General features: G+C 33.7%; 5 protein-coding genes and 2 pseudogenes across 6 annotated transcripts; 2 read left to right on the top strand and 5 right to left on the bottom strand.

Moving 5' to 3' along the window:
• The first annotated feature begins 8,507 nt into the window (after positions 1–8,507).
• LOC108836011 (probable F-box protein At3g25550) lies at positions 8,508–9,227 on the top strand. Its single transcript, XM_018609229.2, has one exon. It carries the CDS (start codon positions 8,508–8,510, stop codon positions 9,225–9,227), a length of 720 nt encoding a protein of 239 aa, XP_018464731.2.
• A 1,912-nt stretch (positions 9,228–11,139) lies between these two features.
• On the bottom strand, positions 11,140–12,547 carry LOC108841388 (serpin-Z10-like; annotated as a pseudogene).
• A 4,655-nt stretch (positions 12,548–17,202) lies between these two features.
• On the bottom strand, positions 17,203–19,242 carry LOC108840691 (serpin-Z10-like; annotated as a pseudogene).
• Positions 19,243–32,122: 12,880 nt separating this feature from the next.
• Positions 32,123–33,200, bottom strand: LOC108840806 (zinc finger protein AZF1). The gene has a single exon (XM_018613626.2). The coding sequence runs from the start codon at positions 33,058–33,060 to the stop codon at positions 32,356–32,358; it is 705 nt and encodes a 234-aa protein (XP_018469128.2). The 5' UTR covers positions 33,061–33,200; the 3' UTR covers positions 32,123–32,355.
• A 4,925-nt stretch (positions 33,201–38,125) lies between these two features.
• On the bottom strand, positions 38,126–38,768 carry LOC108820959 (60S ribosomal protein L26-1). The gene has a single exon (XM_018594005.2). The coding sequence runs from the start codon at positions 38,695–38,697 to the stop codon at positions 38,257–38,259; it is 441 nt and encodes a 146-aa protein (XP_018449507.1). The 5' UTR covers positions 38,698–38,768; the 3' UTR covers positions 38,126–38,256.
• Positions 38,769–48,952: 10,184 nt separating this feature from the next.
• LOC108825932 (BTB/POZ domain-containing protein At3g49900) lies at positions 48,953–50,939 on the top strand. Its single transcript, XM_018599299.2, has 4 exons — positions 48,953–49,231; positions 49,312–49,381; positions 49,605–50,117; positions 50,187–50,939. Exons 1-4 carry the CDS (start codon positions 49,059–49,061, stop codon positions 50,937–50,939), a joined length of 1,509 nt encoding a protein of 502 aa, XP_018454801.2. The 5' UTR covers positions 48,953–49,058.
• A 33-nt stretch (positions 50,940–50,972) lies between these two features.
• Positions 50,973–53,397, bottom strand: LOC108825940 (uncharacterized). 2 transcript variants are annotated; one of them, XR_001945328.2, is made up of 4 exons: positions 53,080–53,397; positions 52,453–52,906; positions 52,025–52,362; positions 50,973–51,110 (listed from the first exon to the last, which is right to left on the bottom strand). XR_001945328.2 is itself a non-coding variant. In XM_018599310.2 (3 exons), exons 2-3 carry the CDS (start codon positions 52,792–52,794, stop codon positions 52,306–52,308), a joined length of 399 nt encoding a protein of 132 aa, XP_018454812.1. In that variant the 5' UTR covers positions 52,795–52,906; positions 53,080–53,396; the 3' UTR covers positions 51,875–52,305. The 2 variants fall into 2 exon arrangements, 1 of the variants encoding a protein (XP_018454812.1); XM_018599310.2 differs by lacking the exon at positions 50,973–51,110 and having other exon boundaries at positions 51,875–52,362; positions 53,080–53,396.
• Positions 53,398–55,580: the final 2,183 nt, after the last annotated feature.

Genomic DNA, 55,580 nt, shown 5'->3' with positions numbered 1-55,580 from the left:
ACGCTCCCCAGATACCAAAGGCAAGAATGCTTCAAAGAAACTACAAGCTCTCCAATCGCTTATAGCAAAAGCATCTCCAAAGAAGAAAACAGCGATGGGTAAAAAGCAAATGTCTTCTTCTACTGCGGTCCCTCGTAATGAGGTGTTTCCCTCTGCTTTACGCAAAAAACCTTTGTCTCTTTCAGGTTCGGTGGTGTCCCAGAAACCACCCAGTAAGAAGATATGAGTGCAATAGCTTGGAACTGTCAGGGTGCCGGAGCCTACCTGACGAAACAACACCTCCGGGAACTGCATCGTTGTTTTCTTCCTTCTTTTTTTTTTTATCTGAAACAAAAAATAGTTATTCTTTTCTTCAAGACTTTCAGTTTGAATTTGGTTATAATAAACTGTTCACCGTGGAACCTGAGGGAAGAAGCGGTGGACTCGCTCTTTTTTATTTAGACTCTTTTGATGTTACTATTCTCTACTCCAATAATCGAATGATTGATATTGAGGCAACCATTGAAGGACATAAAGTGTTTATCAAATTTGTTTATGGTGATCCGGTCATTGAGTACCGAGACAACGTTTGGGAGCGACTTACTCGAATGAGTCTCCAAAGGTCTGGACCGTGGCTGATGGTAGGAGACTTTAATGAGATAACATGCCACTCTGAGAAGAAAGGTGGTCGTAAGCGGCCAGAGTCTTCCTTCCTCCCCTTCCGCACAATGTTAGCTAACTGTGGCATGATAGACTTTCCATACAAAGGAAATCCCCTCTCTTGGGTTGGCAATAGAGCCTCAGGGAAAGTTCAATGTAGACTGGACCGTGCAGTCGGCAATGAAGACTGGCACCACTGCTTCTCCCACACAAATGTGGAGTACCTTAGGCTATGGGGAAGTGATCACCGACCGATTATCACACGCTTTCTCTCTGTTAAAAACCGAGGCAAAAGAAATTTCAAGTTCGACAAGCTATGGCTAGGCAAAGATGGATTCCGAGATCAAATACTGAAAGGATGGAACGATCCCGCTCTTTTCTCTAAGGAGGACCTCCACGAACGCATCATCAGCTGCCGAAAGTTTATCTCCAGATGGAAGCAGGGCAACATGTCCAACGCAGCAAAAAAAATTGAAGAGATCAAATGCCAGCTAGAAGAAGCACAAGTCGATGACAATTTCACTCTTGATGCCATCTTAAGTCTAAAATGGAACCTGTGCACTGCGTTCAGAGAAGAAGAACTTTACTGGAGGCAAAAGAGTCGGGCGACATGGCTACGGGAGGGCGACAGAAATACGAAGTTTTTCCATGCCACCACAAAACAAAGAAGAACTCGAAACAGAGTAGTCAAGCTCCAAAGAGATGATGGCGCCTGGGCGGAGACTGAAGAAGAACTAGAAGCCGTGGCAACTGGATATTTCCAAACCCTTTTTACCTCATCTGACCCGGCGGACTTCGACGAGTCTTTGAAATATATCATTGCGAAGGTAACACCAGCTATGAACGAGGCCTTGATAAAACTTCCATCAGATGATGAGATTAAACAAGCGGTTTATGATATCAATCCTGATAAAGCTCCAGGACCGGATGGGATGACAAGTCTCTTTTTCCAACAATACTGGGGTATCACAGCGGAAGTGGTACTACAAACAGTTAAGGAATTCTTTCAGCACAATGTACTGGACCCCCGTTTAAACCAAACCATTATCTGCCTTATTCCGAAAACCGATCGACCGAGACAGATGACTGAATTTCGTCCCATCAGCCTGTGCAATGTAAGCTACAAAATCATCTCTAAAATACTGAGCAAGAGACTCAAACGCTGTCTTCCTAGCATAATATCAGAGACACAATCATCCTTTGTGGCTAGACGCTTGATTACAGACAATATCCTGGTTGCCCACGAGGCCTTCCACGCCCTGAGGACGAATATGAGCTGCAAATCCAAATTCCTAGCCATCAAAACTGACATGAGTAAAGCCTTCGACAGAGTGGAATGGTCTTTCTTGGAATCTCTCCTTCTCAAGCTGGGCTTTGCAGAGCAATGGGTCTCCTGGATGAAACTATGTATCTCATCGGTCTCGTACCAAATCCTCCTAAATGGAGAACCAAAAGGAAATATATCCCCATCAAGAGGCATTCGACAAGGCGACCCACTATCACCCTTTCTTTTCATAATCCTAACAGAAGCCCTCATCTCTCAAATTCAAGGAGCAGAAAGCGAAGGGCGAATCACGGGTCTGAAAATCGCACGGGGAAGTCCCCCAATCTCTCACCTCCTCTTTGCCGATGACAACCTCTTCTTCTGCAAAGCAGAAATCTCGCAATGTGCGGAGCTCATGAAGATCATAAATACGTATGGCTGTTCCTCTGGACAGCAGCTAAATGTAGATAAATCTTCTATTCTGTTCGGTAACAAGGTACCTCCGGAAAAGAAACTGAAATCAAACAAGCGCTAGGTGTCACAAAGGAGGGAGGTATGGGAGTATATCTAGGACTACCTGAAAAGATTTGCGGCAGCAAGAAACAGGTCTTTGCTTTCATTCAAGATCGTCTACAAAACCGTATAAACTCGTGGTCTGCAAAGCTCCTCTCTAAAGGAGGTAAAGAGGTGCTGATCAAATCAGTCGCCCAAGCCCTACCTACCTATGTCATGTCTTGTTTCCTTCTACCACAAGAAACTATCCGTAAGCTTACAAGCGCCATCTCTCGCTTCTGGTGGATTACAAAAAACAACAATCGAGGGCTGCACTGGATTGCATGGGATAAAATATGCACACCAAAAGAAGAGGGAGGTTTAGGATTCCGAGATTTCAAGAATTTCAATCTCGCACTACTTGCGAAGCAGCTTTGGAGACTTATACACTACCCGAACTCATTACTGGCCCGGGTTCTCAAAGGTAGATACTACCGGCTCTCTAACCCAATAGAACTGAGCAAAGCTAGTAATCCCTCTTACGTATGGAGAAGTCTCATGGCAGCCCAACCACTACTCAAAGCTGGACTTCGAAGGACAATAGGGACGGGACAAAGCACTCTCGTATGGAGCGACTCGTGGCTCCCCTCGACGCCTGCGCGCCCGCCCATACCACGCGGCCCATCTTTCAAACCTTCCCTACGAGTTGCCGAGCTCTTTGATCCCACCACGCGGGAATGGAAGCTTGAACTCCTCCACGAACTCTTTACCCCCGAGGATATTCCCCTCATCCAAGGCCTAAGACCGACCAGAGCTCCACGCCCCTCAAATTACTGTTGGAACCTCACAAAATCTGGAGTATATTCGGTAAAATCTGGATACAATTTGGCCATGAGCAACCCAGGATTTTCAGTACCGGAACAAGTAGTTGAGCCCAGTACCACGACCCTCAAAGCAAAGGTATGGAAGCTTAAAACCACCAAGAAGATCCAACACTTTATTTGGCAGATTCTTTCCAATTATGTACCAGTCTGTGATGCGCTCGTTACTCGCCATTGCCCGAGGTGCGGCGTCGAGCAAGAAACAACCAACCACCTATTATTCGAGTGCCCGCCATCAGTCCAAACGTGGGCACTGGCTGATATTCCATATTCTCCGGGAGTGTTCCCGAGTACCTCCATATACAGCAACCTAAATCATGTCCTGTGGCGAGCTAAAGATAGAGGAGTGCCCGATACGATCCTTGCCCCAGTTCCTTGGGTTATCTGGTATATATGGAAAGCCCGCAACGATAAAGCGTTCAATGGTAAAGATATCACTCCCTTGGATATTATACAAATGGCAAAATCAGAAGCGGAAAGCTGGAGACTCGCACAGATCATAGACAAACCGCAAGAGCCAGATACAACCGAGCACCACACCTCCCCGATCGAGAGAACCGGCCCTGTTTGCCAACTCGACGCCTCCTGGCTCAAGGATGAAGCTTTTTACGGAGGAGACATGATCCTGACGACAGAGGATGGGACAAAGACTTATGGTTCATTCGCTAGTAACCGAGTCTTAACCCCCCTACATGCAGAGTTTCACACACTGCTGTGGGCCATGAAATCCTCTATTCAGCTGGATCATAGCACAATGAACTTCGAGACGACTGCCTCCAGCTTGTCAATCTCCTCGAAGAAGATGAAGACAAATGGCCATCAATGTTGGCTGAGTTAGATGAATTTCACCTTATCCGTTCTATGTTTGATTTTTGCTCCATAGTTTTTATTCCCCGTTTACAGAACTTCCGAGCTGATCGCCTTGCGAAAGGTGCTCGGTCTCGAGGTCTGTCCTTTTCCCATGTAAACTCTCAGCTCCCAAGCTGGATGGCTCAAGAGGCCAACCTCTTGGTAGCTTCTTAATTAATATATGGAGCTTTCGATGTCAAAAAAAAGAATAAATCTATATTTAGAGAAGGTTTAGACCATCATAAGATAAGTAAAAAATCTAATTTTTCCTAATACAACAAGAAAAGGGTAAATATAATAATGGAAATAATACAAGACAATAGAAATATGGAAACTATCTATTTACTGTTCTTCTCTCCTCTTTGATGCCTGGACTTGTATCTTCGTACTTGGTTATGGATCGTTCACCAAATGATTTATAACGTTCCCTTTTGGACGTCATAACCGTTCAAAGTTCGTAGTATGCTTAATGTTGCCTCATTAAAACCTTACTAGGAAAACCCAGTGGAACAAAATCTTGGTGAAGAAAAAAAAGTACAACACATACTATTCCCCTTGAAGAATGCATCACTGAAGGTCTTTCAGTCGACGCATCCCAAACTGATGTAACTCGTGGATCAGACCTGAACCACTTGGACGACACCAGGTTTTTGCAACTCGTGGGTTGAAAAGATTTTGGACATAATATGTTTCGTCTTGTCTCCTTTGATGTAGCCGTTCTTGAGCTGAGAAATGCAAGCCGCATTGTCCTCATACATCACGGTTGGATCCTTATCATCTGTCATCCAACAATCTGATCTTATATGTTGAGTCATCGACCTCAACCAGACACACTCTCGGCTGGCCTCATGTATAGCAAATATTTCCGAGTGATTAGAAGATGTGGCTACGAGTGTCTGTTTCATTGAACGCCAAGATATGGCTGTTCCACCATGTGTAAAACACATAGCCTGTCTAAGATCTAGAATTGTGTGGATCCGAAAGGTATCCAGCATTAGCAAATCCAACTAAACCATCTTTGTTTTCGTTGGTATAAAACATACCCAAATCTTTTGTTCCTTGTAGGTAACGAAGAACATGTTTTATCCCGTTTCAGTGCCTTTGGGTCGGACAGGAGTTAAACCTAGACTGTAGGTTCACGGCAAAGGCTATATCAGGCCGTGTTTGAGTTGCTAAATACATCAATGCTCCTATGGCACTGAGATATGGCACTTCGGGACCAAGGATATCCTCACCGTCCTCTTTAGGACGAGATGGATTTGTATCTAGGCCAAGAGACCTCACGACCATAGGGCTAGAAAGTGGGTGTGAGTCGGCCATATTAAATCTTTTGAGTACTTTTTCTTTATATGCCATTTGATGCACAAGGATTCCATTATTTATGTACTCAAGCTGTAATTCCAAATAGAGTCTTGTTTTTCCAAGATCTTTCATTTCGAATTCTTTCTTAAGATATTCGACTGTTTGTGAAATCTCTCCAGAGGTTCCAACGATATTTAAATCATCAACATACACTGCTATAATCACAAAGCCCTTATTATCGATTTTTTTTATGAAAATACATGGACTGATAGGATCATTTCTATATCCTTCTTTGATTAGGTACTCACTTAATCTGCTGTACCACATCCGGCCAGATTGTTTCAGTCCATAAAGTGATTTATTCAACTTTATGCAGTGTTGTTCACGAGCGCTCTTTTTATTTTTCATTTCTATATCCTCTAGGACTTTCATATAGATTTCATTATCCAGTAGGCCATATAGATATGCTAAAACGACATCCATCAATCTCATATCTAGATTTTCTCTTATAGCCAGACTTTTCAGGAATCTAAAAGTGGTTGCATCCACCACAGGGGAATATGTTTCCTCATAATCGATTCCTGGTCTCTGTGAGAATCCTTGTGCAACGAGTCGGGCCTTATACCTCACGACTTCGCCATTCTCATTTCTCTTTCTCAGAAAGACACATTTGTATCCCACTGGTTTTATATCATGTGGTGTTCGGATCATAGAGCCGAAAACACCTCTCTTCTTGAAAGAGTTTAACTCCACGTTTATTGCTTCTTTCCATTTAAGCCAATATTTTCTTTGCATTCATTCATATATAGACGTGGGTTCTCGATCCTCATTATCCATTAGTTTGAATGCTACCTTATATGCAAATATATCAGTGATGTCGACTTTCCATTTCATTGTTTTCCAGACAAGACATAATTTATCGAGATCTCGTTATTATCTGGACCGTCAGTACCATGAACCTCGGCGTCCCGAGGGTCACTGTCTGGTACGTACGGACCCATGTCCATTTCTATGGACTTAGGCGTGGCTTCATCTCGGGTAGGATCAGCCACGACCTTGTCTGGGGTTTCACTCTAGGTTATAGCACCTTTCTTTGTTTTTTGAGGTTTCTTATCTAAGGAACCAATTGGTCTACCACGTTTCAAACGTGTTTTGGAATCTGTAGCAACTTGATTGTGTCCCTCTTGAACATCAATCCAAACTGGTGCATTAATAGTTGGTATATGTGACTTAGTCACTCTTTTTGGGTCAGCAAATGAATCTGGCAATTGATTAGCTAGCTTTTGCAAATGTATTATTTTCTGGACTTCAAGATCACACACTTGAGTTCGAGGATCTTGCCAATTTATGGACGTCTGATTCCATGAGATTTCTTTTACCAGCTTATTATCTCCCCCTAATGTCGGAACTTCGGATTCATTAAAATGACAATCCGCATACCTACCCTTAAATAAATCGCCCGTAGTTGGTTCAAGGTATTTTATAATCGTGGGGGAATCAAATCCGGCATATATTCCCATCCGTCTATGAGGTCCCATTTTTGTTCTCTGTGGTGGAGCAATATGAACATAAACCGCACAGCTAAAGGTTTTTAGATGGGTGATGTCTGGCTCATGACCCGTGAGTAGTTGGTATGGGGAATATTTGTGTTCACTAGATAGCCTGATGCGTATAAGCTCGGCCGCATGGAGGACCGCATGTCCCCATGCTGAAACCGGCAGCCTGGACCTCATAAGTAATGGTCGGGCTATGAGTTGTATTCGTTTTATAAACGATTCAGCTAAGCCATTTTGTGTATGTGCTTGTGCCACAGAGTGTTCCACGGCTACCCCCATGGACATACAATAATCATTAAACGCCTGAGAAGTGAATTCACTAGCATTATCAAGACATATCGTCTTCAAAGGAAAATCTGGAAAAAGTGTTTGTAATCAAATTATCTGAGCAAGCAATCTTGGAACTGCCAAGTTGCGGGTCGATAGGAAACAGACATGCGACCATCTGGTCGATGCATTAATAAGGACCATGAAATATCGAAATGTCCCACTAGGTGGTGAATTGGTATAATACATAAAATATATGAAAAACAAATTTAGTTTTAATAATACATAAAAAAATATGAATCGTATTTGAATAATACATATTTATATTAATAATACATAAAACATATGAAGAACAAATTTTGTTTTAATAATACATTAAACATTTGATTAGATATTAATAATATTTATACATAAAACATATGAAGTGTATAAATGCCCACACATGCGTGTGGGTATTAATAAGATTAATATGTTTAAAATAAAAATATGTTAAAATCTTAATCATAATTTTAAACACTCATCAATACTGACAAAATCTGAGAGAGAAAAAGAGAGAGACATAGAAAGATAGACAAAATGAGTTCGAAAGTAAGATGCAAAGAAAAAGATATAGAGCAAGTGTGATTACACAAATCTTTACGCACATAATAATTTGATTAGATATTAATAATATTTATACATAAAACATATGAATTGTATTAATGCCGGCACGCATACGATTGTATGTTTAAAATAAGAATATGTTAAAATCTTAATTTTTATTTTTTAAATACTCATCAGCACTGATAAAATCTGAGACAGAGAGTGAGACATAGAGAGATAGAAAAAATGAATTCGAGAATAAAAAAAAAATATAGAACAAATGTGACTACACAAATCTTTACGTACACAATAATTTGATTAGATATTAATTTATTTATACATAAAACCTATGAATAGTTAATACCAACGGTCCACCTAGTATGATATATAACCAGAGTCGGTTATTATAAATATGATCTTTAATTTGTTTACAAAAAAAGAAAAGAAAAAGAGAGTCGTTTATTCACAAGTATTAAGAAAAATCGAAGTCAGTACAATATAGGATAAGATAAAAGTTAAGAAGGATCAGGAATAAGATTTCGAGAATCTGTCTCGCTATATATACTCTTCCCTCTCGAACCAAATCATAAAACAAAACACAAAAGAAAAAATAAACTCAGAGAAATAACTTTAGAAAACCTACGCTTGTTTTCCAAGAGAGTCATCGATCACACGATGCCTAAGAGAAACAGAGACGTTTACGAGACTATTAGTACTAGTCCGCATATGCTAGTAAATATACCTCACGATTTGGTGGTAGAAGAGATTCTTGAGAAACTTCCGGTGAAATCACTATTGAGATTTAGAACTGTGTCGAAACTATGGAGAACTGAAATAGAGTCCCGTCGCTTCCAGGAGAGACATCTGATGTATCAGCAGAAATCTCGAGACGTGAGCATTCTGATATGTTATCCTACGCTTGACGACTGTGGAAAAGCTTCTCTTAGGTCATTGAGTTTGGGAGCAACGTTAGTTTCGGAAGAGAACCATATTCGTTACGATGTCTCTTCCAAAAAGGAAATTGGTGTGAGAATTACACGTAGTTGTGATGGTCTTGCTTGCCTATATTCAAAAACCTTCATGTATGTGATCAATCCCGCAACTAGATGGCACCGTAAACTCCCTCAGGCCAGATTTCAAACACTTGCTGAGGTAACAAATAACTACTCTCCACGTCCTTGCCTGGGATTTGGTAAAGACAACATCACAGGGATGTACAAGATTGTTTGGTTGTACAACTCTCATTGGTTAAACCTAGACGGGCAAACTAATACATGCGAGGTTTTCTCTTTCGACAACAATAACAACACTTGGAGGCACGATGTGATTGTTTCTTGTCCTTATCCTATAATACATGATAAAGTTCCAGCGAATGCACATGGATTTCTCTATTAGTTCATTGACGCCGTCACAGAAACACAAGTCTTATCGTTCCATCTTCACACTGAAACTTTTGCGGTAATGACAAAAATACCCGTTGCCTATGCACCTCATCACCGAATCACTATGTGCACTTTGATTGACCGCCTATGCTTATCGGAGGATAAGGGAGACACACAAACTATATGGTCGTTAAATCAAGACAATGTGACTTGGTACAAAACGTATTCTATAAATCTCCGGTCAACTCTCAATTGTATCGAAGAGAAATATCTTTACTCAAAGCCACCGGTAGCATCACTTTTTGACAACAGGCTTTTGCTTTATGATTGCAGCGATGACGATGAAAAGCTCGTGCTTTACAATTCTAGATTAAATTCATATGGTAAATTTTTTATGGAGCCTCGTTATTATCTGGGAAGTGCAGTCCCTTATTTCCAAAGCTTGTTCACTCTTCACTAAACTATTTAGGGAAATTATGAGCCATACCAACCGTAATTGGTAATATACCAAATGTCCAAAATTTGCAACTGTTCATTAGTGTAGTTTTACTCTGCTATCCCTAAGTCTACACAGATGCACCAAATCCTAAATGTAGACAAAATCTTCTGTAAAATCTGAAATAATATTTTTTTTTTCAAATCTTTGCTTGTCAGATAGAAGATATTAATATCACATTTTTTATTAACTATTTCAAGTTTAAGACTCTTTGTCTTTTTTTCTCTTTCATCTCTTACATTTTTAATCTCTTTCTTCTTCTAATTTTTCAAGAAAAATTCTAGGAATTACTCTAGGGAAAATCTTAGAAATGGAGCTAAGAACATCGCTCAACTACTTGTGAGAGCTAATAATTTTTCCAGATCAACTACAACATTGCCTAAATGTTACTCGTTCATTTCACATGTCATAGTTAAGATCTTCATTCCTATAAAGTTACACATTAGTAATATGGAGTTAAACTATTTAACTGGTCAATATTTACAACTGACGGCTAATTCCAATATCTGGTTAAGATGAACTTTAATACATTATCGTGTAGGATGAAATGACAAGTTATCCGGTTACAAAATACATAATTGTATAAGAAATCAGTTTTCTATATAATTTGTTTACACGTACGTGGAGGTTTGGGTTTAGGGATTCATATTGGCTTTAGGGTTTAGTATTGGGTTTATAGTTTAATGACTAGGGTTTGGGTTTCAGAGATACTATTGGTTTAGGGTTTAGTGACTAGAGTTTGGATTTAGGCTTTAGTGATTAGAGTTTAGGTTTAGGGTTTAGAATTTAATGACTAAGTTTAGGATTTCGGGTTTAATCTCAAGTAACACATTGTTTAAAGGTGTATATATAATATTAGCTGTCTAATAATTTGTCATGATCAACTAAAATATTTCCTAAATGTTACTCGTTCATTTTCATATGTCATAACTAAGATCTTCATTCCTATAAAGTTATGCACTTGTAATATGGAGTCAATCTATTTAACCATTCAATATTTACAATCGATGGGTAATTCTAACAATATCCGGCTAAGATGAACTTTAATACATTATCGTTTAGGGTGAAAGAACAAGTTAGCCGGTTAACAAGATACATAATTGTATAAGAAATCAGTTTTCTAGATAATTTGTTTATACTTATGTGGAGATTTAGGTTCACTTCCAGCTGTGGACTTTCTACTGCAGCACTAAATCTAAAACAAATCTTTATACTGTAACACCAAATCTCTATAAATCTTTCTTGTCAGACACCGATCCTATATCTCTATTATCCAGTTGTGGACTTGTCAAACCCGAAGGGTATTTTCATCATATCACCTTCCTTTGCCATAATAACTTTTTCTCTTTCCTAGTTAGCTAATTTCCTAAGAGTTCTATGGTTTTAACCTAATTTGCCCTAAATACTTTTATCCACGCCAGCAGTTGAATCAATGTTTTGAAGGATCAAGAACTTGACCCATGAACAAAATCACTCCACTTTTGTCTTCTCTCACCGTGAATAGAAATGGATGGTCAGCTACAAAGTCTGGATTTTCCCTCAAACACTGGGCACTCATAATACATACAGAAACAGCTGCAGCTTCAGTTCCCTCTTCATCCACCTCAATGCAAGCTTTATGAATAATATCTGAGACGTATAGCTTCTCACCGATGGTAGGCGAATCAACCATCTCAGTTAGACCACCACCAATAGGACTAAATGGTGAAGTTAACCCCATTTCCTTCAAAACTTCTGAAGCTGTAAACACGAAATAGAACTTAAACTTTGAAACTCTGAAAGCACCCAATTCTGTTTGGTACTCTGGAATATGGTTATCAAGAAATCCTGGTTCGGAGCCTATTTTCTCAAGCAGAATAGGTAATCTGTCTTTAACATTAGGGAGATAAATGTACATGGAGAATTGACGTTGATCCTCTACATAAGGAAGGCGCAAAACTTGGAAACCATCATAGCATCTTAAGTATTGGTCCTTGTTACTGGTCATGAAAGGGACTCTCACTGAAGTGCCATCAAGAAAATTAAAATCATTATCTTTTGTGAACCTTGCATTGAATTTTTCGCTCCAAGCTCCTTTGAAATACACTGCATTTGCAAGTATGAGTGTGCTTTGACGGATATCCTCAATAGAATCGCGTGACAAAATATTTTTTTATGACTCCATTGGTGTGGACTTTAGCCCATATATTCACTTCATCAATCACTTCAACAGTCTTCAAAATAAGCGATCATCAAGTTAACCAATAATTCCACAAATTCAACGTTTAGATACAACCCACACAATGCAGCGTCACTATTAGGTATCTGACATCTAAAATAAAATAAGATGGGACCTATTATATTAATTGCAAATCTGATTTTAAAAATTAATGAAACCTCGACAATATGTTACACACGCAATGGAATCAACATAGAAAAGTTGCCTTGTTAAAGAAGTCAACCTCACTACAAGTAGCCTTGTAGGAGTTCTCTAAAAGCGCCTTAAAGGAAGGCTTCAAGGAGACAGACTTGTCGATCCATACACCATTGGCTGCAGATAAGCGCAACTCAGAGCTTTTGCTATCATCACTATTCTGACACCTTATCAGAATCCCTGAGGGCAACAGATACGATCTCGGAGAAGATTGCGTTGAGGTGATCCGTTAACGGTGAGTTGAGGAATGAGAGGATATGTTCTTTGGTGACAGAACTAGAACCAGCGGCAATGATGCTGAGCAAAACGTTGATTGAGGTTGGTGAGAAGACAAGGTTGCAGCCGTCGGCGATGGTAGCAATGACATGCTTAGCTAGTCTTACACCACGTCGTTGTGCTCCTCCATTGATTTTCTGAAGTCCATATTTTCTGTTTTTACTTCTTTTTTTTCGACGAAAAAGTGAGGTGGTGGACGAATGGTCTTAAAATCATGTTTCAAAGTAAAGTACCAACCCAATTGAACCAGTCATCGATTCATCACCCAGCACGATTGGATCTTGTTAAAATAATATTGTGGAAATGCAGTTCAGACAGTGATCTATCATCTTCTAAGGAAGCTAGCAGTTCAGACAGTGATCTATCATCTTTGGAAGTAGAGAAACAACATGGTTCACAACCAAATTTCGGTCCCACCAACTACGGTGTTCCAAGGCATCGATAAGGAGCTTCGGAATATCATCTCTGCAAGGAGGCGAAGGAAATATTTCGACTCTATCATGGCCCTGTGGCTGAGATAATCAGTGTTTTCTAAATTATTTCATGCTCATTTTGTTTTTTATTTCTTTTTTGCCAAGAATCTTATTGTAAAATCTTTTTTTCATATATGATATTTACAGTTTAGCAAAAAAAGAAATGCAGTACTATTTCAAGTAGTACATTAGAAGGAGAGGTGGAATAAGATAAAGTCACCAATATGGCAAATTAAAACCTATTTTAAAATGTGTTTCTTTATAGTTTAAGTAACAAGAAAGAGGTTACATGATAGTATTCAAAGGTCTATGATAACGCTATATCATATATATTTTCTTAACAAAAAAAGACAGAGAAAAGTGAAAACATGGTAAACTATCTTTTTGGGATCTCATAATAGGTTTAAAACAAGATCTACCTATACTCTTACTTACAAGAATTATTGACAAATCTCATATTCTGACACGAATTAGGTCTAAAACGGTTCGTGTCAACCATCTCAGCTCATCAACCATCTCAGCTCATCAACCATCTCAGTTAGGTCTAAAACGGTTCGTGTCAATAATTCTTGCAAGTAAGAGATTTCTCTTTGACGTCATTGACAAATCTCTTACTTACAAGAATTATTGACAAATCTCTTATTTACTAGATTATAAAAATAGTTATTGATTTATAAAAGACGTCACAACAATTAAATCCATACGAAATTTGAAAAAGTTTTCACGAAATGGTATAAAATGATCACTGATCAAAAAAAATTGTACTATTATTAAAATTGTACTATTATTAATTTGAATACTTTCAATAAATCAAGCAAGTAATAAAGAACCATAGCGATTAGCGATCATTTCAAAGAAACATAGAAGAAACCAAGAGCTTTATTAGTGACCAAAACGTTCACAAAATATTGCTTGATTTGAAAATTTTAATCAACTAGTGGTTAATGGATGATGGGGGGGGGGGGGGGGGGGGATTTCAAGAAATAGTTTGTGAAAATGATCGAACCAATATGGAAGAACTCGTTTATAAATGAGAAACACTGACACCAGTGACGAGATCAAAGAGAAAATGAGTAACTACAGCTGCATCTCCATTACCAAAGGACCTTAAGCGTTTGGGATTTGCTTTAGAAGATCAAATACCTAAAACTACAAGAAAAGAAAATATATAGGAATTAAATTTACAAGTTCATGAAAATTGGCTACATTGAATACGGTTTGGTATCCCACCCAGTACATATTAATAGATGGCTCCAAATAGTTTATCTTTTGTTTGTTTTTTTCCTACTTTCAGTTTTTTTATTATATACGGTAAAAACTATCTAATATCTAATATCTAATATATTAAAACTGAAGTACAAATAGTACTTAACCCTTAGAGTTGCACAAAATTTACAATGGCATGCCACTCTTTTTAATTAAAAATTATCCAATTAAATATAACACATACCCAAATAATATTTATTATCTTGCCATACAAATCCAAAACGTGATTCTCTAACATATATTTCGCTTTAATTAACCACATTGCCATATAAATCAAAAACGTATTTATTAACTTGCCATATATTTCACTATTATTAAAACTATATTGCCATGTTAATCTAAAACATGATTAATAATTTATTCTCATCAAAATAAACTACTTTGCCATTATTATTATCCAAATATATTGATCACGTAGATCCTATGTGTGATTACTCACAATAATTAAATTGAAAAAATATTATAATTTTGTATATGAGTAACATAAATTTGACATAAACGAAAAGTTTCGAATAAAATTTTGTACTACTAGCTGTTTTATACGAAATAATAAACATTTCATACACATATTAATATATAAAATCAATATGACTCCTTTTAATATTTAATAAATATTGAACATATACTTTTGTCAAAAAATAAGTTGTCCCTTTATAGTATAGATATAATTACTAATTTTAACATTTAAAATAGAGGAATTTTCTATATTAATTTAGATTTATATATTAAAAACCACTGGATAGAAGAGTTTTTTTACCTCTTTTAAACAATATTCTCTAAAACGTTTTTTAATAAAAAAAATTTTGAAGACATTTTGGTGATAAAAACTTAAGAAATGATATTGAGAGAATTACCATTTTAAATATTAGGGTTTGAAAATAATATAAATTAGTAGAAACAAAAACAATAATAAATATTTGAATGTATTAGTAATCATTTGTTTGTGATATAAATACATTCAATATGATAATAATCAAACAATAATCTAATTTCGTTTGATCACAGTTAATAAAATCCAGTAATTACCAATGGTTTATAAGATAACAATAATTTTTATAAATTAAAATAAATAGTCCTGTCGGCGTGTATGTCAAACTTTAGACATGTATTTATTAAAAAATCAAAAAAATCAGATATGATTTATATATATTTAAATCAAAATATTTGGAATGTAATTTAATAAAACTTAAAAGTATATCTAAATCTCTAATATTTACATTTTTGCTGTTTAATATATCAAAATAATTGAATTAAAGTCTGCAGAACGTGAAAACAAAATTTCTAATAATTTGGAAGTTAAGCGCAACAAAATTATCAAAAGAAAATAACATATTAATCTACAACATGAACACAAAAATCAAGTCGACAACATTATCAAAAATTAGAATATATAAGAACCAAGAATAAATACCCGTGCGGGCGCACGGGTCAAGCTCTAATATATATTATAATATCAGAATGATAGTATTTTACCAATTTATAGAATTATGGTTTTAAAAAAAACTTTTTAAATAAATACATTTTTAGATTCCACAACATTATACATTGAGAAGTCTTATAATTTTAATTTTTATCTAATTTTATTAGATTATTTGATATATTAAATATGCATCATATAATAAAATGTGTTTTAGATGTAAATCAAATACCAAATTATTGAAATGAAAATAATATTAAAAGACGAAATTCATTCAAAGAAAACAAACAGTACAATTTCTGTTTATGTTTATAAAAATTTATATAATTTATGTACTATATTTATTAATTTCTGGATCATATAAATATCTAGTTAGCTTTGTTTCGTTCGGTTTATGAATGTCGTTTCTCCAATGTCTTCCCTTCTCTTTATACTACGCTTCTTTTGCCCCTAATTTGGTTTGACCTTATCGCTTGGCCGAGCTGGCCCCAACTCACCTTATTGTAAACGACGGGTCGGTATTCGATGAGCTTTAAAAGGCTGCAATCCCTCTCCGTCCAGAACATCATGGCCCAATGGTAAAGACGGGCTCCTTCCTGCACCCAGGTTGTGAGTTCGAACCTTGCTGGAGGGAACTAAGTCATGATTTCTGGACACCAACACGGATATGGGCCTATGCTTTAGGGCCCATTTGCATACCCGGAGAGAGGGTCTATCCGTGGGCTGCACCTCCCCTTGGGGATTAGTCTGGGCCCTTCCATAGGCCCGGGATATCCCCAGGTTAATCAAAAAAAAAAAAAAAAAAAAAAAAAATCCCTCTCCGAGAATATAGTGTAGGCTTTCTTAAACATTCTTCACCACACTTATAGCACATGCTTAGTTTTTCACTTGTCGTTGAATTCTCAACTTTTCTCAATTGAGATGATAGAATGAATTGATGGATCACACTTGAATCATGGAATCAATCAATTTAATGAAGCCAGAATTCTTTGTAGCTTTGCAAGTTTTCCATAAAGTATTGGTAGAAAGCAACAAAGCCTTTGTGCTGTAAGAAGAAATGAGTTCTGGGAAAACTGTTGAGATTGAACCTTGATTAAATCCTCCAAGATAAAAAGAAGTGGAAGCAAGGAAGCTTGCCACACAAGAAGAAGAAGTGACCAAGGAGTCCCGTAAAAAAAGAATGAAGAAGAAGAAGTTTGGAGTACAAGAAACGAAAGAAGAAGAGGAAGAAGCGTGAAGAGCAAGAAAGGAAGAAGAACAAGAAGTCAAAGAAGACTTGGTTGTGTAAAGTTACACAACAAGAAGAATAAAAGTCTTGTTATTTAGTTAAGCCAACAAAGAAGAGTGAAGTGTTGGTTTAAGTCGCTAGATAGGAGTTGTTAGTAGAGGTAAGGTGTGTGTAGTAGTTGTTAGTGAGAAAACTACTACAAGTATGTGTTTGTGTTGATGTAAGAAAATATACCCAATTCTAATAAGAAAAATAGTTGGAGAAAAAACAATGTAGACATACAAAGATAAACTCTCTTCTCTCTCTACAAGAACAAAGACAAACGTGAGAAAGTAAAGAGAGAGAGAGAGAGAGTGTGTGTGTGTACGCGCGCTTGTGTTGATGAAACACATGTAAAGAAACAAGAGCGAGAATGTCAACAAAAACAACTACAATAAGACGTTTACAAATCATGAGTCAAGATCAACATTATTATTAGACACAAAGCAGTAAAAAATGAACCAACATGATAATAAGTGGCTAGCTTTACAAAGCCAATTCCATCAAACCAACAGGAAAGAAACATAACAAACGTACAAATTGCTAAATGATGTATCCGATCAGCACCAGCAAGTTCAATCAATGTTTTGAAGGATCAATAACTTGACCCATGAACAAAATCACTCCACTCTTGTCTTCTCTCACCGTGGATAGAAATGGATGGTCAGCAACGAAATCTGAATCTACGCAACACATATGTACCTTGAGACTACAGCAACAGATACGGCTACAGCTTCAGTTCCCTCTTCATCCACCTCAATGCAAGCTTTATGAAGTACGTTTGAGACGTATAGCTTCTCACCAACGGTAGGCGAATCAACCATCTCGGTTAGGCCACCTCCACGAGTACAAAAGGGTGAAGTCAATCCCATATCCTTCAAAACATCTGAAGCTTCAAACTCGAAAGAGAACTTAAACTTTGGAATGCTACAAACACCCACTTCTGTTTGGTAGTTTGGTATATGTTTATCAATAAATCCTGGCTCGGAGCCTAATTTCTCAACGAGAGCAGGTAAACCGTCTTTGTTATCAGGGAGATACATGTACATGGAGAATTGACGTTGATCCTCTACATAAGGAAGGCGTAGAACTTGGAAATCATCATATTCTATTAGGTATTGGTACTTGTAACTGGTCATGAAGGGGACCTTCACAGAAGTACCATCAAGAAGATGAAAATCTTTATCTTTTGTCAACTTTGTATCAAATTTTTCGTTCCAAGCTCCTTTGAAGTACACTGCATTTGCAAATATGAGAGTGCTTTCTAGGATAGTCTCGATAAAATCGTGAGAAAGAATCTGCTCTATGAGTCCATTGGTGTGGACTCCCGCCCATGTATTCACTTCATCAATCACTTCAGCAGGCTTCAAAACAAGCATAATTTTTTTGATTATTCCTATATATATCATTCAGTAAATTCAATATATATAATAAACACATGGAGGAAATTGAAGTGGTACTCCTACAAATCTTACCAAATAAGACATCTTTTAAGACAAAGTCTGTACCCAGCTACATGCACTAAATGAGGGACAGTTGTCCACCATGATTTTCTTAATTTCAGTGCAATAATTTTAGGTATTATCGGAAACCTTGTTTATATGTCATTATTTCGTTAATTGTTTTTTTTTTCTTTTTTGGATCCGCCGCTGTACTCGTACATCTTTTGGTTTGTGTAACAAATGCAAAAGCTTGGCAATTACAGAGTAATATAGGATCTCTAATCCAAAAGGACCAAAACGTTAAGAAAATATGCAAAACGCTGCAACCTAGCTCATGACATTACATATAAAGATAAACAAACTCGAATCAACCTATATACTTTTTGGCCGGCTCGTTCGGAAGTCAGTTTGTCTGATTAGTTTTTGAGGAAATTTAACTTGGTTAGTCGGTTCGGTTTGAAAAATAATAAGATATCCACTAATACACTAATTGAGTTGCCAAGAATAAACCTTGGATGCAAAGTCAACCTCACTACACGTAGCCTTGTAAGAATTCTCCAAAATCTCTTTAAAGGACGGCTTGAAGGAGATGGACTTGTCGATCCATACACCATCAGCGTAAATCACTTCTCTGGCCACCATCAGCGAGGGCATATAGGATCTCTGACAATACTGCGTTGAGGTGATCTGTTGACGGTGAGTTCAGGAATGAGAGAATATGTTCTTTTGAGACGGAACTAGAACCGGCTGCAATGATGCTGAGCAAAACATTGATCGACGTTGGTGAGAAGACAAGGTTGGATCCGGCAGCGACGGTAGATATGACATGCGTTGCTAGTCTTGCCACCGCGTCGTTTTGCTTCTCCATTGACTTTCTCAAATCCATGTGTTTCTCTTTTTAGATACTTCTCATTTTTCAGACAAGAGAGCCTGGTGGGGAGGTGACTTATGAATCACAAATTATCAACACTCACGATATAATTTTTTAATAAATAATCTGAGTCGGCTGATATTAAAATGATATCATGTTTAAAGTTTGGTATTGGAATATTTTAAAAGTTTGGTATTGGAATATTTTGAACAATCATTGATTTCCTTGACAAGATTACATGACATAATCTTTTTTTTGTAACTTAAAATATTTTATTTTATTGGTACATCAAGATTTAAATCATTACTAGACGATAATTAGCGTTCTGCGCGGAGTGAATTTGCTTTTTAAATTATGTTATATTTAGATATTATAAAAATACATATTTTGTTATCAATAATTATTTTTACATTTGATTAGAGATATGCATTTGAATACCATTTAGTTCTGTTTGATTATGTTCGGTTTGGATCTTTGCGGATTCGGGAACATATTTGAATTTTTTTAAGTTAAAGTTCATATACACTCTAAATTTTTCAGAATCTAAAAACTAAAATAATATATAACATATAAATTTAAGTAATGTATTTCAAAATACTCAAATTGATATAAAATTGGTATCTACTGATAGGAAATCAATAGATATTTTTAGTATTTTTGGTATTTTTATATTATATTTAAACTTAAAATAAAAATTGATTTAGTATTATATTTACAACATATAATACTTTCTTATAATTTTACCATATTTTAGAATATAGCAATTTTTATGTGTACATTTTACATAATTATAAACCAAACATCTTTTCTAATAAAAGGACTAAATTAGCCGACCAAATCTTTCATCACAATACCATGGATCGTGTCTCCCTATAACATAACGTGAAAAAAACATATGAGAATTGTTTTGAGTCATCATATTAATAGAACTTGTAATCGCTTTCGTTACAATCTTTTATTTTGCTTAGGTTTCTTAAAGGGTCTAGTTATTAAAGTAATATTCTAATCACTTTTGCTACAATCTTTTATTTTGATGCACAAAAATTAGTCAAAAAAATTTACTATCAAGAACAGAGTATTATATGCTTACTCTTGAATCCACCAGAACCATCTCAATTGTCTCTTTTACCGCACAAAAGTATTGCTTCCGTAAACAGATCACCTTTACCCTAACCTTTTACATTGATTTGAAAGACTTTAAATCAGATACAAAATCCAAACCAGTCATTTTTTTTTACTCTAAATTTCCATTTATTAATAGACAAAAGAAAAAATACAACTAAAAAAAACGAAAGATCACAAACGATCTTAAACGGGAACTCGAAAAAACACAACTAATGGCTATCAAACAAACGACGCCATGAAGAAAGAAAAGTTAACCGTGGAGGGCAGGTTCCTCTACTCTCGCGAAAGGATGTCCATTTTTATCCTGAGCAATTGCTTGATTTCCAATACCAGAAACGCCGGTGGACGGGAGACCTGTGTGTGGATTCTGGAGTTTCTTTCTCTCCAAATAAAATAAGCAGAAGCTTGGAAAGCAAGCCTTAGGATGGTATTGACGTTGCTATCCCGAGTCGAATTTCTCAACCAGCTAAGCAAGTCCATGATCAATGGAGGAGGAGATAACTGAAGGGCAGAAGAGAAGGTATGCCAAACCTCCCTACTATAACCGCAGTCGAAGAAGATATGTTGCTGATGCTCGTCATCGACTCCACACAAAGGGCAAACAGGTGAGACTAGAACGCCCCATTGCCTCATCCTGTCCCTTGTGGTAAGTCTGTTCAGAGCAATCAACCAAGAGATGAAAGCATGCTTCGGAATCCTTCCCTTAAACCAGATAGATTTATGCCAGTTCACTTCAGGTTCCTGATCATATAAATGTTGCCACATAAGAGAAGAAGAGAAACCAGCAACCGGGGGTCTGTCGCCTACTTTCCAGAGAAAGCAGTCATCAGCTTCTGAAGACACAATGTCATGATGATCAGACAGACAGTTCTTAAGAAGACAGATTGTAGGGTTTCTAGACCTAGAAGAGCTTATCCACCACCGATTTCCAACCAGAGCATCACGGACCACTGCTGTTTCGGGAAGACCTGTGAGTCTTGGCCCTGTCTCTCCTGTGAGATGAATTAGAGGACCCAATGATGTCCAGTTTTCGTACCAGAAGTTTGCTGTGATACCGGAGCCAATCTCGCAGACTACAAAAGGCCGAGCCAAAGATCGAAGCTTGCATATGGACTTCCATATCCAGCTTCCCGAATGAGAAGCATTAATATTCCAGAAGTTCTCAGTGCCAATAAGGTTACGACGAGTCCAGGAGACCCACAACGAGCCCGAGGAGGTAATCAGGAGCCAAATCAGTTTGAGACCCATAATCTTATTCCAATTTCCCAGGCGTCTACGTCCAAGACCTCCAGCTCTAGTTGAGGAACAGACAATATCCCAAGCAACTTTGGCACCTCTAGCTCCCGAAGGAACTCCTTTCCATAGGAATGCATTACACATTTGCTCCAAAGCCTTGAGGCATCTGTTGGGGAGGAGGAAAATAGAGGCCCAGAAGGATATAGTAGAGTATATCACTGACTTTAGGAGTTGCAATCGACCGGCAAAGGATAGGTGCTTAACAGTCCATGAAGAGAACCTGGCGTGGATTTTATCCAAAAGAGGTTGATAGTCCTGTTTTCGCAGCTTCTTCGTTGTCAAGGGCACTCCTAAGTAGCGAATAGGAAAGGAACCTTGCGAGATACCATGAAATACCGCAGAAGCTCTGTTCCTTGAGAGGTCGCCACCGTCAAAGAAAACCGCAGTCTTAGCTTTGTTAATCCCTAACCCTGATCCTTTATTGAACACCTCCAGAATGGAGAGAATCCCTTGAAGAGAACGATCTGTACCATCAAAGAAGATGAGCACATCATCTGCAAAGCTGATGTGGGTGATGAGAGGAGCGTCTCCAAGCGGGTGAACACCAAAAGCGTCGTCTATGGCGCCTTTATCCAACAGCTTCGAGAAAATATCCATCGCTATGACACATAAGAGTGAAGAAATAGGATCCCCCTGCCTCAAACCCTTTTTTCCCGGAAAACAATCAAGGAGCTCTCCGTTGAAGGCGTTGAAGGCAATACTGAATGAAGGTGTAGTGATGCATTCTTTAATCCAGTTAACAAATGCCTCTGGTAGACCAAAAGCGATCAGAACGTTGAGCATAAATTCCCAGTTGATGTTGTCGTAAGCTTTGACCAAGTCGATTTGGAGACAACCTCTAGTAGTAGGACCTCGTTTATGAAAACCGGTAACTAGTTCAGACGCCAGCAGAACGTTCTCACAAAGAAGCCGGCCTTTTATAAAGCCCACCTGATTCAACTGGACTGCCTCAGAAACAAACAACTGCAGCCGCTGCTTCAAAAGCCTCGCTATCACCTTGTAAACCGTAGAGCAACAAGATACCGGCCTGAACTTAGACAACTCGTCAGCACCTGTGATCTTGGGTAAAAGGGCCACGGTAGTAGCATTGAACTTACGAAGCATTCTCCCAGCTGTAAAGAATTCTTTGATAGCCTGAATAGAATCCTCCCCCACCACTTCCCAAGCATCCAAGAAAAATTCAGCAGGAAAACCATCGGGGCCAGGCGCCTTGCATTTGGGCATTGAGAAGAAAGCTGCTTTTATTTCCTCATCAGTTGGGATACAAATGAGATCAGAGGCCAATAGCGTAGAGCATCTGAAGGGATGAATCTCCTTGATCCGATCGACAGAAAATGGCACAATACCCCTACATTCCGAACCAAGCAATTGCTTAAAATATGCCACTGTCATGCCCTTAATCTGCTGCTGATCGTAGATTCTCAAGCCAGAAGAGTCCCTGAGATAACGAATAGCATTCCAGGACTGGTTTGCAAGGACTACGCGATGAAAGAACCTGGTATTAGAGTCACCCTCCCTCAACCAACGGATTCTAGACTTGAGTTTAAAGAAACTCTCTTGAGCAGAAGCAAAGAAAGACCAGATGTCCCTCGCTGCTGATTCTTCAACCGCTAAGGCTTCAGAAGGAGCAGAGAGTAGCGCAGCTTGAATCCTCTCCAAGTCCTCCAAGGCAGTTTTAGTTCTCTGTTGGATGTTCCCAAACCCTTCCCTATTAATCTTTTTACAGCATTCTTTTGCTTTCTTGAGTCTCTGGCCAAGAGTGAAAAGGATGGAACCTGTCCCCACTGATTCCCCCCACGCTGACCGAAGGCTAGGCTAGAGTACATAAATAATGGGATCCTTGTGCATCAAATGGAATATAAAGAAAAAGTACTCAAGAGATTTAATATGGCCGACTCACACCCACATTCTAGCCCTATGGTCGTGAGGTCCCTTAGCCTAGATACGGATCCATTTCGTCTTAAAGAGGACGGTGAGGATATCCTTGGTCCCCAAGTGCCATATCTCAGTGCCATAGGAGCATTGATGTATTTAGCAACTCACACACGGCCTGATATTGCTTTTGCCGAGAACCTATTGTCTAGGTTTAGCTCCTGTCCGACCCTAAGGCACTGGAACAGGATAAAACATGTTCTTCGTTACCTACAAGGAACGAAAGATTTGGTTCTATTTTATACCAACGAAAACAAAGATGGTTTGGATTTGCTGATGCTGGATACCTTTCGGATCCACACAATTCTAGATCTCAGATAGGTCTATGTGTTTACACATGGTGGAACACCCATATCCTGGCGTTCAATGAAACAGACACTCATAGCCACATATTCTAATCACTCGGAAATATTGGCTATACATGAGGCCAGCCGAGAGTGTGTCTGGTTAAGGTCGATGACTCAACATATAAGATCATATTGTGGGATGACAGATGATAAGGATCCAACCGTGATTTATGAGGACAATGCAGCCTGCAATACTCAGCTCAAGGATGGCTACATCAAAGGGGACATGACGAAACATATCCTGCCCAAATTCTTTTCAACCCACGAGTTGCAAAAGGATGGTGTCTTCCAAGTGGTTCAGGTCCGATCCAGTGACAATTCAGCCGACCTGTTCACTAAGTCTTTACCTACTGCGACGTGGAAGAAGCTTATACATCAGCTTGGAATACGTAGACTGAAAGATCTTTAGAGATGCATTCATCAGGGGGAGTAATGTGTGTTGCACTCTTTTTCCAATCTTTGGTTTCCCTTTTTACCACATTGTGTTTTGGATTTTCCATTGGTAGGTTTTAATTAGGCAACATTAAGCATATTACAAACCATGAACGGTTATGGCGTCCAAAGGGGAGTGTTATAAATCATATGGTGGACGATCAATAACCCGACCCATGAAGATTGATAGAAGTAGGCGCCCTAGAAAGAGGAGAGAGAGTCGGCAACTTCATGTTTCCATATTACTATTGTATTTACATTTTCCTAGTTAGATTAGGAATTGTTAGTTTTCTATTATTCTTATGACGGTTTATTTATTAGGTCTAAACTTTGTAAATATATGGAACTATTGGCTATGGAATATGATAAGCTTTCTCATTATTCTACTACACAAACAAAGTACTACTAACCCAAAAAAACTCACCACCATTATAGGGCTAGAAAATCAAAGTTAGTATTACAACAGTTTTTATAATAACATAGTCGTTAATGTTTAAATAAAATTAGATACATTTATTTAAAAAGAACAATAAGTGATTATTAAATAAAGGGAACAAATATTTTTGGACATAACGTTTATTAATAGATCATGATTATATTTTAATAAAATATATTAAATATTAAATAAATTGTTTGACATAATGTATATCAACAGATCATAATTATATTTTAACAAAATAAATTAAATAGTAATTTCAAATTTATTGTATATTTTTAATAAAATATTGGTATTAACTATAAATAATTTTATACATTTAGAGTATTTCCACCCTAATAATTTCTTATTATAAATTAGAAAAAGGTTAAAAATTAAAAATTAAAATTAGATAAAATACATAATAAAGGCCAATACCATAATACAACCTAAAATGTATAAATTTTAATCACAAAATTCTGTTAGTCAATTTAATTAATATAACAAGATAGAAAATTTTTAGTAAAAAAACATATCGTATGGATTTTTTCTTTTTTATTTTTTGTCACAAAAGAAAATTATATAAGAAATTAGTAAAATATTTATGGAAAATCACAAAAACATATAAATATAACTAAATCTGATTATTTTTAGAAAATATGTAAGAAAAAAAATTCTCAAAATGCGGAGAACCTTAGAAAGATTGTAAAACAGAGAATGAAAAAAAAAAAATCTAAGATTATTTTTTTCAATCAAATATTTAAAAGGGATAATTTGTTGAAAAACAATGGAAGATAGGGAAATTAGGTGAATGCCAAATACAGTGAAACATAAGATTATGTGGATTTGGTTGGCAAAATTAAAAGACGTTAATGACCTTTTACATTGTCTGACTCAGCTTTATGAGAGTAAAGATGTAGGTTTACTAGCTGGCAACATGAATTTATTTCGATATGCTAAGATTGCCAAAGATATGGTGAAGATATGGTTAATTTGTCTCGTTTAACGAAAAAGGCACAGTGCTATTTTCAAGAGGTTTTTCATCCACATAATTCTGAAATTAACAATGTTTTTTGGATACAAAAACCAGGGAAATATTTGGTTTGTTAACATGAAAATTGTAAGGTTAAATTTTTAAAACGGTTACTAACTTAACGTCAAATAAAATTGTTAGTTAGCTATTTAAAATAACTTATGCTTCAAAGTTATAAAACTAAACCCTAAATCCAAAATCTTCAAACTCTATATACTTACCAGATCATCTATTCTAAACCCTAAATCTTAAACTCTAAATCCAAAATCTCAAACCCTAAACCCTAGCAAATCATAAACCTTAACCAAATAATAAACCCTAAACTCTAAACTTGAACTTTAAACGTTAAACCCAAAATCATAAACCATAAACCCTAACCAAATCATAAATCTTAACCAAATATATAACCTAGATCCTAAGCTCTAAACATAAATCCTAAACCAATATACTAAACATAGTAATAACATCCCAAACCTTAAATCATTGATCATAGTTGATACTAGAATATGATACACAATTAGATCATAAACCGTGTAGACAATTTTATTAAATGTAAGATTTGATAGATAGAGAAGAAATATAAGTTAATTATTAAATGTCCAATTTTATTTGTGCATAGTTACCATATTTTTTGGATGGCTAACATAATTAATGGATAGGTCAATAAAAAAATTAGCTATAAATTATTATACCGTTATAGTCCATGATGTAAGATTGCTTGTTAATTTTATAGTTGGATGTGTAACTTGTTTGATAGTTTATTAATGGTAATGAGAAACCGAACTTTCAATTGTCTATAATTCATTGTTATGGTACAATAATTTTTCTAACTATCCATTGAATAGAGTTTACGGTTAACAATTTTACGAACTGGTACTAAACTTAGTCATCCAAAAATTTTCTATTTCCTAACTGTACACAATCGTAAACCCTAAACCCTAACCAAATCATAAACCCTAACCAAATAATAAACCCTAAATCCTAAACTCTAAACCTTAAACGCTAAATCTTAAACGTTAAACCCAAAATCGTAAACCCTAAACCCTAACCAAGTCATAAACCATAACTAAATAATAAACCCTAGAGCCTAAGCTCTAAACTCTAAGCTCTAAACCAATACACTAAACACAGTAATAACAGCTTAGACCTTAAACCATTGATCATAATTGATACTAGAATACGATACACAATTAGACCCTCAACCAAATAGACAATTTCATTAAATCCAAGATTTGATAGATGGAGAAGAAATATATATATATCAATTATTAAATGTCCAATTTTCTTTGTGAATAGTTACCATATGTTTTGGATGGCTAACATAATTAATGGATATGCCTATAAAAATATTAGCTCTAAATTATTATACCTTTACAGTCCATGATGTAAGAGTGCTTGTTAAATTTGTGGTTGGATATGTAACTTATTTGATAGCTTGTTAACGGTAATGAAAAACCAGATTTTCAGTTATCCAGAATTCATTGTTATGGTACAATAATTTTTGTGACTATCCATTGAATAGAGTTTACGGTTAACAATTTTCCGAACTGGTAATAAATTTAGTTATCTAAACATTACACAGAAAATAATTATTGCATTTTATTACAACTAGAGAATCACTCCATGTTGTTAACAAGTGTTTAATTGCAACTGTAATTTCGCCGTCGTTTGAGGGCATTAAGAATTTATGGTTATCACCCACAGCCAGGAGACTACCAAATGTGTCGTTCGCTGCCGCATCATCAGTTGAAGACACATGAAGAACTGAACACATGAAGAAAAACTACACTCCCAATCAACTCAAAGATAGAGATTTGGTGGGAGTACCTCAAAGGTCAATCCAATTAAAAGACAAATTTTGTAGATTGATAAAACTCATCTCTCCTAGAAAAATTTACCTAAACAAATCAACTAATATAGAAAGTTTCAATTCTACTTTTATGTAAATTTGAAGACAACAATAAAGAAACTTATTCCAATTTAATTTCTGAGTTACTTAGGAAAAGAAAGATCTTGCAAAATATCGCAATAAAAAAAAATTCTTGGGATAAGGCAGGTTGGAGAATTGACAAGGAAAGAAAATAAAGAGAATAGTAGAGATGAGATAAATATAAGTGCTACTTCTCGTATTGGAGAATTCTCTTCTTCTTCTTCTCCTTCATCGTTGCTGGAGATTTGTACACAGAGATCATTTACTTCCTCTCTGGTTTCCCATGATGAAGATGATGAGGCTGATGATGGGTTTGTCAGATCTTTGACTTTTGTTACTGTAATGATATATTTGTTAGTTAGCAATTGAAATTATATGATTAAATATAAGAAATGAGAATTATAATTACGTAGAAGAAAAACTTTTTCTGATTCTTCCATGGCTGTCTGTTCTTCTCTTTCTTCGTGCTCTGTTTCTTCTTCTTCTTCTTGTTTTTGTTTTTATTTTTCCATTGGGATTTTAATTTGACAGGCAGTCTATGTTCTAGTTTTCTTCACGTCTTGTGAAAGAGAGATGAAAGTTTAAAATATTAGGGGGATATATTCAATTTAGCATTTGATGTGATTTGGTTTTTAATGGAGTTTTAGATGATTTTAATAAGTTGCAGAGATTTAAGTGATTTTTGTTAAACTACTCTAGAATATCACCTAAAACAATGAGATTTGAATTTTATTTTTTTTTAACTAAGAAACTCCACCCAAACACCCTAAAATCACCTCAAAACTTTAAAATCCCACAACTTAAAATATTTTCAATAACAGTGGATTTCAGAGTACTTTACGAAATGTCAAGTTCAATACAAGTGGATTTTAAATGAGTTTTTAAAATTCATGTTTGAATAACAGTGGATTTGTCATTTTAATACAAATCACGTGAAACTCTCAGTTGAATACACCCCCCTTATAACAGAAAATAAAATCTTCACGTATCCAGTTTCAAGATTTTGTGTATATTTTCGAGCAAAATGGGTTGTTGTATTATAGGGGTAGCAGAGTCATATATGATTGTGTACAGTTACGAAATAGTGAATTTTGTTAGATTGCTAAATACGCTAAAGTTCTTTGGTATGAGTCCTAATTTCTCAAACCAATAATATGTTTTATTTTATATATTTTGTTGACTATATTATTTCTATGATGGAATTTGGTTTGTGAAGCTAGCAACTGACTTTGCTAGTTCATTTTTTACTTGGGTGTCCAATAATAAAGTGATTTGGCTAAAAAAGAAATAACTTCATCCAGATTATCAACTCTGAGACATGTTTAAGTAATAAGAATTTAGAATGGTGTATTCAATATGCAATTTGAAGTGACTTAGAGCAATTTGATTTTTAATGTGTGTTTTAGATGCTTTTAGATGAATTTGTATGATTTTTGTTAAACCATTTTAGAATCTTATCTAAAACTCCGAGTTTTGTATTTTTATTTTTATAACTAAATTTTTTTTGTTCAAACACTGTATATATTTGAAGAACTCTAAAATCTACGACTTAAAGTACGTTTTTCAAATGATAAGTTCAATAACAATGGCTTTTAAAAATACACGTTTAAATAAAAGTAATCTGAGACAACTAATCTGAGACAAGTTTTGATGTATTGTTGCAGCTGCAAAGAGACAGTATGTTTGAAGAAATTGACATGAATTTGAAGGTATCTTATCATCAAATGCAATAGAACCCAACTAATCTAACTGTTTTGTATTAAAATAGAGTTGCCCAAGTAATTCACAAGAAGTGGAGGAGGAGAAGAAGAAGAACGCTCGGTGTTGCGTAAGAATGACAGCTGAGCTTTAGCTTTAGATTTAGTTTAGGTTTAGTTTTGGTTTATGTTTAGGTTTTGGTTATTTTGTAAAAAGGAGTTGATATATAAAAGCTTTAAAATATTTTTATATATTTTTTTTAATTTTTAATAATGCTAACAATAATTATTGTATGTTATCATAAGTTATACGCACAACTAATAAATCGTTATCGAAAGAACTAATTAACAGATCACATATAAAACACTATGTAAAGTGCAAAAAAAGATTTGACAGACACAACGTTCGTCATAACGTTATGCTATCCTGTAACAGTGTTTTACGTATGATATATATGTAACATTTTCTTTTAATGTCAGCCTCACAATCGTCGGTGAATAACATTGCTAAACCTTCGAAAGCAAAAATGGTGTTGCAGTTTGTTGGGTAGACTTATATTGCTAGTTGGTAGTGTATCGTAATTAGAAAAACGCATGGCATTTTGGATAATGTTACACATCAACAGGAGGACTACCGCTCATTGGGTTGCTCCTGCTGACAGGAGTAGTGGGTTGAGGAGAATTAGGTGGGGGAACATGTTAACATGACCCAATGATACGCCAAGGAAATCATCTATATATTTAATCTTCTCAGCATAGTCTAGGGAAATGCAGGGATTGTGAGGCGTTTCACTGCCGCTGGGATCCGTTTGGAAACTAAACGCGACCGAATGGATTTGGAGGAAAGGAGTCGTGAAATTAGTGAAGTATTTAGGATATAAATGGATGAAGAGACATACAGTGGAATATAAAAGAGGAACTGGAAAAACCTTTCAAAATTCGAGAAATTTAATATTAAGGGAAACATTTTTAAAATAATAGAATAATTCAACTTGTCTAACATAGAAGCTTTCGTGTGAATTTGGTTTATCAGAAATAGAATCTAAAAAATATTTGGGCTACATGCAAACATTAGGTTATGATCAGATAAGAAATAAGAGTATATTGGTCATAGAAATGTCGACAAAACCTAAGCAAACCTGAAATGTGTATCTACCTAATTATGAGATTTTGTTTGTGTCTAGTAGAGTGCAAATATTCATAATATTTTTTGCTTCATTTGTTCCATAATATATCTCACGCTAAGTTTCTGATTTGAAATTAATACTATTTGGCTAATTTTTCTCAGTAAGTATGATCAGATAAGAAATAAGGGTATATTGATCATAGAAATGTTGACAAAACCTAAGCAAACCTGAAATGTGTATCCACCTAATTATGAGATTTTGTTTGTGTCTAGTAGAGTGCAAATACTCATAATCTTTTTTGCTTCCTTTGTTCCATAATATATTTTACGCTAAGTTTCTGATTTGAAACTAACACTATTGGGCTAACTTTTCTCAGCTATTAGATAGGACAACTATAGGCTCTATTACAGATTTCGTATGGTCCTAACAATGAGCCTTTCGTGGTGCATCACTGCAAAACTAATTGGGATCATACGACTGCTTTAGGACTTTAACACATTTGTAAGACCTTTCTATTAACACACTTGTACAAGTTGTAAGGCCTCATTATTATTACGAATTATACAATCTACCCACGGAGTTTCAAAAAAAAAAAAAAAAAATACAATCTACCCACGAAAACAGGTGAAATTCTTTCTTTCTTTATTGGCAAAGGTGCTGATAAAATTGCTGATATGACAATGTTTTCATGATTAATAATGTTTTCCATGACAACCCCCGATTATAACTAAAATGGGTATATATCGAGTCGTGTTTTTTTTTGAAAATCTAAGGTTGGTTTCATATAAAGGGGTTGTGTGTTCATTCAAAAAAAAAAGGGGTTGTGTGTCGGAATTGAGATACAACTACAAGTGTCTAAATTCGCTATTTTTTTTTTGAATTATACAGAGGTATCCTGGCCCCACATAAGTGGTCCAGACTAGTCATGTGTTGCCACATGTCGGTCCTCTGTCCCTGGCGATGCCGAAATGTTAATTCCCCAGTAGCCGGGATTCGAACCTAGGTGACGGAACTCACAGCTGTGAACCCTTTACCAACTGTGTCTAAATTCGCTATTGTGTAATGTAGTTACTGGATACTTTCGATTATGCAAGATATATTTAAGAAAATCATTTTCAAGTGTTAAAAAAAACGTGTATGTATATATGGGCATTTAATTCAGAGAATACCTAATACTTACATTTTCTTCGGAGCACAAAAGAACTTGGGAACGATTTTGACGTGTAGGATATTTTTCCGCAACAAACTATGAAAATTAATACTCTTTACACTCATGAAAATGAAATAATACAGCTTCATAAAAAAAATGTTGAAAGCGTGGAGGGAAGTGTGTCTGCCAACCAATAAAATGGATAATAGTGATCAAAGACGACAAGACACTTAAGGATTAGCTTCGTTAGGTGCTACTAACCTATCTATCGCTACTTCAATAATTAATACTAACATAGCCAAAACTAATACTAATTTCTCCTATCAAAAACATGTTATTTCTAAACAAGAATTGATTAGTTAAATAATTTCAGTTAAGTTGCTAATCATAGTGAACAGGTCACTTCAAGCTGGGAGTGACAGTCAGATTCATAGAACTGGCTCCTTTGCTTGCGGAAGTAGTAAATGAGAGAATTACATAAGGAAATTTCCAAGAAGCAGAAATAACATTAATCAGTTTTTTTTCCTTCTTCTTATTATTATTTCCAATAATAGTAAAATATAAATTCAATATTTCTCGTTTTTTTTACTTTCTATAAACAATTTTTTTTTCTTTTTGTCTACGTAAAAAAAAAGAAAATAAAAATAATCCAAAGTCCACTCCAATCATTTTCATTACAGACTCAGCAGCTAATGATCGATAACTAGCTAGCTGATCAGTAAAAAATAAAAATAATTCACAACGGCGACCTTGTTTCTTCGCCGGAGAGTTGACTTTTCCCAAGTGTCTCATCGCAAGAAACTTCAAATACTTGATCGGCCGGTAAGTTCAGGTCAAACCCGTGACTGTTACTACCGTTACCGTTAACGTAGCTATTACCGTTACCACCGTCGTAATGACACCGTTTGTGACCGCCCAAGGCTTGACCAGATGGAAACGACTTGAAACAGATGGAGCACTTATGAGTCTTTCCACTTCGACCAATCAAACCGTTACTAATGTTTCCGTTATTAGTAATGGAACCGTTACCACTGTTACTATTACCGTCGTGGTTAATAATATTATTATTATTACTAACCGGTTTCCGGTGACTGGTTTTGTGTCCACCTAACGCTTGGTAAGACGGGAAAGATTTGCCACAGACTGAGCACTTGTAGTCTCGATGATGATGATCAGACGGTGGAGGAGGAGGAAGAGGAGGATGAGAAGAGTGATGATTATCATCGGAGGAGCCACGAGCAAGCATGAGGAGGCAAAGAGCAAGATACTCTTCTTCGGAGGGAGGATTGGCTTGATCATCTATACGGTGTCGTTTTGTACGTTTTCTTTTGGTCCACGACTCAAGATTCTCCGGCTCGGTTAGGAATGGAGAGGGAGCGGTGGTGGTGGTGGTGGTGGTGGTGGTGGTGGAGGTCGGAGAATTGAGAGTGTCGAGAGCCATATGATCGCCTTTGATTAATTGATGATTGAGAGAGAATTGTTTTATAGAAAGAAAGATAAAAAAGAGGATAGAGAGAGTGAGTGAGCTGGTGAGGGAGTGAGATGAGATGTGAGAGCACGTCTTTGTTATAATTTTTGGGTGATTAAGAGTGGGAACGTGGGCTCTAAGTGATCAAGTGATGCTTCTTCTCCATATCCATTAATACCTCATCCTATTTTTATCTATAATACAATTTATTTATAATTGAACTAATTATATTCCCTACATACAAGAAAAAATACAAAAAAAAAACTGAAATCTATAACCATGTTAGATCGAGCTAAACATACAAGTACATGAAACTCCAAATTAATTAGTTACATCAAAGACCTAGAAAATAACATCTTTTCAATAGCACCTGCTTATTATATTATAATGTGTAATCTACGAATGCCTATTTTAAAATGATGTGCGGTGGGGAATTATCTTGTAACTATAAATGTATTAGAGTCTAACATCAAACTTTATTGAAAAGTCGAAAAAAGCAACACATTCTCAAAGATGGAATACTAAAGTACTTATCAAAGCTGTGCTAATTTTGGCGATAGGTAGCAGTCCAAATCATGATCTGATCATCTAATTCAATTTATCCAGCAAAATTTGTATCAAACAAAGAAAAAGACAAACACAGATTTCAAATGATAATATTTAGTAACACTAACATATTATAATACCACACATAATTTACATGCTAATAATACCTTTGTATTGGATCGTTATTTTTTGTGTTGGATCGTTCTTATAATTAGATGATCACAATAAGAACTGACTTTATAAAACCTTTTGTCAAAAAAAAAAGAACTGACTTTATAGATCACAATAAATGCTTTATATATTTCTTATGGTGTTAGTTGTTAGTTTTCGACACAAATTTTGTTTTCATCTGTTTTTACCCTCGATTTTTTTTTAAAAGTAGTATGTATAGAATTTATAATTTTTAATTATTATTTTCTAATTACACTAAAATATTTATCTAATCTATTAATTTAGGGATTATCTACTATTTGAAGTTCTCATTTAAATTTTGGACTCTTTTATAGTTGTTGCTAGAATATATCATACCTCCTATACAATGCAACCTACCAACTTAAATTAAACCAAATTTTAACCAACATAGATTAGTTAAACCTAACCAGTAACATTTTTATAATAATTTTGGTTAATCTCTTAATATAATTAGATCATATAAAACTGAACCACTCTTAAATCAACGAGTTCCATATCATTCCAGACATAAGAGAAAAAATATCCGACTCATTTACAACGTCCGACTCATTTACAACGTAAGCATACAAAGACCGTGTATGCTTATGCTCATTGATCTTCCAAAAACCAAATAATTGTGGCATAGACCAACATAGGCTCATGTTCGTATCACTAATTTTACTTCCATATATTTACTCTTCACCTACATCATATCACAACATACACAGTTATGCAAGAACATGATTTTTTTTGTTCAAACAACCAAATAATGGTGGCATATGGTTAGTAGAATTTTTAAATATGTTTTTTATATATTACATTTTACGAGACTATATGTATAAGTTTTTTTTTTGAAAAAAAGCATAACTATGTGTATAAGTTAAAAGGTAAAAGATGTGACAAGGCAAATTATTATACTAAAAATAAAAGAAGATTAAATACAAACTAATAACAAGTACAACACAAATTATAACACTATTAAATTCTATATATATTTAATAAAATGTTATATATATGTCTAATATGTATATATATAAATGTTACACAAAATATATATAATATTATGTACACATATTATATATACCATATATTATTAATTGAAATTTGACAAATCAATTTCCGCCCTTTAGGGCGGGTCCTAATCTAGTAACTTCTTAAATTTCAAAGCTGGTCATGATTCTATAATAGTAACTTTAACAAATCTATAGTGTTACTTATTTAAAATGAGGAAGGCTTAAATGTGACATGTGCTGTTGATGAAGTTTTTGAGTTGCCAATAACTTCGGAGTTGGTTTAAAGGCTTGGGCCATTGGTCAGGTTAACGAATCTTTTCACTTGTCATGTGTGGCGTTGGGTCATATCTGAGCTGTCGTCTTTTCATTGGTTGATATTCACTAGTTGGGACACGTGGTTTGTTACATATGGTGGAAGTGGATGTGTATTTGGTGGAGACTTAAAAAAGACGGTACAAGACTTTCTTAAGTCTCAGGCTACTACATTGGTTGTGATCACCCACTTCATTCTTTTTTTTTTGAAACTAACCCACTTTCATTCTTTCTTCTTTTTTTTGAACAAAATCCACTTTCATTCTTTCTCTCTCTCTTTTTCTTGTTAAATATGTTTGCTTGTAAGTTTGTTATTTTTTCTACAATCAAAAGGTTTAAAATATTGTGTCATTTAGCTGAATATTCATAAGAGATCCAACAATAAAAAATATAGTCATACTACAGGAAAACAAGATGGATCAGACAATTACTCTATTAAAAAAATTATTGTGTATGCGTAAGGACGAAGAGAGAAGATAAAATACATGTGACAAACTATACTATACAGTAATATATATTATATAGTATAGACAGTAGTTAAACTCAATGGTTGGCCTCTTACATTAATATATTTTGTAAAAGCAGCTATAACACATAAGTTATATATGTTGCGAGAATGTGTTGGCCGATGCCATAAGAAAAATAGGATAGAACTGGTTCACGTAAAAGGATATATTAATATTTTGGACTTTTCTTACATATGAATGTTATTTTGTATTTTCTAAAGTGTATATCTTCACAATTAAAACATATAATACTTTTATAGATAGAGAAATATATTTATATTTTTTTTTTGAAAGACAGCATGAGAAATATATTTATAGTTAGTTTTTTTTTGCTGTTGATAATAATTAACATATAATCAATAATAATACATATCTATTAAATATAAAAATCTGTATTTTTAGATATTTATTTAACATCTTTACTTTTGGATATTTAATATAAAAAGATGATTCAGTAATTAGTTTAAATAGTTAGATCTACATTTTTCATGCATTTGTTCTGTATTATCGGTTTGATTAATAATTAGTTTAAACTTCTACACCAGAAATTTAAAAAGGTCTAGGGAGCAAGTGAGTGAGATATATTTACAATGTGTTCACTATAGGAAATCAAATTGAGGTTATTTAATTATGTTATTTCAAAGATTACTGTAAAATTATCAAAAATGATTTAAATTATGTTTTATGCCATAGCACAAATTTGAATATAATTGCTTATATATATATATGATTTAATTATTTTTTGACACTGTATGCTCTTGCATTTCTCTGCTGAGGTGTATTTTCAACTATTTATCTTGCCAAAAGCCTGATGGGCTCACGAGGTTTGAAATGTATACTGTTATATAAAATTTTATTTTCAGAAAATAATATGGTTTCTCCCGGGTTTAAACGTCTTTTACACATTTGTATGAAGAAAAAAATTCGTCCAGATTTGCGGTAAAGTTTGTAAGACCACGACTCATCATAAAATGAATGAACTTAAAAAAAAAAAACTGAACGAAGTATTTTTTTTCTTTGTCATCAATTAAATCACTGTTCACTACCCAAAATTATATTTTATCATCAGTCTAATCATCAATAGTCTTTTAGTGTTGTCAAAAAGTTGAACTTGAATGGCGAATGTCTGATCGAATCGATCAGTCGTATAAAAAAAAGGTTCAAGTCTATTGGGTAGAATGCCGAACCCACCTTTAGTATCGAAAACAGATTCTTTACAAGAAAGAATTACTTCTAAAGAAATGATGCATAACTTCTATTCAAACAATTTCATTTTCGAAAGGGAGAAAAAATAAGTACTATCTATTCGTAACTTCTAATTTGTATTGCCGATGGAGTTCAATGTGTTAGACTGACGTGATGACCAGCTACACCATGAAACCCGTTGTTATATCCAATTGAGTCGCACGTTTACATCCAGATATTTCCTTCTAGCATCTGGATTGTCTTTCATTTCTCTCTGCAACTACTCTATTTTCTCAAAACCCTTACTGATATCTCCAGGTCTCTGATCACCATGAGCAAGTGACCAGAACTATTCGCCAACGTCGAAGCGATGTCGTGCTCCCGCGCGTGCATTACTTTGTGGCTTGTCATGACAGAGAGAGGAGTACATGTAACTTGTAGCCAACGACTGTCTTTTAATCTCCTCGGCTGATGCAGGTTGCTGTTTCTCACTTTGTGACTCGCAGTAAGTTTGTTCTTTTACGGACAAGGAGTAAGATAAAATTTATAATTATACGATGAGCTGATTTTTGATGTTACATTTACGGCAAGAGTTGGAATTCCATGCGATGCCCAGCGTTTGTCACTGTTATTGTTGCAGTTGATCAATTGAAGGGTATGAAAGCTAAGGTGATCAGTAATGCTAAGCTTGGAACCCTACTCCAGCATGAGGTCATCCATCGATAAAGACAATCTTATGGGAGACCAATAACCAACAGCATATAGTACCAATGACCTTTTTTTACAATGGTCACTACCCTTTTTTCTACTAGCCCATTTATGAGCCTTGAGTTTGGGTCTTTTTTTTTGGCACAAGAGTTTGGGTCTATCTTTTTAGAGTTTAATGAGTGAGGTAATCCTCTTACGTAACACCAGTACATGAAACAATTTTATCGTTAAGAACAAACGGTTTGAAGCAGAATAGAATCCAAGAAATGAACTTGATTGGTTGTCGGCATTGGGTTTTTCTTAACAGAAAATCATGGCGGATCATAGTCATCATAGTTTCAATGGATAAATGATGCATTTCTAGATAGAAATGATGAATATAAATCGCACAACTATGCTTATTGCAACAAGTCCACAATCACGGAAATGGAAACTGATTTAAAGACTAAACCACAAACACACGACGCGAATCAATTCAGTTATTCGTAGTATAAGCACTTCGCTAAATACGCATCACTTATTCACTAAATCTCTAGCGCAATCCCTAGGACGAGGCAAACATTCATATAAAAAGCATCACCATAGATAAGGGCTAAAGAGTCAAACTCATAATCCAAATTGAAATGAAACGTACTCATGTCCGACAAAACAAAATTTAAAACACAAAAGTACTTGCTTATGATTTAAACTTAAAAGACAAAACACCTTACTCAAATCAACTCTTTGTTTTAATCAACGTTCTGCATAACATCCTCAGCAGTGAACTTAGTACCCTTGTCCTTATCCGCGGCAGCACGTCCCTTGGCCTTCCTCTCCAAAAGCGACTTCCTGTCCTTATCGAGACGGAGCTTCGTAATCACCACTTTCGACGGCTGAACTCCGACATTCACGGTGGTTCCGTTCACCTTCTCCCTCGTGATCCTCTCGATGTGAATCACCCACTTGCGACGGTACACCTGGACAACCTTTCCCTCACGTCCCTTGTAGGTACCGCGAACGATCTGAACCTCGTCGTCCTTGCGGATAGGCATGGATCTGACGTTGTACTTGGCGCGGAGGTCGGTGGAGAGAGGTGAGCTCATGATGACGCGCCTCTCGCTCGATGATGCGGTGAAATGAGCCTTACGGTTCTTCCTGCGGGAGGAGGTGACTCTTGGGTTGTACTTCATCTTCGCCGCCGGGTTTGGGGAATGGAGAAGCTCTCTTTCTAGGGTTTTATGGGGGCGAGGAAGTGGACGATGGTGTGTTAGTAAAGATTATATAGTCTGTACCAAACTAGGTTTTCTCGAAAATTAGGGCTTTGTTTTAAATGGGCTTGGGCTTGGGCTTGTATATAATTTCACTTTTGTTTCATAATGGGCCTGCCAATATAAATCACACATGTGACCATATTTTTGTGTAGCAGCAGGCAATCATAAACGTCCATAAAACACATTTAAATTTTAGTTGGAAGCACGTAACTCAAATATGTTAGCGTAAGTTCAGAACATACATATATGCGCATGGTTCAAGTCAACCTCAAATATGAGGTATTTTTTATTTTAGATTCTTATTAACTTAGTTCATCTCAAACCCACCTCTATAATTTCTTATAAAATAGATAAGTTCTATTATATAACTGGATTTGACTCTGCATATATAATAAAAATCATTCTAAGGAAAAATATAAATGAACATTTTTATTTCTTTTTTCAATATAGAATTAAAAATGCTATTCTCCTCTATTTTGAAGTTCTCCTCTATTTTTCTTCAAAATTAGAAAAACTCTATTATTATCTAAGTATAATTTGGAGTAAAATTTACTTCCACAACAGAATAATTCTATCTAACAAGAAAAATATAAATGTAAGTTGGGGACGCTTTTAGATGTAAATTTAAGGGGACAAATTACAACAAAACGCATCTAAGTGCTTGTATCTGTTTTTAAGTTAATAAAGTAAACTTAGCTTGAAAAAAGTACAAAATGAGAACAAAACGAATCCACTGTTGTAATTGGTATCCATCATGTTTTAATTGGCTAGTTTTATGTTATCCAATTCAGATAATTTGGTTATATTATGCAACTTTAGAGATTTGTCCAGTGGGAACAACTGAAGAAGAGACACGAACAACACACAGCTTTCTAAGATTAGGCACGGATATTCGTTACTTGCCTTATACCCGTTACTTAACCCGTACTCTTTTTGTTTTTTAAGTACTCGTCGTTGCCAAATCAAATATCAAATCGTTGAGTTTTGCTATTTGCAAGTACATAGCAAGTAATATAAGTATCACAAAAAGTTAACAACGTGCCTTGATATTATTTGTTACTTGTTTTGCAACTAAAAAAATGATAACTAAACCATAAAAACCAAAGTCTTAAATTGATATTTCTACATTGTAAAAAAGTAAACAGTGCTTTCATATCGAAATATATATATTGTATTCCTTTTTTATATTAGGTGCAAATATATGTTATTTGAAATAACTCTCATATTTTTACAAAGTGAATAAACAAAACAAAATTTCATAGTCTTCTCTGAAAGAATATTATATATCAAGTAATTCTTAGAAACTTGGAAATATATCCAAATAATTCATAAATATTAAATAATCGAACAAGGCAAATAATTTGAAAGTAACATATTTTGGACAAGTACTCGAAATAACAAGTACTTGTTTTCTACAAAGAAAATCTATACTATATAAAAGTTGAGGCTATAAGCCATTGAGAGCGTCCACATAGGATTTTAAACGATCGATTGAAATATGACAAATCAGATTTTTAATTTATTATTTTTAAAAATGTTAATATTTCCAAAAAAGTTTTTTTTAAAAACGAAATTAATATTATATATATAACATAAACTAAGAAAAATAAATATTAAAATTTGACAACTTACTTTAATAAATCTATACTATATAAAAATGGAAAATAAAAAGAAAATAGTTAAGTTAACAAAAAAAAGGAATATATAACATGAATATAAAAATTTCATATTAACATGAATATATAACAAAATATTAAAATTTGACAACTTACTTTAATAAATGGTAACTGAGATGACAAAAAAAAAAAAAAAAATAAATGGTAACTGATATAGAAAAATGGAAATAAAAGAAAATAGTTAAATTAACAAAAAAGGAATATATAACATGAATATAAAAATGTCATATTAACATGAATGAATATATAACATGTTTTGATAAAAAAAAGTTGAGTCTATAAGCCATTGAAGACGTCCACATAGGATTTAAAGCGTCCAATTAAAATATGACAAATCATCATTATAATTTGTTATTTTAAAAAATATTAATATTTCCAAAAAAAATTAAAACGAAATTGATAATATCTATAACATAAACTAACCAAACAAATATTAACATTTGACAACCTACTTAAATAAATGGTAAATGTTATAGAAAAATGGAAAATCAAAATAGTTAAATTAACAAATCGTATAACGACAAATCAGCAACATAATTTATTGATTTTTAATTTCCAAAAAATATTTTTAAGAGAAATTAATTTACATATATAGCTTAAACTTAAAAAGTAAAATAAAAAGAAAATATTAATATTAGCAAAATAAATATTTATTTTTAGGTATAACAAAAAAAGTTAGATTTTTTTGTTTGTTAATATAATTATTTTAAGTTAATTTACCATTTTTGTTATAAATTTAATTTGTTATTTTAAAAGTATCATTTATACAAGAAAATGGAAAACTAAATTATTAAAAAGGAAAATAAATTTAAAGTCAATGAATAACAAATAATAAAACATCTAAAAGGGTTCTTTTCAAAAAAAACATCTAAAAGGGAAAATCACTTAAATACAAAAGAAGAAACTTTATAATATATGAAGTATTTGTGACTATAAATAATTGTCTAAGGCTTGAAAAAGTTTTCAAGTTTACACAATGGTTGCTTCTTTTTTGATTTTGATGATCTTAGAAAAAAGTTTTAATAATAATGAATTTTTTGTTAGAGTGGTTTACTTTTGGGAAGCATGTAACAAAAGGGAAGTTTGCTTATGGTCTCGAGTTATTTCTTATTGATCAATAGGTACAAAGAATTTTATTTATAAATTATCAGTCCAAAATTTTATAAGCAGTGTATATTGTTTGACACATTTTTTTACAGAAAACAACAATCCACGCTTTCATAGCAGCTAATTGAATAGTACGAAAGAGACTTAAAAGCTGGTGTAATCTTCATGATAAAGAACTTCTTGGTCATCAACAACAAAATAATTTACAAGGTGACTTCTGACAAATTCTTAATTCAAATCATATTTTTAATTTCCTATTTTTAAAATTGTCAATATTTCAAGAAAATCGTTTAATAAAAAAAAATATAATTTGATATCAAATAAGGTAAATTTACAAAATTATAAATACTGTATATAAGTTAACATAATGTATAACAGTATTTTTGATAAGTAACAAAATAATAACAAAATAATAAATAATTTTAAAATAAAATATTTTCAAACAATTATAACTATATAAATTTAAATTTAAACTCATAATTTTCAAAGTTTCGGTTAAAGACTACACCAGTGAAAAATAACATATAGTATATATAATATGATAAATAGTTATTTTCGTTTATTAATTTTGAAAATGTCAATATTACCAACAATCATTCATTTCAAAATAAAATATAAATCAATATCAAATAAGATGAATTTACAAAAATATATATTAGTTAACATAGTATAATAGTTTTCAAAAATTAGTAAATAAATAACAAAAATAATAATTAATTTAAAAATGAAAGACTTTCAAACAATTATAACTATATAAATCTAAATTTAAACTCATGATTTTCAAAGTTTAGGTTATATACTATTTTAAATATTCATAAATAACATGTATAATATAAAATTTGATATTATAAATCATTGAGAATGTCTACATATTATTTTAAAGCACCAAACAATGCCAATCGTTTTTTAAAATTTTTTATTTCTAAAAAGTTAATATTACGAATACTGTTTATTTCAAAATAAAATATAAATAAATGTCAGATAAGTTATATTATAAACAAAAGCCATCATATATTCTTTAACCTAATATAAAAAAAATGTTCGAACATTAACATAAAAATGAAAAACAAAATTAATAATTAATTTTAAATTGCAATACTTTCGAACAATTATACCTATATAAAACTAAAAACATGATTTTTAAAGTATAGGTTATATTCTACTGAGAATATTAAAAAAATATATATTAAATATAATTTGATGCACAAAATAATTGAGAATGTCCACATATTATTTTAAAGCACAAAAATATGCCAAATTACCTTTTAGTTATCATCTTACAAAATTTCAAAACTTTCAAAAATGTTTCTTTCAACATAAAAAGGAAATCAGTATTAGATTTAGTAAAAAGTCAAAATAATTAAAATCAGCTTGATATATAAACACAATATTCAGAAGATCAACATGAAAGAAATAAAAAAATCGTAAAGATTACAAGAATTTGAAATTATAATAAAAAAAATGAGAATCTAAAGCACTTTTAATTACATACTGAAAAACATATAATTTAAAAATTGAAGCTATTTCCTAAAAAAGAAGTCAATATTAAATATATTAAAAAATAATGAAATAATAGAAATCAAATCTTAGGATATATATTATTTATAGTGTCCACATATAATTTAAAAAAATCATGGCAATAATATACCTATTCAGCATTTCAATTTTATGTTAAATATAAAATGTCAGAAAATTATTTAGCTCAAATTAAAATAAAAATAAAATAAGGATAATTAAAAAAAACTGAAATTAAGCCAAAAAAACTTATGTAAAGTTATATGTTGTTAAACATGTAGTTTATCTATGTGTTTTCAAATCGTTTATCTACGTGGTTTGAAAATGACTTTTATCAACCAAATGAGTTAACATATTTATTTACTTATCAACAACTAAAATTTGAATAAAATTTTTACATAAATATTTTCAAGTATCATAATCAAAATATTCATTAAACTAATCAGAAAACATTTTTATGGAACAACCCTAAATATAATACTACCAGATATGCATTTAAAATAATTAAAAATGAATATTTCAATTACATATATACAAAAATATATAATAATTATAATTTCATTGTAAAATTTTGGTAAATAAAAAGTAAAGTTAGATATTGTGCATATGTATTATTTTTTATGTCCTTCAAATAGAAAGGTAGATAAAAATATAATAAAAGTAGTTATTATAGTGTAATATTAATTAATATGAATATAACAGTTAATATAAATTTTTATAAATATTATTAAAAATTTAAAAACATTTATAAATACACAAAATAAGATATTTCTTCGTTCAACAAGAAGATGTCTAAATATTAGTTATTGAAGAGTATAGTTGTATAAAAATCTAAATATGAAAAATAATAAAGAACACATTGAAGAAAGTTTCATATAAAATGCATATAAACCAATTATGCTTTGTTATCTTAGTATCAGTATACAATGATACTAATTATTAACATAGACTCGCGCGTAGCGCGAGTTGAAAATCTAGTCTATACTATATAAAAGTTGAGGCTATAAGCCATTGAGAGCGTCCACTTAGGATTAAAAACGACCAATTAAAATATGACACATCATGATTTTAATTTATTACTTTTAAAAATGTTAATATTTCAAAAAAATATTTTTAAAAACGAAATTAATATTATATATATAACTTCAACTAACAAAATAAATATTAACATTTGACAACTTATTTAAATAAATGGTAACTGTTATAGTAAAATGGAAAATCAAAATCAAAATAGTTAAAGTAACAAAAATTACTTCTTCTTAGATATAATAAATCTAAAATACATTTTATACCAAAATAAAATAGATATTAATGCTAAAATAGTCAAAGTAAAAAATACATTATTTTATTATTTTTTAAAATGTTAATATCTCCAATAAATAAATAAAACGAAATTAATACTATATATAACTTGAAATGACAAAATAAATATTAATATTTGACAACTTGCTTAAAATGGTATTTATTATAGAAAAATGGAAAATGAAAATCAGAATTGTAATATTAACAAAAAAATTACTTCTTATTATAATATGTTGAGGATATAAGCTATTAAACATATGATTTTAAACCACCAATTATAATATGCTAAATCATTATTTATTTTACTATTTTTAATATGTAAAATTTTCAGAATATATAATTTTCTAAAATAAAATAGAGATCTATAAAAATACAGTTACTAATAAAACAAAATTCAATATAGATCAATTAATATATATGACTTTTAAGAAACTGAAAATATGTTCTTAAAAAAATAAAAACAAAATTAAACCTAGAGTAATTTAAATCACTTATAATTTTTAATTACATATAAATAACATAAACCAACGATTTTTTATAAATACAAAAAAATTATTATTTTGGAAAATTAACATTTTAAAATAGAATACAATTTTTTAATCGAAGCTATAAGAATTGAAAACGTATATAATTTATAACCCAAATCAAAATATGAAAAATATCATTTTAGTTATCTATTTTCAAAAATAAATATTTCCAAAAAAAATCTATATTGGGTTGATCGATTCCATGAGTTAGTTAAATCCCTACTCAAAAACGTTTATTTTTTATTTTCAACGTGTTCAATAAAATTAACATTTTGAGGAAATTGAATGACTAAAAAAACATTGTAGTGAAGACTTTTAGCAATGTAAAACTAAATGATAAAAATGGAAAACTAGGTTAAAAAGTAATATTAGAGGTTTCAACTAAATTTCCAATTAATTAACTTCAATGGCATGTTGTCAAGTTATATATATGAAGATTATCTATTTTAATAGATTACTCTTACTATAATTCAAACAAGAGAGAAAAGAAACAAAGAAATAATGTGTGTCTAGATCAAAAATTGAAACGGAGATAGTACAAAAAATCCCAATATTGATTACTATATTTGAGCTGTACAACGAATAAGCCGAAGAGCTGAAGAGAAAGCTGTCACAAAAAGCCTATAAGTAGTTAAACCTCGACTTAGTGTGTCAATTAAAGGTAATGGATGTTAGAACAGATGAGTGGTGAATCTTGACACTTCTCGAGAAATTATAAGATCGGTTTATCTTTGACTGGATCCATTGCACCTAGGGGCGGATTTAGCAAATTTCACAATATGGATACACTTAATAAAATAAAAAGTTATAACCAAAGGTGTATGAGGGCATTGAAGATTATAAGCTATTTAAGATCCTTGATTTTCAATGCAACTAATGGAAAAAATTCTGCATGTGGCAGTTGCTCCACCTAGAACTTGCCTAGGTCTACCCCTGTTGCACCGGCTGTGAGGTTAAAAAGACAATTGACTTTGATTTTAGTAATAGTTTTTTCGAAGGATGATGACCACATCGGATGTGATAGAACATTTATTTTAAAAAAACCATATGTAACAATAATCCCTTTGTGTGAAACACATATTGTTAAAAAATATTATTTAAGAATTTTAAACTGATTCTTTTCATTCAAAAGAAACTAACAAATTTATTTACTCATTAAAATTTTGAAATAGTAATCAACACTATTATCTTATATAGACAATGTCATTAACAATAAAATAAACCACATGATTATATATATATATATATCAGCGATAAAATTCTAGGTTCTATATAATACATAAAATTAAATTCTCATACAAAATTGGTTGGAAAATATATTAGATAATATATATATAAAGATGAAAAAATGAAGAATCTAAAGTATTACGTCTAATAAATTAGTTGTATTTATAATTAGTTTAAAAACAAGAAAACCAAATTACACACACAACTTTTTTAGAATAGAGGCTATATGTTATTAAAAAATATTCACGTATACAGTATATCAAAATATTTTAAATTAGCATCAGACTTTATTAATTTTGGTCCTTTTTAATGGATCCAATTCATTTTTTTTACTTATAATAATAAGTACAAAGTTTTATGAAAAATAAATGATGGTGAAAGTAATCCACAAGTGTAAGACACATGCCGTTTAATGATGTGATTTTAAATTGCATTTTGTCAATCAAATTTACATTTTTATTTACTCATCAACAATTATTTTTTAAAAACTAATATATTATGTTTCAACATAAATGTTCTTAGAAAATTATAATCTAAATCTTCATTAAACTAACCAAATAATTTTTAATAAAACATACCTAAAGATTTTGGTAATCTACAAAATATAACTCATTAACAATAAAACACGTACATGGTGGCTATTTATACTTCTTTAATGTAATTTAGAAATAAAATTGAAAACAATCTATGCTTATGAAACTTTTTTACAGTAATCAACGTAACATTTATTTTTTTAAAATGATTTCACATGAGTTTTATCAAAAATATATTTGAAGAAAAATGTTAATAAAATATATTAAAACATAAAAAATTATAAACCAAATACATTAGTTAAAATTTTATTAATATTTTCTAATAGTATTGATATTAGACTAAAATATTTGTGACAACTGATAAGAAAGATATGAAAAAATATTCATTATACATTAATCAATTGGTATTATATAAGAATATTAATGAATAAACTGAAAACAATAAAATTCTGACAAACTTCAAACAATAAGAAAAAATATGTGAACTAATAAACCATTATACTTCCGGAAATAATTTATACTATGACCAGATGAAGTAGAAAATATATCTAATATTATAAATTCTTATTTTAATAAAAATACTTAATGTTAGTTAAAATTCTATATTTATTTCCTTTTCTTATATCTAACAAAAAAATTAATATTATTTCAATTTCATCAAAATAAGTATGATTACAAGAAAATTTTAAATATTATACTATCAAATATGTATTTAACCAAAATAAAATTATATTATTTCAAATACATATATGCACACGATAAATATATAATAATTGAAAAAATTGATTATAAGGTATACAAACTATATGCGACTCCATGGATTCACATCTAGGAAAAAGTGATGTATCTAAAACAAAATAAAATATATTATTCACATGACATCATCCTTGAGGTGTTATGTTGTTTACACCATAAATATCCTTCCAATAGTACAAAATGTGTCGGATTTGAAATCTAGCAAGATTTGGTGAGAAGTTTGTCAACTAAACTCTTAGAAATAGATTATAACAAACATACAAGAGATCGAAAGCAAAATAAATACAAAGATCAGTAATTCGAAAGCAATTTTCTACAACCGAGAACATGTGATAATATGTTAAAACCTCATTAGAAATGGTCAAGTTTCAAATCTAACAAACTTTTTAGCTATTAGACAGATTTTGATGATGTTAGCAACATAACACATAATAGTTTAGAGATGTTTTCATGTAGTCATATAGTTCATGTCGATGGTTTTGGCAATGTAGTGATGTATTATTTGTGGAGCTGAGAATCCTTTTTCGTATAATACTCATACTTTCATTTTTAAATTATTTTGTAAATACAAAGCAAAGTTATACATTGTGCATATGAAGCAATTTTTTATGACATTTAAAATGAAAAATTAAGAAAAATATAATAAAAATATTTGTAACATTGTAGTAGTAATTAAGACACATCGAAACAATCTATATTTTTTTTTTCAAATTGTGATTAATAAAAAATATAGATACAATTATCGATAGAGTTATACATTTACATATACAAACAAAAATATATAAATATTGGCTATATACAAAATATAATTGTGTAAAAAACTTAAATAGACAAATAAGAAATCATACTTTGAATACTATTTCATATTAAAATGTTTATATTTTATTTTTTAACATATTAAGATAAAAATTTTGAAATTATGAAAATAAACTCGCGCGTAGCGCGAATTCAAAATCTAGTACAAGTACAAAATTCATTACTAGTCAAAAGCAAGACAAGTATCAAGTATACATAAAAATGTAAGTATTCGCCTTGCACCCACCGCTATAGCGTTCTACGTAGGTTGAATAGGTGATATGAAATCTTTGTTAAATTTTTCTTTTAAATCAGAAATTTCAAAGAAAATAGAAAGCAACGGATGAAAAAATTAGGTGTGTCATGAGAATCGGATTGCGTTAAACTGGGCGATCAAACTAGTAGAGATTGTTTTGAGAAAATTCATAAGAACAGCTCAATGTTATTGCGACAAATATGTTAGTCAGTTACACAAAATCAATCAAACTTCGACCTAGATGGAAGATTAATAGACTGGCACTATACACAAAAAGATCTGAATTTATTTAAAATCTTGTGAAAATTTGAATGTAGAACCAAACACATCTGGAGCATGTGGACGTGGTCCCTCTCTGCGAAACCGCAGGTTATTGGAAGAAAAAAAAAGAAGGAAATATGCATTTAAAGACTTTCACGTATATTGTAACGATCACAAAGAATCATTTATTTCCTCTATTACCACATTTATTGCCATGTTTTCTTTTCTCTTCTTTACTTTCCCCAAAAACCTAACCGATCTTCTCTGAAATCTCATTAAACAAAAAACTTTCATCTTCTACCTCCCTCTCTCTCACGAACATAGAATGAAGCGATGGACAAGTTTAGGGGTTGTAGATACGATCAACGAAGAAGAAGAAGACTACATGGATCACTCTTCTTCCTTCTCTTCCTCTTCTTCCTCTTTGTCTCCTTCTCCTCAACCACGTATCAGTCTCTCTTCTCCTTCAATGGAGCTTGAATCTAGAGTCAATAAATGGTATTGTTTCTCTAAAACCTTACCATTCTTCATGACCATTTTTTATATTATTAAATCTTAATCTTCTATATTATAATTAGGTCGCTGGTTCATAATTCTAAACCTGATGTGTTGGTACATGTGGGAGGCACAAGGTTCCATCTTCATAAAGTTACATTTTTCAAACTTTTGTTTGCTAATTTCGGACATTACCATTTGCTAGCTACTACAGTATTATATTTTTATTATTGGGATTTTCGAATTGCATACTTCTCCTATTTTTTAATTTTGAAAAACTAAGTTAATTTAAATAAATTAAAGAAGATATTACGCAATTAATGCGAATAAGCAAAAAAAAGGTTTGGATTTATTGTATGTGATCTTTATTCTATAGGATCCTCTGTCAAGAAGCAGCGGCTATTTAAAACGCCACCTAATGGACGTTAACGAATTAACTCTCTCACCACCGTTAAACATAACGGCCGAAACGTTCTCGCTGGTAACTTCTTTCTGTTACGGCGCTCGCATCGAATTAACGCCGTTCAATGTCGTTTCGCTGAGAGTCGCCGTCGAGCTTCTTCAGCTGACTGGAGCAGCTGACGTTAGAGATAACCTGAGGAACTTAACGGAGTCTTATCTCCGACGAGTCGTCTTCGTCAACGCTAACTACATCAGCATCGTCCTCCGCTCGTGCCTCACAATGCTTCCTGAGTCGGAAACGACGGCCTTTTTAGTCGGAAGATGCATCGAAGCTCTGACGGAGATCGGAGATGGAGACTGCGTCAACGAGTTTCTCGAGCAAGCCGTTATACTTCCCGCCGGAAATTTCGTCGTCGTCGCCGACGCCGTGCAGCAGCATTTCCCGCGACACGATTTGCTCTACAGAGTCGTCGATGCTTACGTGAAGGTAAAAACGATTATAACCGTCACTGATTAGCTTACGTGTCAGGTTCTGATTGGATGTAAAATTTTGCAGGAGCATAACGGAGAGATAACGGAGGAAGAGAAGGTTCAGATATGTAATTCGATAGACTGCGAAAAACTCTCGCCGCCGTTACTCCTCCACGCCGTTCAAAACCCGAAAATGCCCCTGCGGTTTATCGTACGCGCCATGCTACAAGAGCAGAACAACACGCGCCGCTCAATCGTAGCTGCCGCGGATTCCGTCGGACATCGAAACGGAGAGGACTCCTCCGTGACTACTACGCTCGAGTTGCTTCTACAGCGAGACACGGCGGTGAGGCAAAACTACCGGTTAAGAGCAGCGATGGAGTCAACGAGCTCGAGGATCAAGAGCTTGGAGAAAGAGCTGGAGGAGATGAAGAAACTCATATCGAAAGAATCAGAACGGATCATGGAGATGGAGTCTAAGCCGAGGAGCGTGATGGACTCTGCTCGGTCAGCGAGCTTCCACCAGAGGAGTAACGTGAACAAGATGCAGAGAGGAGAGAGAGGTTCGGTTTCATCACTGAGCACGACTTTCCGGCGAGGAGGAGAAACCTCTCCTCCGACGACACAACCGCAGCACCGAAGAGAGAAGAGTCTGGGGAAAAGGTTGATTAATGGAATAAAGAATGCTTTCTCTTCATCGTCGTCGTTCAAACAAGAAGCCAAGAAAAATGCGTATGCTGTTGAGGAGATATATGATGGGTTGGAAGATTTCGTTTGGATTAAAGACGATGACAACATCTCTGAAGAGCTTCACTCTCACTACATCAACAGCAAATGATCTCTCTCTCTATCTCTTGCATTAAAAAAACATCCAAGCTTCTCTAAGTAAAATTTTGTAGCCAAAGAGTGATTCTGCATTTCTTCTTCTTCTTCTTCAAGTAATGAGATTTCCACTGTTTACGGATGGTTCTTTACGATTTTGCAGACTCCATGTGGAGTTTTTGTTTAGCTGCAAGTATATATATATACACGTAAGCAGAGAGATTGATTGGTTAAGTTCATGTGTTATCTCCTAATAATAGCAAACCTGATTTATTCCAAGGGTTGTGAACTTCATTTAAGTTGAAAAATTATGTTTTTTCAACATTTAAAAATTGTGTCTTTTTGTTTAAAAATAATTGTTTATATTGAAAATTGTGACTTTTCATAAAAGTATTATTTCAAAGAAAACAACTTTTAAATTGAAATATATGACTTTTCAAATAAAATTTTGAAAATCTATAAATAGTGTATGCTCATGTTTTCTCAAAGCATAACTTTCTCTAATCGAAGCAAAAAAATTAATATCCAACGGTAGAGTTTATCCTGAAAAAATATAATCTAAAGAATTATATTTTGCTTAAGATGAGACTTTGATGCCATTGTTTTATTTTACCAATCGACATCTTCCCTACCAAGTCACAACTATACAACGACACTTCTGTATCTTTTCAGTGTACAATAAAGACATCTTTTAAACAGGCCATCTCTCCTTAAGAGACATCTTTTCAGTACTATATATTGAAAGAACTGCATAGTTTGATAGTTTTGTCAATGAAACAAATTCTAAATTTGTTTTTTTCCAGAATTAAAAAAAAAATCCATAGCAGTTAAATAATAGATAGATTCTCAAAAAGAAGAAGACAACAACAACAACATAGAGTTTAAGAGCATCTCCAATGGTGTTATCACCATTGGAGTCCTTAAGATTATTAAACTAATTTTTTCTTTTTAGAATAGTTAAGGATTCTAATCCAAAAAGAATGTCCAATGGTGTTTTTACTACTTGTCAATCTTAACTTGAAACAAGCATAGTCACTAGGATACAACCTAGAAAAGAAAAAAAAGAACTGAAACTTTAGAATCTGAAGGCTAAAAGCATACCCTCAATTCTACGAGGCAGTCTCTGAAAAAGGAGGAGCCCTCTGAAGGCTCAGGCTTCACCTTCTCCAGGCTCTTAAAGAAGCCGTTGATTATCATCAAACGTTAGAAACCTAGGGAAGCTTTCAAAACAAAATCACTCTCTATCTTCAGACCAAAAGATATACAAATACTCAATTTTGTTGCTTTTCTGAAGAAGTAGAACAACACTCATACTGCAACTGAAGCCTCCTCCACCACCAAAAATAAGAAACTGTCTTCAAAATCAGATCACGGATTAGGAGTTACGCCTCAGTAATGATAGGCAGCTTTTTCATCAGTAATGGCTTCACCTCCTTGTGCTGTATGTAAAGTCAAATGAGTTAAAGAAAAAACAATGTGAGAGAATCAAAGCAACCGAAGTAAGAGTGTTGTTATATATGTTGATGTACCTGTTCATAGAAGGCTCGGATTTCCTCGTCTGTAAGGGCTTCTACCTCAGTATTTTTTTCGTCCCACCCAAGGGATTTAAGGAACTCAGCCTCTTCTTTATCTGGAAGGTCTGCCGATTCAAAACCATCATCTCTTTCTGCAGCCTGCCCACTTGAAGGGTTACTAGCTACAAGCTCCTTAGAGATATCTGTTTTTTCCTCGACAGAAGGGAGGATGAAAGAGCTAGTTGAGATTGAGATGTTTGTAGATGTCTTCTTCTTCTTCAAAGCACTATAAAACGCATTCCTGCTCTGAGTTTGAGCCACAGAAGTAATGAATGGCGCAGATGGAGCAGCGATCATCTGGAAACCAGTAGACTTGGACCTCCCGTAGGTTTGAGAACTACCAGCTTCTTAGTACTATCACGCTTGATCTGACTACCATAACTTTTAAGCTTCCAAGATTCTTTCTTCCCTAAAGTTGACAACTTTTACAATTAATTTACCAGAAGAAACAAAGGTAAAGCTGCTGCTATGGCAAACGATAGCAATTCGTTCTATCAATCTGTTTTTTTTTTATTTTTAACTTGTGCTTGCAAAGTATAGCACTTTTGAGAATCGACAGCAAAAGGGCAAAAGTAAACTTACGTTTGGATTCAGGTCCGTTGATCCATCCTTTTCTCACACACACACCTTGAGGCGATGGCAAAGGGTTTAGGAAATCGATGGAGGACGAAGCAGAAGAGGCGTGGTTCGTGGGTTCCGTTGAGCCGTCGGAGTAAGGTTTCTGGCACCGGCGACGATCGTGGGGCTGGGAGTGGGGTTCCTGAGGAAGAGGAGTTTCTTAGAGGCGGAGGGGAGTGTAGATCGGTGGTTAAAGGATCGGTGAAGCGGCTGCGCGATATGGGGGTGGATTGCCACGTCTACAAGGACTGAATCCTTAAAACACCTTAGGTAAGGAATCATCCTTAACGGACTCGTCTATCAATACAATTAAAACAACCTACATGTTATGAACCGACTGGTTCAGGTGGATGTTTATCCAAAAGATACTTACTAGGTTTTGGCCCATTAGTAGTCCATCTTATAATTCCCTATATAAGGAGTTCATATTCGACATTAATAAGACACACACATTCACAACACGTTATCAGCACGAGTTAAGCTCAAAACCCTAGCAAAATTCGTAGCTCACCAAAACCTTAAAACTAGCCGCATCTTAAAACAGTCATATCTCCCTAACCGTAACGACCTAGACGGCGAGCCACCTATCAATCTGAAGATCTCGACGAGACGAAGCCAGCGCCGCTAACCTAGCGAGGATCCGATCTCAGACGCGCCGGCACGCTCTGTTTTAGTGCGCGCCGTCAATTGCTCAAGAACCCTAATTTTGACGCAACTTAAAATAGATCGTTCTCTCAAACCATGACGATCCAGACGACGTGCGACATACCGATTTGAAGATCTTGAAGAGAAGAATCCATAGCCGCAAACCTCGCGTCGATCAGATCTTAGATGCCCCGCCAAGCTCTGTTTTAGTGCGCGCCGTCAATTGCACAAGAACCCTAATTTTGACTCAACTTCAAATCGATCGTTCTCCTAAACCGTAACGATCCAGAAGACGTGCGACATATCAATTTGAAGCTATTGAAGAGGAGAATCCAACGCCGCAGACCTCACCTCAATCCGTGATCTGACGCGTTCTCTACGACAGCTACAAGCCGCGCCGTCAAAATCAGAAATAAACCTAAAGAAAACAAAGGATCCCAGTAAGATCAATTGAGGTTAATATTTCCAAAGGAACCAAGGAGCGAATCGAGTTAATCCAAAGGTAAGTCATCAAACCTTAATTTTGATTGATCCGATTTTTATGAAAAATGTTTGAGGTTGAGATTAGAACTTTAGAGAACTCGTATACCCTGATTGATTGAATCATTAGGTTGCTAGATTTGATATAATAAACTTGTTTAATAAACAAACCCTAAAGTTCATGAAATTTAAAACTTGTATAAAACCCCAAACCGAATCGGATTATGAAACCATTTAAACCATATCCGATTATTAAACCCTAATCTAAACCGGTTTATGAAACTTATAAAAAAAAAAACCAAATCCGAATTGTGAAATCATTAAACCAAATCAGTTTATAAATCCCTAAACCAATCAATATTATAAACCCTATTTTGGTAGATAGAAAGTTTCCATTTCTAGAAAGTTTCCATTTTTAGAAAGTTTCCATTTCTAGAAAGTTTCCATTTTTAGAAAGTTTCCATTTTTAGAATGTTTCCTTTTATAGAATTTTCTGGAAAACTTCTCTAAAATGAGATTTTAAAATCAGTTCCTCGGAACATATTACTAAGGTCTAAGTTATGAAACACTAAATATTTTAGATGTCGAATTCCTCCATCATAATCTCAGGAGAAAACTACTTGCAATATGTGCAATGGGCACAAGATATTAAAACCACACTTGAGTCTGATGAACTCAGTGAATGCATCACATATGATAGCATTGCAAGAGAACTCCTGAACACTCGCCATCATATTTGTGAAAAACTCAAAAGTCTATATCTGACTGATGATCCCTCAAAGCTTTGGACAGATCTAAAAAATAGAAATTGTATCCAAGAGGTTATACATACCAAAGCTTTACGAGAATCGATCAACCTCAGATTCCGAGACTATAAAATTGCGGAAGAATATAACTTTGACCTACTCAAAATAGTTTTCGAAATGAAACTATGTGGTGAGGTAGTGACTGATGAAGATATGTTGGAAAAGACATTCTCCACCTTTCACCCTACCAACTTATTGTTACTACAACAATATAAAGAAATTGGCTTCACTACCTATACATCTCTAATAGCAAGATTGTTGCAAGCTGAGCAAAATCATGAATGCTAATGAACAGTAGTGAAAGAGAGTTTACGAGGCCAACTCCATTACCACCAGCTAATGCACTACCAGCCGAAAGGGCTGATCTAGAAACCAACCGTGTCAAGAGAGGATATGGACATGGGGGATGGTCTAAGTTGTGCAATAATTGTGGAATGAAAATCCATTCGGGACAGAGATGCAGAACTCCCAAGTATCTAGCTGTTCTTTATCATAAAAGCTTTAAAAGAAAAGCAAAGATGGTTCAGAAAGATG

This window comes from Raphanus sativus, chromosome 2 (genome assembly GCF_000801105.2).
Source record: "Raphanus sativus cultivar WK10039 chromosome 2, ASM80110v3, whole genome shotgun sequence".
In the NCBI taxonomy this organism is placed as follows: Eukaryota; Viridiplantae; Streptophyta; class Magnoliopsida; order Brassicales; family Brassicaceae; genus Raphanus; species Raphanus sativus.
Note: the sequence above shows the minus strand (reverse complement) of the source record. Positions and strands in the feature narration are given on the sequence as shown.

Bases quoted from the DNA above. Each gene is read 5' to 3' on its own strand.
- LOC108836011 (XM_018609229.2), top strand. From the start codon at position 8,508: ATGCCTAAGAGAAACAGAGACGTTTACGAGACTATTAGTACTAGTCCG.
- LOC108840806 (XM_018613626.2), bottom strand. From the start codon at position 33,060: ATGGCTCTCGACACTCTCAATTCTCCGACCTCCACCACCACCACCACC.
- LOC108820959 (XM_018594005.2), bottom strand. From the start codon at position 38,697: ATGAAGTACAACCCAAGAGTCACCTCCTCCCGCAGGAAGAACCGTAAG.
- LOC108825932 (XM_018599299.2), top strand. From the start codon at position 49,059: ATGAAGCGATGGACAAGTTTAGGGGTTGTAGATACGATCAACGAAGAA. The intron at 49,232-49,311 runs GTATTGTTTCTC...TATTATAATTAG, and splicing joins GAATCTAGAGTCAATAAATG to GTCGCTGGTTCATAATTCTA. The intron at 49,382-49,604 runs GTTACATTTTTC...TTTATTCTATAG, and splicing joins CAAGGTTCCATCTTCATAAA to GATCCTCTGTCAAGAAGCAG.
- LOC108825940 (XM_018599310.2), bottom strand. From the start codon at position 52,794: ATGATCGCTGCTCCATCTGCGCCATTCATTACTTCTGTGGCTCAAACT. The intron at 52,363-52,452 runs GTACATCAACAT...CTTTACATACAG, and splicing joins TCCGAGCCTTCTATGAACAG to CACAAGGAGGTGAAGCCATT.